Raw genomic sequence first — 72,089 nt, 5'->3', positions numbered from 1 at the left:
TTCTCACCACTGCAGAGAGGAAGAAGTGACTTGGATACCAGAGAAACTAACAAGAAGGCAGATTCTGGTATAAGAGACCATGTGTCATTTGACATCAGTCTTTCAGAGGAGACGCTGTGTCTTCGATAGAATAATTCATTGAGACTTGATCTCATGACAAAATGTATTGCCAACTTATTTATACTAAAGATATTTGCTGTAAAATTTTAAGCTGAAAAACTTCCTAAGTCGATATAGGTGACATAATCAAATTGTTCAAGTTTATTCTATTCTATTATTCTCTCTCTCTCTCTCTTTCTCTCTTTTTTTTCCTCTGAGACCAGGCTTCAAAAAATAGTGGAATATAAGGCTAATTATAATTACAGAATAACAATGCCAATTATATCTCTCAACTGGAAGACACTCTATTTCCTTTTCATTTGTTAAATTTTACAAAAGAACAAACTTGTATAGCTCAAACGATACTTGAATGAACAGTAATTGAATTTCATGCTCCATCAGCCAGTCAAATTTAAGGATATTCCCAATTATTGTCCCAGAGCACAAAGCATGGATTTCATTATATTCAACATAGAACAATGTCCTTTAGCGATGCTAACCTTCTGAGCTTTGAGAAACTGCATAAGGACAGTTGCCTTTTAGAACACAGCAAGACTTCTGATGTTTCATCTAACAGTAGCCTTTGGTAGGATTAAACTCCACCCCAACATTCATCCTTCTGACACTGAAAAAGTTAAGATAAATACCTGTGTATTTTCCACATTAGCTGTAACTTGAAGATAAAATAGTTTATGCTCTAACTCTCTCACCTTCCAGGCACCCTCTTGTGCTTACTTGCTCACTCTCTCTCTCTCTCCCCACTGTGTGTGTGTTAGAGGTCCCTTCAGCTTTGGTCTATTTCTTGGTTCTCATGATAAGAAAAATGATTACTGGGATGCCTGGGTGGCTCAGTCAGTTAAGTGTCTGCCTTCAGCTCAGGTCATGATTCCAGGGTCCTGGGATTGAGCCCCCCACATTGGGCTCCTTGTTCTGCAGGGAGCCTGCTTCTCTCTCCTCCTCTGCCTGCCCCTCCCGCCATTCATGCTCTCTCTTTCTCTCCCTCTCTCTGTCAAATAAATAGATAAAATCTTTGAAAAGAAGAGAAAAGAGAAAAATGACTATCTTCGCTCCTTCAAAGAGCCTGCTGGATATCCCACTGTAGAGCAGGGAGGGAACAGTCAAGGTCAGAGGGAAATGAAGGCTCCCCAACTGGGGGACGCTAACTGGAATTTATAGGCCGGCTCCGACAGGTAAAACAGTTTAAATGACAAAGGGGTACCAAAAATGCCCCTTCCCCATCCAAAGTTTCTGTGACTGAATACTCATAAGACATGGGGTAAGGTGTGTCTTCGAGCCCAGTGAATGCAAATAGCTCAATTCCCATTCCCACTTCTCCATCTCCAATGAGGTGCACTCATCACACTGGAGTCTCCAAGATCACACTGGAGACTCCAAGAAGTCACCAGGGCCTTCAAACCTCTTTACATTTAGATCCAGCCTCCTTTGCTTGAAATGCTCTTCTATCCTGCTTTACACGTTAACTTCAAAATCTAGTTGTTACCCTTACCTGTAAGAGCTTTTCCAGTTCTCTCAAGCAGAGCTGGTCATCCTTCCTCTCTGCTCCCTTATCCTTAATAGATGATCTCTTTTCTGTCTCCAGGCATCCTTCAGAGATACTGTGGATTGGTTCAGACCATACAATAAAGTAAACACCACAATAAAGCATGTCACGTGAACTTGTTGGTTTCCCAATGCATATGAAAATTATGTTTAGGGGCACTTGGGTGGCTCAGTGGATTAAGCATCTGCCTTCAGCTCGGGTCATGATCCCAGAGTCCTGGGATGGAGCCCCACATTGGGCTCCCTGCTCAGTAGAGAGCCTGCTTCTTCCTCTCCTCCTGCCTGCCGCTTTGCCTACTTGAGCGCTCTTTCTCTCCCTTTCTCTGTCAAATAAATAAATAAATAAAATCTTTTAAAAAATTATATTTACACTATACTGTAGTTTATATTTATGTTATACTGTAGTCTATTAAGTCTGCAAAGCATTATATAAAAAAATATACATAGCTTATTTTAGAAAGCTTTATTGCTAAAAAATACTGACCATCGTCTGTGCTTTCAGTGAGTCATAATGTTGTTGCTGGTGGTGGTGGATGGCTGCTAGTCAGGGTGGTGGTTGCTGAAGGCTGGGCTGGCTGTGGCAATGTCTTAAAATAAGGCAGCAGTGAGGTTTGCTACATTGATTGACTCTTCCTTTCAGGAATGATTTCTCTGTCTCGTGTAATGCTGTTTGATAGCATTTTACCCACAGTAGAGCTTCTTTCAAAATTGGAGCCAGTCCTCTCAAACCCTGCCATTGCCTTATCAACTAAGATGACCTCGTATTCTAAATCCTTTGTGGTCATTTCAACAATCTTCATAGCATCTTCACCAAGAGAACATTCCATTTCAAGAAACCACTTTTTATCCCCATCCATAAAGAGCAATTCCTCATCTGTCCAGCGTTTGTCATGAGATTCCAGCAATTCAGCCACATCTTCAGGCTTCATTTCCAATTCTAGTTCTCTTGCTGTTCCCACTACATCTGCGATACTTTCTTCATTTAAGTCTTGAGCCTCCAATTTGTTAAAAAAAAAAAAAAAAAAGTGGTGTCTGTGCAGTGCAGTAAAGTGAAGTGCAATAAAATGAGATATGCCTATATTCTACTTTGAATAGTGGATCCAGATTATTTGAAAACACAAGTAGGATGGTCTACAGTTCAAGGAGAATCACTCTTAAGGAGAAGAAAGGTATTGTATGATAAAAGAGAGATGTGTGGATTCAAAAATGGAAGAGTTTTTGAAGTTGGAAAGGCTTTTGAATTTTTTTGGAGAAATTTTGAATTTCTCTAAGGTCCAGTGAAATCTGTATTAATTTGGTAGGGTTGCCATAGCAAATTACCATAGATTGAGTGGCCTAAAGAGCAGGAATTTATTTTCTATCAGTTCTAGAAGATAGAAGTCTGAGGTCAAGATAATGAGTGAAATTGGTTTCTTCTAAGATCCCTCTCCTTGGCTTGTGATAGGACTTTATTTCTCTGTCCTTACTTTGCTGTTTTCCTATATGTTCTTGTTTCCTGATACTCTTCTTACAAAGACACCAATCATACTGAATTGGGACCCATCCTAAGGATCCCTTTGAACTTAATCACCTCTTTTAAGACCTTGTCTTATGGAAATAGGTCTTTAAAGAGGTGATTAAGTAAAAACAAACAAACAAACAAAAAAACCCCACCTATTTCCAAATTTAGTTCTAACAGGGGTTAGGACATCAACATGAGTGTTATGGGGACACAGTTCAACTCACAACACATTTTGTTGGAGCTCTGTTTCCGGTACAAGGGAAGACATGGGAGTCATAAGAGAGGGGGATTCATGAGAGAATGAAGTCCCTGCAGGACATAGACTAGAACAGGATACAGACAAGGATCAGCTGTAGAGGACAGACATTGCTTTAGATAACAGAGATTGGAAAGTGGATAGATACAGATGAATTTAAGCTTATGGAGAAATCGGAGTCTGATGGCTTTTCTCTATATAGGGAGAGGAAGTATGGTGATAGTTGAGGTAGAGTTTTAAGGAAGATTTGCTGAGAGGGAGAGGCCAGAAAACAGTAACTAGAGGTTGAGACTATTGGCAGGAAGTAAAACCAGGAGCCATGGGGCCGATGCTGGCTGGGGAGGGACTGAAGGTCAGAGATGTTAATGGGAAGATATTGACAAGGGTGTTGAGGGCCTAGAGATCTCAGGATTTCAGATTAATTTGAAAAATAAACTAAAGGACGATGTTATGTTTTTTCTAACTTTCATTATTAGCTAAATCTATCTGTGTTTTATCTTCTCCAAACATCATTAAACTTTTCTTATGTAAGAAAGTTGCCTGTTCTTTAGTAGAGGTTAATATGGTCACTCAGTACATCCTTTGATACCAGGTATAAATATAAATGAATATTAGGCATGTTTATCACTATCTTATGATGTTTTGAAAGATGCTGCCCTTGGGTAAAAGAATATAATAGTTATTTTGAAGGAGCAGAACTGAGGGTTGAAGTGTTCATGACTGATAAAATGAGAATTGTTGCCATAGATTACAGAGGGCACCTACAAATGGAGGGCAGAAAAATAATTTTGAAAGAAATGTCTGGAAAAGAAAAGAATGGCGTGTGTGTGTTGGGGGGGTCAATCTCACATGCAAGGGCCCCAGATTAAATCAGATGAGAACTGATGAGTGATCACAATTATGTTTGAGTTATAAAGGGTCTATTTTAAGTTCGCTGCCTGTAGTTTAAAATGTTCACCCGTTCCCTATATCATAAATTAGTACTGCACTGTTATTAAGGTCTGTTAAAATTAATATCCTTTAAAGCAAGAAAAGTAACAGGTGAATGTATTAAATATTTAAATGTCAAAAGATGCATTCTGTTAAAAAAAAAAGCCTTTATTTTCCAAAAGTAGCTAATGTGTCATGAGATACAAAAAAATCACCCTGATTATTCATCACTCCTACCACCTTCCTCTATTGCTCACCGCTGACTTACATGTGATATAAATTCACAAAACTCTGTAATGAAATATGAAACCTTCTTCAGTCTGTTGACTTCACAGCTCCACTCCTGCTTCAGCTGTTCTACGGCTAAAAAAGAGGAAATAAATTATTCTGATGATTTAAAAATGTAATAAATAAATCATACACATTCATGCTCATTCCAGAGTCTGTCTATCTCAAGGAGTGTCACTTTTTTTTTTTTTTTAAATAGATGGTGAACTACACTATTGGCTTTTACACAGTAAAAACCAAGCAGCCTATAGCTCTGATCATTCTCAAAGAGCGTCACTCTTATGTTTTCCATCTTCTTTCAAATCCCTTCCTCCTTCTTTTCTTTGACACCCTTCTTCAGCCTTCCTTAGATATGACCGTACCACAAATCTGCGGACATGGGCACAGGTGGAATTTGAGCCTCTGAGTTAAATAATTTAGGGGGGCCAATGTTTGTTTTAAAAAGTGGGTTTAGGTTTTAGGCCCAGATCAATCTGGACACAACCACATTTGCATTTCGGTGGCCGGTTTGGGCCCGGGGGGGCAATTTGCCTGGGGAAAGATGGAGAAAGCCAGCCAAAACTCATCTCAGTAAAAGTAGGATGACAAAGGGATCCTCCTAACAGCTTCTTTGGAGGGAACAGATTCTTAATGTCAGAGATTCAGTTCTGAGGCTCAGATAATTTTTTATTCATTTTGAAAGAGTCTAAATGGCACACATATTATGTGCTAGGCATATGCTAGGGGCCAGAAATGCAGAAGAAAATGAGCACCATTCATAACCCTGAAAAGATCATATTCTAGTTGGAGCCATTATTAGGTTTGTGCTTTACTGGTTGCATGACTCAAACAGTTGTGCTATTGTTGTGGGTCAAAGGTCTCTTGGGAGACGTGGGTAAAGTGCAAGTAACTGTAGGAGAGGTAGGGAGTTTTCACAAATATGATAAGATTATGATTTTGAAGTTTGTGCAGCTTGGTTTGATATAGAAAAGGGAAAAAGTATTCCAGGCAGAGGGAATAATACGAATAAAAACACACAAGGAAACGTTAAACTGCTTAAACACAATTTACATCTGCTCTAAATAGGTAAGATTTTTTTTTTCCTATGATTTTCTCCAGAAAGGAACAACTAATCCTTATGTGGCTGTTTAGAGACATTTTAAAAATCTATAAGACGATTTGATTTTAAAGAATTAAATCTAGCAGGAAGGGAAAATTGATGGGGACACTATAGCAGACTGGTGGAAATTAATTTAGAATAAAATCAAGCTGAAGAGTCCTTTTCTAGAATAAATTATGATTTTATCCTATAAATATATAAAATAATATCCATGTATGGAAATCTCTCCTAAATATAAGGAAAAAATGGTCATTAGTGCATTTACAGCCCAATCACTTAAATCACATTTATTACAATTATTTTGTATGTTTCATAATTAAGCTTGGCTGTCAATAAAAGCTACAATTAATCTAAAAGCAATATGGGTGGGGAAATCTAGATTCCATGATTGCGTGAGGTAGGCAATCAAAGAAAATCAGTGTAAATGTAAATTTCACTATTTCACTGATTAGAGTGTCTCTGGCTTATAGTAGCAACAAGGAATTCTACGTATCTTATGTTATCTATTTCAAGATTTTGAAAAATCAAAGAGCAAATCACTGTTTTTGCAAATCTAGAGCTTGTCAGGAGGAAAACAGCTGCTCCACTTTGCATAAACTCCAGGTTGATTTCTCATCTGAAATGCTCATTGCTGCTTTCTGTGAAAGTGAGAATTTCCTCAGGAAGTTTGTGTCACTAGGATAGTATCAGAAGAGGAGATCTTTCCAATGGCAGGATGTGGACAATGAAACAGAAGAATCATAAGCAGGATGAAAAAAGTAAAAACAAACAGAAACCCTGTATTTTTGGTGGCAAAGGGATAATCATAATAAAAATCATGGGAAGAGATTGGACGCAATTTTACAGTCTGTGCTCTCAGAGCCTAAGAACTCCAATATGGAATGAAACAGGAAGACAAGTTCACCTTAAATTTTTTTTAAAGGATAATGATGTAATTCTTCAATAATTAAAGAAGAATCCATTGATTTGCATTGTAATAACAGACTATTTCCTTTAACCTGGCTTTGTTTTGTTTTGTTTTAAGATTGATTTATTATTTAAGAGAGGCAAAGGGAGAGGGAGAGAGAGAATCACAAGCAGACTTCCCACTGAGCACAGAACCTGATGTAGGGCTCATCCCAGGACCCTGAGATTATGATCTGAGTCAAAATCAAGAGTCAGAGGCTTAACCTATTGAGCCTCCTTTGACCTACTTTTGAGAGCAGAGTATTTTCCCTCTTAATTTCTCTTCATCTCGTTCTCTAATACCTCTGATACATTGAAGATACATTTCCATTTAATTATCCCATTGCAGCCTCCAGCTCGGTTTCATTGGGTACCATTCACAGTAATTAGGAAAATGTTCCATCATAACTTTTAATATCATATCTGTAAATTTAATCCCATCTCTCATGAATCACCTCAGTTAGGATAGAGTTTCCAGAACTCAGGAGAATATAGAACAAGAATTATAGAATTGAATAGAGGACTGTTTGATCATTTTCCACCTCTCAGGAGTGTCCTCAGTTCATTCCCTCCTGACTCACATCCCTTAACAGTGGAGATAAGATTAGTCTCCCAAAAGCTTTAGTATTCTTGGTTTGGAGGGAAATGTGTAAGGATTACTGTTCCACTCCTAAACCAAACTGACTATGAGCCACTTTATGGTTAATAGTAATACGGAGAGTATTTTGAACTTGGTTACTCAAAGGTATTGAATTAAAGCCTCCTACAAATTATTAATGCAACATGTCAATAGAAATACAGTATGAATTGTGTACGCATCACCAAAATCTAGTTTTACAGCCTGTTCTTTTCCCCTAAAAGATCCCCTTCAGCTGTTGTGGGCAGTGCTGCAATGTACATTCACATACAAAGCTTGGGTGGACATAGCTTTCATTTCTTTAGGAAAATGCCAAGTGGTACAGTTGTTGGGTTTGATGGCAAGCTTGTGTTTCACTTTTTTGAGAAACTACAAATTGTTTTATGAAGTGACTGCACTGTGTTATATTCCCATCAGCAACATAGGAGGGGTCTCATTTCTCCACATTCTCCAACATTTGTTAGGTCTGTCTTTTCAGATATAGCCATTCAAATGTTTGTGAAATAATATCTCGTTGTGGTTTTAACTGGAATTTCTCAGATGACTCATGATACTGAACATCTTTTCATGTGTTTATTCACCATTCATATAGCTTTGGTGAAATGTCTATTCAAAATATTCTCCATTTAAAAAATCGGGTCGTTGTCTTATCATTGAGTTGTTAGTGTTCTATGTTTTAAAGTAAGTCCTTTATAAATGATATGATTTGCAAATATTTCCTCAGAGTAGGTGGCTTTCTTTCCATCTTAATGGTGCCTTTTGCAGACTATTGTACTTTTGATGTTATATATTCAAGAGCTCTTGGCCTAACCAAAGGTCACGCAGAAGGTCCCAGAAGGTCCTTTGTTTTCCAATCAGTCTCTTTGGCTGATGACTTTAGACCATCTGTTCTTGGCCTTTTCCTGTCAGATTAGTTTTTACATCTGTCCTTTATCTTTTTTGTTCTTTAATGTCACCTTGTCAGCAGTGAGAGGATTCATGAGTCGGAAGGATGTTCACAATATTATAAGAGGACAATAATATAAAGGATAATACTATTATCCTCTTCCCTCTTGTTCTTTCCCAAGTGGGCAATGCTAGTTTTTCACAGGCCACATGACTGATACTGAAGGCAGAACAAGATGTGAGGATCCATTTCTCTTCTCTTAAGTCATATTTAAAGATATTTGCAAAAATATGAAACAATGGTACCCTTAGTAGTTTTGGAAAATACATTTTTCATATCAGTGTTCATGTTAACATGGAAGAGGCTTGTTTTGTTTTCCGCAGTGACTTGTAACACTGCAGGGACTGAGGCCAGGGGATGGGAATTGCTGCCCTGCCTCATGTGAGGGCTTTATGTGCTTCTTTGTTTGAGTCCTGCTCAAGACTACATGTTCTTTGGTGTGAGGGGCCAGAGCTTTCTTCCCTTTCTGGAACAACAGCCATGATCTCTTCTGGCAGTGTCTTCCCCTTTGGCCTCGTTTTAGTCTTCTGGCCTGTTTACTAGACATATATAAACCCTCACGTGCTGTCTTCTGTACCTCTTTATCTCTGCTGTAGTTTTCACTTCTGGGTCTCTGTAATATATCTGGAGTGATTTCTTCATGTCTGTTTTGAAATTTGTTAACTTATCATTTGTTTTTTCATCATTTCATCATCTCTTTGTTGAGATGTAATTAAATTAAAAAAATTTTTTAAAGTGTATATTTAAGTCATATGTGGGATGGCTTGATATACATGTACCTTGTGAAAGAATGACCACAATCAAGCTAATCCATCCATCACCTCACAGTTACCTTTCGTGTGTGTGTGTGGTGAGAATAATCCATCATGAGTGGAGCTGTATCAAATATGTTGTTTAATTGTTCCACTTGATTTTTAGTGACTGTAGATTCATTTGTAGGAAATATTAGGTTTTTACAAAAATCTGGTAGTTTTGGTAGTGGTCTCTTTTGCCCATTAAAAAAACCAAAACTTCAATTGAGTGATTTAAAAAAGCCTTAAAAATTTAATTACTTAGGGATGCCTGGGTGGCTCAGTTGGTTAAGCAGCTGCCTTCGGCTCAGGTCATGATCCCAGCGTCCTGGGATCGAGTCCGACATCGGGCTCCTTGCTCGTCAGGGAGCCTGCTTCTCCCTCTGCCTCTGCCTGCCATTCTGTCTGCCTGTGCTTGCTCTCTCTCCCTCTCTCTCTCTGACAAATAAAAAAAAAAAAAATTTACTTAAATTCTCAAAATATAATCTTTTTATATGTTGTGTCTATAGCTTGTCTCTTATGGTGCGCAGTTTGAAACTAGGGATCATCTTCTCTAGGACTTAATTTGGAAATACTGCATAGCTGGAATGAGGACTTAACTTGAGGTTACTGTGTGGCTCTGAGGGAGGCTGTTTTCATCCTTAGGAGTTTTGCCTTTGCTTCTGCCAAGTCCTCTCCAGTCAAATCCTTATCCAGGGATTACTATTGTGTATATTTTTTGCATTGTTACTGCTGTCAAATGACTTTAAAACCCAAACTCAAACATAGCCAGGACAGTGGTTCCGAATTCTCAAAGGAGACTTTCTTTCCCCCCGCCCCCACCCCCCTCCAACAAGCAGCCCAGGATGCAAAGGACATTTTGTCTTCTGAACCTGATAGACAGAGAGTTTCTAGTTCATCTTTCACTGAGGGTGAAGGCTTCTAAGGCTCTCAGATGATGGTCTCGGTTTTAACTTGCAACCTTACAAAGACTCTATCCCTGCCAGGATGTGGACATCTGAGCTCTTGGTTCCTGAGATGAGCTCAGGCCACCTCCCCTAATAGACTTCCTTCTTAGTGGTAAGATGGTGTCAGCTCAGGTGCTTGTCACTATTCTTTCCAGACCTGCAAAGATTTCCCTCGTTCTTTGAAAGGGTTCATGAGACTCCAAAAGGCATATATCTATGTAAGGCTTTTACTTAAAGGCGGAAGATGCGGTATCATAAGAGAAAGAGAATTCAGCAAACATCTGAAGTCCTAGACATCTCAAAGGCAAGATGTCCAAGGGTCCCATTTACTCCTACAGGGACTGCGCTGTGTCTCCAGGTTGAAGCCAGGATCAATATTAGAAATCATGGCTTTGTGAAGGTTCAAAAAGAATCCTTTCAAGGAGACAAGTGATGAGACCAAGCTTGTCAAAGCAGGTAGGCCACATGCAAAAGCTAGGTAAAGAAGCTGACTCTGGAAGCTACCAGGGAACCTAAACTTGGACATCCTAAATAGTACACCTTAAATTCCACTGCCCTGATTTTGGCTCAGAGTAAAAACCAGACAAGCACACTTCTCTTAAGATAGGTGCAGAGCTTTTCCATTCCAACTGAAAATCAACTTGATCTCCACAAGGTCTCTCTTTCCTTTGGTTCCTGGAAGTTACTCTTACTTTCGTATGAGATCAGTTATACAATTAAAGGTATGACTGTTGTATTTTATACAGAATTTGTAGGTGATTTTTAATAGGGGACTTTCCAAGTTGTCTTAATGTTACTTAAATCAATAGTCCTCCATTATTTTTAACAATGGGAGTGACCACAATTCATTGGACTTACTATAATCCCAGTGGGCTACAACCTTTTTCTGAACCTGCACAATTTTTTTTAAAGATTTTATTTTTAAGTAATCTCTACACCCAATATGGGGCTCAAACTCACAATCCTGAGATCAAGAGTTGCATGCTCTACTGACAGAGCCAGCCGGTCACCCCTGAATCTGCACTTTTTATTGTGTGTCTGATCTTCTCTCGAAGGTTCCTAGATCCTGTTTCTTATCCTTGAGGCCACTGGCTGGATTGCATAACAAAAATGTTTGCCATCTTATTTCATCCATTTTATTCAACTTCCTGTTAACAGAACTTGTCTCAATTATGCCTGTTTCCTTTTTTTTTTTTCCTGTTGGGGGAGAGGGTCCTTGTGACCAGAATAGCTCCTTTGGTGCCCCAGCAGTCTCTTGCCTTCATAGGCCACCACTGCTGATATTTGATTCATTGAGCACACTTAATAACAGGGAATTTAAAAATTAAAGTTTCAGTGAAAGCAACGAGCATATTTTGATCTGTTCTTTTCCTGTATGAAACAAATGTTTTTCTTCAGTCGTTTATCCTGTTGGAATTAAAAATTCTACTAACAGAGAGATCCCTCCACATAAATATGGAAATAAAACTGATTTCTTGTTGAATAAGCATAATAGAGAACATGAATGTAGGTCGGCCATAAAGACTATAGAGCCAGGATAAAATTCTACACAATTTATATGGCAAAGCAGGTAGAAAGTTCACTTGTGACTTGAGATATCTATTTGTTTAGTTAGATGACCTCCTCCAAAAGAATAATAAAACTTCTTTTATCTTCCCAAGAAACTGATTTTTATACCTGGCACTATGCACCTAAAAATGAGAAGGGGGAATGAGTGGCAACATTTTTCCTAAACTTTCAGTCATACCTGAGACTCACAATCACCCAGTGAAGGAGGAAATCACCCCATTTCACAGACCTCAAAGACCTCAAAAGGTTGAAGTAACATGTTTCAGAACTTTTGGTCAGTGGTGTAGTGTTATAACTCCCCTTCCTCCCTTCCTCCCCGCTCCTGTCCATCTGTCTGTCCGTCCATCTGTCCTTCCTTCCTTCCTTTCCTCCTCTCTTCCTCCTTTTCCTTCCTGCCTTCCTTCCTTCCTGCCTGCCTGCCTCCCTCCCTGCCCCACCCTTTCTTCTTCTTTTCTCTTTAAACAGAAAGTTGGAGTTTATTTTTTTCACATCAGAGTAGCACGCTGGGATATAAGATTGGTAAAATACTGCATTTGGCCACTCTTCCACTCTTTAGTTTTCTTTTATATCTTTTGTTCTCATGTATATTCTATGTAGTTAAGTTCATTTTAATTTTCTATGCATGACTAAGCTTTAAAGTTACTGCAACATGCTCAAGGCTCTCTCTCATTGGGGCAGTGGCATTTTCCCTGAGGGGAAATTATAATTAACTTGATTACCTTTTATCCAGAAAAATAAAAGAAAATAATATAGAATTGTTTTCTAAGTCAGGTTTTTAAATAAAACTTTCCCACAATTGATTAATTTAAGTAAGATATTAAGTGTGCTTTGAGCTCACTTTATACATATTCAAAATTATTTTCTTTATAGTTTATCAGGAATTTTTTTCTGGTGCTCATTGATTCATTATCTCTTCTATGCATTGTGTATTCATATATACATATAATCTGGAATATGTCAAGCAGAGATTTTGAGTGATAAGACTACAGCAACAAATAAAGGAAGGCTCAGATTTCAAAGAACTTACACTTCTTTGGGGGAGAGAGATAATACACAATTAAAACATTTAATATTTTAGGTACAATACTCTGCAGAAGTAACAAAGAAGAGCAAGTTACAGCTATGCAACATAATAGAAATTTAGATAAATTCTCAAGTTTTGCACAACATTACTGCAGGCATAAGGACTTATCACTCTTAAGGGAAACTGCAATGGAATCTAGTACCCTCTCTAATAATAGCAATTATTAAGTGCTTATTACCATACACATTTGCAACTCTGAGAATTCTGAAACACAAACCTGATAACGGCATTTCAACGATGCACTCTCCAATGGCTTCTTGTATCTGAGAACACTCTTCTCAAGCTTTTCCACCAAAGTCCCTCAGTGAGTAAAAGATACAATGAAGGGCATGATAACCAAGGTTTGAATGATCTTTGAAGACTGTGAAAGTACTTAAATCTTCTATTTTGATATAAATATGCCAGCAGATTTATACTCTATGCATAATATGCTTATTTTAAAATAATATTTTATTTATAATTATATAGTATAAGGAGAAAACTTAACCATCATCTCATTGATTCATGGGTGCAATGCTGGCAAATTTTGCCTATTAGTTTTAGAAAATTGAATTGGAAGTTGACATACTATTTTCATTTCAGTTTAATTTTGATTTTTAGATTTTATATTGCAATATTTTATTAATCTTTATTACCCAAGTTGAGCAACATTCATGATAAAGGAAGATACGTGTGACAAAATGCTCCTTTTAAATACCAAGATTTTATTTTATCCTCTTTTAGCTTTGTAGCTGTTAGAATAAAGACCTTCAAGATAATTTAAAATTCTTTAGCATAGTAGTGTTATTTAAACTAGCTTAGTAATAAAAATAAAAGGAAGGAGGGGGTGTTGGAAGAATATTAAGAATATTGGAATAGTTCACAGAGGAAGCATTTTAGAAAATAGAGCCACTCTGTTGCTGGGCGAAGCAGGGAGACAATGGGGCCCTGGAGCCTGGACCCAGCCAGACCCAAAGGAGTCACCAAAGGTTCTTGGTCTTGCCATGAGAAGGAATAAAAGGACAGACATGCAGTATAGTGGATGAATAACAGAAGTGGAAATGTTTATTAAAGTGAAAATTACACTCTTGAAATATGACAGCAGGTGAGCTCAAGAGAGACAGCGAGCTGCATGCCCTGGAAGCTGGCTTTCTATCTTTTATTGACAGCAGTTAGTTGGGAGTGGGATATTGATTACATGGGGTGGGGATATAGTTTCTGGCTTTTTCTAACCAATTTGGTCAGGGGTTTCCTGTCATGAGGCCCACCATCCTGGGCCTGTCTGGTTTGATCTGGTTTCATGTGGAATGCTGCCAGTATAGGTTTTGGATTTTCCAGTAGCTGGCCATGACTTCCTCGTTGCTGACCTCAGAGTCTCTTGTTAGAGCCTAATTGCTTACTCTAACAACTCTAGAGTCCCTCAAGAAACTGAACCAGAAGTTGGTTAGATCCAGAATTTTCTTTTTCAGCCTCTGTTTTTTATGTTCTCTGATAACCAGCTTCATTCACTCTGGCTGATTCATGTGGCAGAGAACACAGTTACCAGCAGTCTAGGGTCAGACACAAATATGTTAGTGAGGTAAAGAGGTCTTTAGCATCTGGTTCAATTAAAAAATTCTTGGGAAAGGGCTCTGATTGTTCTAGCTTGGGTTATATGCTCAACCCCAGATGAATGACAATGGTCATAGGTTGTGAGATTGATCAGGTTTTAGGGTGTATGTTTGGCCCTTTAGGACCTATGTGTTTGACACGAAGTGGAACAAAATATCCAACCCACAAATATGCCTCTTTGGTATACTGACGTTTTGAGGTTGATTATTTTTAAGAAAGAGCAGATCTAGAAGAAGCTCTGAAAACCGGGTAGAAGTTACTCTTTTGTAAGAGACACTTACACGTATAAAGGTTATCTCCATTTATAAAGTTGTCTCCATCTCTGTACCAGAAAAGGCAGGTGATTAAATCTTTAGAAACTCTTATCAATAAAGAAGGCAGTGACTTAATCTGCATAACAACCATATCTTTGTTTATTGTGCTTCACCGGCCACCCCCCCCACAAATTGTCTCTACTCCCTGTTCCCCCTAACATTGTCTTCTGACTTTAGCTAGAGGTGGTATTTGAAGTGGTGGCTTGGGCCATTTAGGGAAATTACTCAGTCTCTCCTGGATATCTCCCATTGTATACAGGAGGTATGCATGTTATTAAACTTCTTTTCATTGTTCTCTTGTTACTCTGTCTTTCATTTTAGGGGTCTCAGCCACAAACCTAGAAGGGTAGAGGGAAAATCATTATTTTTCCTCCCTGACCGACACATCAGTGCAGGTCCTTTGACTAAATCTCTGAAGGAATGTAAGTAACACTCACTTGGCTATAGTTTATAGGATTAGAAAAAAAACAAGAGCATAGAGAAGAGATTCAGTTAGGAAGCTACTGAGATATTGTTGGCCACTTAGAAGATGAATGAGACAAAGATGTGATTAAAAGTTGACTCCTCAAAGTGAACCTTGATGTGGCCCATGCTGTAGGTGTCTCAACTCTAGGTCACATCTTTAACACTTCATCTCTCCATGTAACCTAATATTTAATAGTTAGGACTTTGACATAATTTAGAGGGAAAAAATAAAAGACTATATTTAGTATTTATCCCAAGATTTAAGAACATAGCTTTTATGTTTTTTTTTTCTTTTGCAATAGGAAATAAGGTATTCTTTCAGTCTTATTTAGTATTAATACAAAAGATGGTACTCTTGGCACTTGACTTTCCCTGGGTCAAGTTTATTTTTTGGTCCTCACAGCAGGAGATTTGAGCTGAGCTGATAGAACTTGCTGAGGTTATTTAATTCACTTTACTTAACACAAAACAGCCAGGTACTAAGTTCTTTGCTGTGCACCAGATCAAAATAGAGCTGAATAAGACACAAAGGTGAATAAGACACAACGCTAATTTACTTCAAAGAACTGATAATGTAGTCAATGATGTAAAATGCATAGAAATAATTGCAGCCCAAGATATTTGATAAGCACTTTAAAACAGAATAAAACTTAAAATACTCAATGTTAATACTGAGAAAATAAAATTATTTCATCTTAAGGTATTAAGAAGGACATCAAGGAGTCCTGTAGCAATAAATGGGACTCAAATAATAAAGGAAATTTGGGAAAGGCATATAAAACTGAGTTAGCAGTTTTAGGAGAGCTTAACCTTTAATTCATGCAGGTAAACTTTTACAAGGCATAAATATATTTTGGACATATACACCAGACTCTATCATCTGGTATATATAGATCACACAGGAGGGTACGTGAATGAGTGTGAATGGGTAGAGAGAACTCTACCTCACCCCCAAAAAACTAGAGAGAGGAGAGATAAATGTACTATGCTCTGCTCTTTCCTAGTTAATCATCACCATCTCTATCAGTTTTCAAGTTTTCTAATATATAAAAGTAGACTCAAACTAATATTTCATTTTCAAATGGTGTTCAATTATGTAAATCTCTATCTTTTATCTTTGTTTTTATTAGCATAGCAGTGTCCAGTGATTATAATGAGAGCATTTTTTCAACTATTCAGATGTCATTTATTTAAGAAGCAAATGTTTTGCATAAAACACCTACAAAAAATCAGATAGATAAATAATTCAAAGAATATTTATGAATTTATTCATTTGTTTTGTAAGCTGTCTTTCTTGGTAGGTGAATTAATGTACAAATTAAATATTCATGAGCCAGTTTGTGTTATTGGTTTATTTTGTGATATCCAGATGTTGTTTTTTTCCCTCTTTGTATTCAGTAATGATCATTTGAGATTCAAATGCAAACACTAGGTGTAGTTGTCATACCTATATATCATTAAAAATGAATAATGAGGCACCATAAGAAAAAGCATTTTACTTACTGCTTTCTTTTCAGTAAGACAATACCATTAGGAATCTTATTTTCTACGTCAGAATAATTTTGTATCTACAATATCTATGCTTATGAAGGCAGCATTTTATAACATGGTGGTTTTAAAACTTTTGGTTTCAGAAGCCCTTTATATGTTTAAGAATTATTGAAAACCTCAAAGAAAACCCAAAGAATTTGTTTTATCTGGGATATAACTAGTAACTTTGACTGTATTGGAAATATTATAAATTAAAATTGGTAAACTTAAAAAAAACTATCAATTTATTTTAAAATAGGTCATATATTATATTAACAATCATATATATTAACATTAATAACATTGTTTTATAAAATTAATCTTATGTTCCAAAACCAAAATAAAAATTGTACCACCATCCACTTGTCCATCCACCAGACTGGCTTCCATTGTTAATATTTCACTGTGACTTGTTTTGGCAACAACAACCAATATTCTCTATACTTCCAAATCCAGCAAGTTTTCCTCACCCTTTCATTCTTCTATTACTGGTTTTCTCTGTTGCATCTGAGGAAAACAGTTGTGTGTGTGTGTGTGTGTGTGTGTCTATACCTCACATGGTTATCATTCCCAACAGTCTTCATTCCTCTGTATAGAGCCAAGTTTTTAAAAAATCTTTTTATCATTTTTTTTTTTTTTAGCCTGAAGAACATCCTTAATTTATCTTGTAGTACCATCATCAAAGTCCCCTTTGTGATGGACAATGTGACATGAAATTCTAGTTAGTGACTGCTTGTTTTCTTTCAGTACTTTAAAAAAGTCTTATTTTGAGTTTATCTTTGTGTATGGTGTTAAGAGAATGGTCAAGTTTCATTCTTCTACCCATAACTGTCCAATTTTCCCAGCACCATTTATTGAAGAGACTGTCTTTTTTCCACTGTGTATTTTTTCCTGCTATGTCGAAGATTATTTGACCATCAAGTTGAGGGTCCCTATCTGGGCTCTCTACTCTGTTACACTGGTCTATGTGTCTGCTTTTGTGCCAGTACCATGCTGTCTTGGTGATCACAGCTTTGTAGTAAAGCTTGAAATCAGGCAACGTGATGCCTCCAGTTTTGTTTTTCTTTTTCAACATTTCCTTAGCAATTCAGGGTCTTTTCTGGTTCCATACAAATTTAGGATTGTTTGTTCCAGCTCCTTGAAAAATGCCAGTGGAATTTTGATTGGGATGGCATTGAAAGTATAGATGGCTCTAGGCAGTATAGACATTTTAGCAATGTTTGTTCTTCCAATCCATGATCATGGAATGCTCTTACATCTTTTTGTGTCTTCTTCATGAGTGTTCGGTAGTTCTTTGAGTACAGATAAAAGACCTCAATGTGAGTCAGGAATCTATCAAAATCCTAGAGGAGAACATAGGCAGTAACCTTTTCGACATTGGCCACAGCAACTTCTTTTAAGATATGTTGCCAAAGGCAAAGGAAACAAAAGTGAAAATGAACTTTTGGGACTTCATCAGGATAAAAATCTTCTGCACAGCAAAGGGAACAGTCAACAAAACAAAGAGGCAACCCACGAAATGGGAGAAGATCTTCGCAAATGACACTACAGACAAAGGTCTGATATCAAAACTCTATAAAGAACTCCTCAAACTCAACACACATAAAACAAATAATCACGTCAAAAAAATGGGCAGAAGACATGAACAGACACTTCTCCAAAGAAGACATACAAATGGCTAACAGACACATGAAAAAATGTTCATCATCATTAGCCATCAGGGAGATTCAAATCAAAACCACATTGAGATACTACCTTACACCAGTTAGAATGGCCAAAATTAACAAGACAGTAAACAACAAGTGTTGGAGAGGATGTAGAGAAAGGGGAACCCTCATGTACTTTTGGTGGGAATGCAAGTTGGTGCAGCCACTTTGGAAAACAGTGTGGAGATTCCTTAAGAAATTAAAAATAGGGTTACCCTATGACCCTGCAATTGCACTACTGGGTATTTACCCCAAAGATACAGATGTAGTGAAAAGAAGGGCCATCTGTACCCCAATGTTCATAGCAGCAGTGGCCACAGTCGCCAAACTGTGGAAAGAACCAAGATGCCCTTCAACAGACGAATGGATAAAGAAGATATGGTCCATATATACAATGGAGTATTATGCCTCCATCAGAAAGGATGAATACCCAACTTTTGAATGTATCAACATGGATGGGACTGGAAGAGATTATGCTCAGTGAAATAAGTCAAGCAGAGAGAGTCAATTATCATATGGTTTCACTTACTTATGGACCATAAGGAATAACACAGAAGACACTGGGAGATGGAGAAGAGAAGTGAGTTGGGAGAAATCGGAGGGGGAGACAAACCATGAGAGACTGTGGACTCTGAGAAACAAACTGAGGGTTTTGGAGGGTGGGGTGGGGTAAGCCTGGTGATGGGTATTATGGAGGGCATGTATTGCATGGAGCACTGGATATGGTGCACAAACAATGAATTTTGGAACACTGAAAAAAAATAAAATTAAATTTTAAAAAAAAAGTTATTTATTTATTTATTTACAGCTCAAGTGAAGGGAGGGGCAGAGGGAGAGTGAGAGAATCTCAAGCAGACTCCTCTCTGAGTGCAGAGCCCAACACAGGGACCTGAGATCATGACCTAAGCTGAAACCAAGAGTACTGACTGAGCCACCCAGGCACCCCTTGCTTTCTGACTTACATTATTTCTAATGAGAAGTCTGGTCATTGTTAACATTAGTTCCTTGTACATAAGGAATCTTTTCTTGGCTGTTGTAAATTTTTTTAAACAACTACTTTCAGCAATTTGATGTATGTATTCTGATATGATTTTTTTTTTTCTGTTTATTCACCTTCGGATTTGGAGAGTATTCTGGGATCTGTGTGTTTATTATGTTGATCAAATTTGGAAAATTTTTTAGCCATTATTTCTTCAGATATTTTTCTGCATCTATTCTCTTTCTGGAACTTCAGTTAAGGATATATTAGATTGATATGCTGCACATATCACTAGATTCTTGTCATATTTTTTCAGCATTTTTTATGTCTATACTTCAGTTTGGATAGTTTTTATTGTCCTTTCTTGAAATTCATTAGTCTTATCTTTTTTCTTCTATTAGGCTGAGCTAGTGAATTTTTCATTTCAGTTCTTTTTTTCCAGTCCCAGATACTCTATTTTAGTTTTACTGTTTCCATTTATCTTTTCATTATATGCATGTCTTTGTTAAATCCTTGAATATATTTGTAGCAGATGTTCTTTAAAGTCCTTACCTGCTAATTTCATCATCTCTATTGTTTCTGGTTCTGTTTCTATTAATTATTTTTTTCCTGATTGCAAGTCACATTTTTTTCCTCTACTTCTTTGTATATTTTATAATGTTTATTGGATGCTGGACATTGTGAATTTTTTGTTCCAGTCTGGAAAGGACTGATCGATTCCAGGTTATATAACCTAGTAAATACTGATACCCTTAGTTCTTAAAAATACCAGGAAGTTTGTTAGTTTAATTGCCATTTGTTCCATATATATTTCATTCAGTTACTGGATTTATTTGTCTCTGAATAACAACTATTCATAATGAAGATGATACTGTGTAGCTGTTTTATGGTTACATAACTGGGATAACTTGAGATATGCCTTGATTTTCCAAGATTTTCCAGATGTTATAGATCTGGCTCAGACCAGGTTATACTAAAAACCTGTGAATTTCAACTTGGAATTATTTGTCCCTATTAGTCCATATGCTAAAATCATTCTCTGGGCCACGTGGCTGGTTCAGTTGGCTAAGTGTCTGAATCTTGGTTTCAGCTCAGGTCACGATCTCAGCTTCATGGAGTTGAGCTCCATGTTGGGCTCCACACTCAGCAAGGAGTCTGCTTCTCTCCCTCTCTCTTTGTCCCTCTCCTGCTCCCATGTTCTCTCTCTAAAATAAATAAGCAAATTTAAAAAAAAATCATTCTTCATATTGCAGGCTTTGAGAAAAATGTGGGGACTTTTTTTTTTTTAATTCTGTCAACTTGCCACATATTACAATGATTCTGAAACTGCCTCATTCAGGAACATAGCTGTCACATTCTATTGCAACTTGGATGATGGTTTTGAAATAATGGGGTACAAAAATAATCTTTATGTACAAGGGATATCATATTACATTTATTCCAATGGAAAATGAATGAAATGTGAGCATTAAAATGTTTTTTAGGAAGAGTGTATCACAGAAAGAGTCACTGTCTTATGTTTATATCCCTTGAAGACCTACTGTGTGCCAGGATCCAGTAATATGGAAATGGGTAAAACAGTTGAAAATCCCAAAAGCACTTCACCTTTGGCAACAATATATAAATTACATGTGTCAACAAATAGAATGTGGAGATAAAATGGCAATTCAATTCCCTCAATGTAGAGAGCCATTTAGAAAGGCCTCAACGAACTCAGATAATTGAAAAAATTAATGTTGAAAGCAAAAAATTGGTATTGTTTTACGTATTAATATTTTATTTTCAAGTAAAATCATGCATTACCTGAAAGCAATTTCAAATTTTGATAACATCACAGGGTCTATTTACTAAGTCACTAGGTGGACAGGAATAGTTAGTATGTTATGTTGTTTTAGCAAAACAAAGAGATTAAGGTTGGAAGATCTAGTTTTTGGTCTGGGGTCAAAACTCTGCCCTGACAATTGCTACTTGAACTTTGTTGGACAAACTCTCTTAAGTTTTTGGTAGATTTCTCCACGGTAGGTATTTTGTTAAATTATATATCTGTATAATGCAAATGATGATATACAAAAATAAAACAAAACTCTTTTTTTCAACTTTAAAGATCAAGCTAATAAAACAAAAATATCCTGTAATTACCCACAGTAACTACAAAGAACAATATATGGTTTCAAGTATATTATATGATTGTGATCTTTTCTCCTTTCAATGGGTATGAACGATAAATTTGCAAGTGCTTATGGGAAAATGAAGGTGAAATGAAGGATGAAAGAATCACATGAATGTAAAACACCAGATAAAAGCTCAAGTGATTTGCTCTGTACTTTGTGTATTTAGAATATCATCCTTCATGGTATTGTCAAAAACAATTTCTCAGAGATGAAAAGAAATTTTCCCAGAAGATATCAGTGACTTACAAAACCAGATGAAGTCAAACCTTACAAAGTAAACACAAATCAATATGTCTCTGGGTGTTTATCGAGTTATTATGTCTTTCTGTCCCACAGGTTTAGCTGTTTACTCTATCTTCAAATTTATCTTTCTCTTTGAACCCATATAATCAGAAATTATGTGGAAAAAAAGGCTAATGAATATGACCTAGGTGAAAGGAATAATGTAACTCTCCTTTGGATATTACACTGTGACTAGACATCATAGAAATGTTTAAAACATTACATGATATTAAGCACTGTGAAAGTGTAGAAGGAATTAAATTATACTTTTTCTCATCTTCAAAGTTTATATAATCTGAAGTATCTGGAGTATCAACATAGGTAAGTTAAGAAATAAGAAAATATTAGGTAACAATTGTTATAATCTTACATGTTTAACATGTTGAAATTCCAAACATTTTTTATATCATGGTCCAAATGTAACTTTTTCAACTTTAGTAGCTAATAAATGCACAAATGTGGGCAAGGCACATAACCTTTTTGTGCTTCCCTCTCCTTATCTGAAAGTTAGTGCCACGTTGTCTGCACATGGTGTAAATTCTTAATGCCTCCCAATATCCATCTCATCTTTGTATTAGTAATGGTAAATCTCTTTTCGGCTCACTTCTTTCCTCCCTTATATACAAAGTGTTAGCAGGGAAGATGTCCATCCAGCAGGAGACTAATTTGTATCCTAACCTCCTAGCAGCTCTGTGTGGCCATGTCAGCTCTCTGGTCATGTGACTAAGTTCTGGCCAATAAGACGTGCCTAAGTTCTAGATCACACCTCAGGTGATGGTCTGATTTCTCCTGCCTCCCTTTCCCCCATTCCTTGGTTTAGAATTCAGATACAGTGCTAACGAGCTAGCTTTGTGGTTGAAAAGTGTATGAAAACAACAGATTTGACCTGCGCTGTCCAGTTCAGTGGTTTTCAGCCTCATGCAGCTGTTCAGCATTTAAAATGTGGTCAGTGTGACTGAAGAAATAAATTTTTTTATTGGCTTCAATGAATTTTAAAAATTGATAACTCTTGGGACGCCTGGGTGGCTCAGTTGGTTAAGCAGCTGCCTTCGGCTCAGGTCATGATCCCAGCGTCCTGGGATCGAGTCCCACATCAGGCTCCTTGCTTGGCGGGGAGCCTGCTTCTCCCTCTGCCTCTGCCTGCCATTCTGTCTGCCTGTGCTCGCTCTCTCTCCCTCTCTCTCTGACAAATAAATAAAATTTAAAAAAAAATGATAACTCTAGTTACCAAAGAACGTTTTTAAAATTATTTATTTATTTATTTATTTGAAAGAGGGAGAGAGAGCACAAGCTGGGGCAGGAGCAAAAAGGAGAGGGAGAAGCAGACTCCCCACTGAGTAGGCAGTCCAACCTGGGGCTCGATTCCAGGACCCTGAGATCACGCACGACCTGAGCCAAAGGCAGCCACTTAAATGACTGAGCCATCCAGGGACCCCTTGAAGAACTTTTTAAAGTATTTTGAAACACACATAAATTAATCTTTTTTTAATCTATTTTTTTAAAGATTTTATTTATTTATTTGACAGACAGAGATCAAACATAGGCAGAGAGGCAGGCAGAGAGAAGGGGAAGCAGGCTCCTTGCTAAGCAGAGAGCCCGTTGTGGGGCTCGATCCCAGGACCCTGAGATCATGACCTGAGCCAAAGGCAGAGGCTTAAACCCACTGAGCCACCCAGGCGCCCCTTAATCTATTTTTTTTAACTGTAGCTTTTATGAATCCTAAATGTGGACCAAGTATTTCTCAATTAACATGTAATTAAACATGCACTTAACATCTAATTGAGATATAATGCATGTTTGAATTATAATATTTTGGATATAGTAGGTTAAACTGAGTGAATTTTTAAAGTGAATTTTACCTGTTTCTTTTTATTTTTTTAAATGTGAGTAATAAAAAATTAAAAATTACACATGTGCTTTACATATATTTTTCTGGTCTAGGGGGTAGGTTTAGGGAGAGTCACAAGACAGAAGGAACCCTGGTCTTTGGATGATCTCATGGACAGACTAATACAGCAGCCCTGGGCCATTTACCAGTTTATACTTCTATGTAGGAGAGCAATAAATCTTGTAATTGTCTTACATCACTATTTATTTTAGTTTCTGTTAAAGCAGCCATATACTGTTTCAACTAATAAACTACTTCATAGAGTTTGGGAAGAACTAAATGAGTTAATGCTTATTAATGTTTAGAACAGATTGTGCCTCAGACTAAAGGCTCAATGCCTATAAATTGTTATCATCATTATTATATCTCTCAGTTTCAATGAAATTTTCTACCCCCTTATAATATCATTTTATATTATATAGTACCATCATCACTATCAATTTCATGCATTTTTTAAAGATTTTATGTACTTATTTGAGAGAGAGTAAGTGAGAGAGAGAAGGAGCAGAGGGAGAGGCAGAAAGAGGGAGAAGCAGACTCCCACTGAGCAGGGAGCCCAATATGGGCTCGAACCCAGGACTGCAGGATCATGGCCTGAGCGGAAGGCAGACCTTAACCAACTAAGCCACCCAGGCGCCCCTCAATTTCATGTGTTTAAATTACAATTCACCTTGGAAAATTTCTCAGAAGTTCCTGTTCTATTATCTATTAATCTCAAAGATGATAAACAGCTCTTGCTCAGAGTTTTACTAATATACTTATTATGTTCAGTCACCATCCCCTCACCACTATTCTACAACCATAAGGAAACTACAGTCATGTCACTGCACATCTCGGACTTTCTCTGGTTTTCTGTTGCTCTAAGGATAAGCACCAAACACATTCACATGTCCTTCCCACCTGCCCAGGATTAATTTTCCCTGTTGGTTTTCGGGGTGTCCCCTCCTCTGATTTTCTCTTATTTCTTCAACTGACATCTCAAACTCTTTTTTTTTTTTTTAAGATTTTATTTATTTATTTGACAGAGGGAGAGATCACAAGTAGGCAGAGAGGCAGGCAGAGAGAGAGGGAGAAGTAGGCTCCCCGCCGAGCAGAGAGCCCGGTGTGGGGCTTGATCCCAGGACCCTGAGATCATGACCTGAGCCGAAGGCAGAGGCTTTAACCCACTGAGCCACCCAGGTGCCCCCACGACATTTTAAATTCTTATGCATTTGTTTGATTCTTCCTTGAATATGTTCTCATCCCTCAACACATAGTTAGATGATGCTTAACCTTCATGTTTAAGGGCACATGTTGTCCTCTGTAGAAAGGTCTTCCATGTTCATCTCCTGCTAAATTTTCACAGAGCACCTTGATGGAACCTTCCTGTACCACTCTGTCCCATCTCTTCTAGAATCTATCGTTCTTATTATAAGTGAATTTATAATACATTTTTAATAATACATTCCCATTAGTAAGATATGACACTTTCCTGTTCTTTACTCACTTTTCTGCTAAGTTGTAACTTCCATAAGGGCAATATTTAATGTACATTTTGTACTTCCCCTCCACATCAAGACAGAACTTCTTTTGTTTTTCTTTAATGTAAGCTCTATACCCAACATGGGGCTTGAACTCATAACCCTGAGTTTAAGAATCTCGTGCTCTACTGGCTGAGGCAGCTGGGTGCCCTAAGACACAACTTCTAATAAATGCATTAAACTGCCAAATAAACTATATAAAAATTGACCAATATTTGGTGTGATAATACAGAGAAAAATGAAGATCACTTCAGCTCAGTGATGGAGATAAGAAAATATTTGTGGTGCTACTAAGATGTGAGTTGGACCTTCTAAGATAGAATTCTGGATAGGGTTAAGAGAGTGGGTTCTAGAACCAGAATACCTGGCATTAACAATGTAATTCTTAGCAAATAACATGAATTCTCAGTGCTTTAGTTTCTTCATCTGTAAAATGGAGAAAGTAAACAGCAGGGTTTCTTATAAGGTTTCAGAGAGAATTAAATGGGTTAATACAAATTTAGCTTAGAAGAATGGCATGTAAGTAATGCTTGATAAATATGTGTTAAATGTGACCTTTGGATTAGAAGAAAGGAAGAAGGAAGGCATTTAAAACAGAAGAAACTTCACAAACTATAATGAGGGGAAGTAAGAAAAAGAGTGAATGAACTTACTTTTGAGATGCAGAAAATTTCTGTAAATGAGTAGTAAGTGGTAGCAGAAGGAAAATGTCAGGAAAGGTCTCTACCATGTAGTGGTTGGGAAGTCAGCACACACTTCTGGTCAGAGCAAGTGGCATTCTCAAAATTACTTTTTGTTTGTTTTTGTCTGTCAGGATTGCCAGAGAAAAGAGTGACATGAGGAATTAATGTTAGAAGACCTTAAGAGGCATTATCTTTTGATACCACAAAGCCATGAGCGGGTATTAGTATCATGCCCACTTTGATGACTCAACTGAGGTAAGGAGATATGTGAAACAGAACAAGATAATAATAATACCAAAATCATAGAACTCCTTTGAAGATTCAACATATGAAAAATATTTAGCACTGTACAAAATACACCAGGGATCCAGTGAAAGAAATCTATAGGCGTTAATATTGATATTACTGTCAATTCAGAAGGGAGAGTATTGTCTGTCCTCTTTTTCCCCCTTTGTAGTCCTATATAATGTCATGTAATATAAGAAAGCTTTCACTTGCTTTGTAGAGGCAAATTGTGGGTTTTAATTTCATTTATCTGTGTTTACAAATGTATAAAATTAGGGTAAAAGGAAACAAACACAGAATTAATTTCCCCTTGGGCTGGGGAGGTTCTGTTTCAGCATGTCTACAGACAAGAGTCTATTGGTCAACAGCGAGGACAGGAAAGGGAAGAAATGAGTGGTAGCGAGAGAGTAATTTATGGCTCAAAACCCATTTCCTCAGAATTGGGATTGTTTGAGTCTTGATCATAGATTGCTAGTGGTTTTTATGTGTGAGAAAGGAAGGGGCAGGTGAGGAGCTTTGGGGATGAACTTGGGATGTGAGGGATGACTCACTTCACAGGAGTGGCCTATCGTGGGTGGCCTTATTGACAGAGATGGGGGCGAGTCGAGGAGTGCTGAGAAGGGTTCATCTTTGTAGAATGAAGATAATGGGATAATCTTCCTTAGTGGATGTCACCACACTATTAGCGCAAAGAAGCTCTGCAGATCATTGAAAGAAGTGGAAAGACGGCTATGGACTCCTTGGAGTTATTTTTTCAATTTTCCCACATTGATGCCACTTCTGCCATCGTCAGTTCCACTGGAAAGAAATGAAGGGGGGAAATGGTTTTCAAATCATCAAATATATATATTTTTGTTTGTTACAAGCTCTAAATGCACTCTGTAATGAGGAAAAAGTTGCAGTAACTATCTCAACTTGCTTTGGAAGCTGTAAATGGCTTTTGACAAACCGCAATGTTTTTTTCCATTATTATTAGAATAAATTAAGAGTTACTTCATCATTTTATAAATTGCACCCAAATGCCTAGGATAGAGAATAATGTATTCCAGGTGATTTTCTTATGTGAATCATCAGTGTTTTCCTGCTCTTTCATTAACATGCTTACACTTGTTTAATAAAGAAAAATAATGTTGACCAGTATGTTATTCGATAGTTTAAATCCCAAAGGATAAGTGGACATTTGATTAATTCTGAAGAAAATATATACTTGGAAATGAGGCTCAGAAGTGATGACCATTATGTATTTTTGGATTATTTAAAATGTAAAAGTTGTCAGGCACCTGGGTGGCTCAGTTAAGGTCAAGCATCTGCCTTCAGCTCATCATGATCTCAGGGTCCTGGATCAAGTCCCACATTGGACTCCCTGCTCGGCGGGGTGTCTGCTTCTCCCTCTTCCTCTGCCTCTCTCCTCTGCTTGTGCACTCTTTCTCTCTCTCTCTCTGAAATAAATAAATAAAATCTTTAAAAATTTTAATTCATTAATTAATTAAATGAAATAAAAGGTTTTTCAAACCAAAGGCAAAAAGTAATACCCGTGTTACAAGAGTGTGAATTGTATCGTTAACATACCCATCCATTTTTTTCATTTCTACCCTAGAATGTTAGGTACCTAATGCCTCACTCTGCAGATAAAAGTAATTGTCAAAGGGAAGTTGCTTTCTTTTTTTTTAAATTTTAATTAACATATAATGTATTATTAGCCCCAGGGGTATAAGTCTGTGAATCGCCAGGTTTACACACTTCACAGTACTCACCATAGCACATACCTTCCCCAATGTCCATAAGGGAAGTTGAATTCTTACGGAATTTTCACAATGTTTTCCAAAGTGGCTGCACCAACTTGCATCCCCACCAACAGTGTAAGAGGGTTCCCCTTTTTCCACATCCTCTCCAACACTTGGTATTTACTGTCTTGTTAATTTTGGCCATTCTAACTGGTGTAAGGTGGCATCCCAATGTGGTTTGTTTTTTTTTTAAGATTTTATTTATTTATTTGACAGACAGGGATCACAAGTAGGCAGAGAGGCAGGCAGAGGGAGAAGAGGGGGAAGCAGGCTCTCCACAGAGGGGGAAGCAGGCTCTCCGCTGAGCAGAGAGCCTGATGTGGGGCTCGATCCCCGGACCCTGGGATCATGACCTGAACCGAAGGCCGAGGCTTAACCCAGTGAGCCACCCAGGTGCACATCTCAATGTGGTTTTGATTTGACTCTCCCTGATGACTAATGATGATGAACATTTTTTCACATGTCTTTAGGAGAAGTGATTTGGGGGAAATCGGAGGTGGAGACGAAACATGAGAGATTGTGGACTCTGAAAAACAAACAGGGTTTTGGAGGGGAGGTGGGTGAGGAGCAGGGTTAGCTTGGTGGTAGGTGTTAAGGAGGGCACATATTTCATGGAGCACTGGGTATGGTGCATAAACAATGAATCTCGGAACACTGGAAGAAAAAATAAAATTTAAAAAAAAGGGAAGTTGAAACCCATTCCTTTTTTGACATGAAATCATAATTTTAAAAAGCTATGTTTAAACACAAATACACTGCAATCATCTTTTGTTGAATTCACTAAACAAATAAAAGCATTGTATCCCTGACCTTTTTACAAATAATGAAATTGCTTCAGATTTCTGTGCCATCAATAAAACGGACTTTAAGAGAGTCTATGTTATAAGTTAGAGCAGTCAACACACCTTTCATGGTCAGGTTCTTTCCTATCACATAAAAAGCACACTCTGGCTCCAGGGAGTCTTTGAAAGCAGGTACAATTTTCTCACAGAACATGGATGTCAAGAAGTGTGGATGTATCCTGACAAGTAAGTTGAAATTTTGTGCAAAGTGGGAATTCAATGGCAATTATTATTAACTGAAAGAGTAGGATTTTGAGTATTACTTGTCAAAAAGTGCAGACTGTAAAAAAAAGTCTTAATTTTATATGATTATTAATCACATTAATTATATATCACTTATTTTGACAAAAACTTATTAGCAATCTTTGTCTTACATATTTAAAATGGTCATTTTGTCATTAAATATAAATTTAACATAGTTTTAGGTTGTAGATTCAATGTGTAGTTTAACTAATAATGGAGGATAATTCTTAGGTAAATATATCAGATCTTTTGGTTTTTACATAATTTCTCTATAAACATTTGTAATATCATTCCATGTGTAGATTTTTAAAATTTTCGCTTTTTCTTGTAATTGTTGTTTCCACTAATCATTTAAAAGGAGGTATGCTTCTAAAACTTTAGTTACTTTAGAACTTATGTTATTAATTATTATTCACTTGGTATAGCAGGGAAACTTTAAAAAGCATTTTTCCTCTAGAAAAAAATTTTACAAAGAATTAACCTAATATATTTCTGTCTACAAGGTCAACATGTAATAGGGAAATTTGTTTTTAAGTACACTGTATGCTTTATAAATCATCCCACATTTCTGTAATTTCTGTCTTGTACAGTTTTTTCATATATCAGGTTTTTAGTCTCTATGAGAAAAAGCTCTAAAAGAACATTTTTATCTGTCATACATAAACACTTTAAAATGCTTAAGCGTTGATCAAAACAATTTAAAAGTGATTTTGCTATAGTCTAAAAATGCGATCTGAAATACATAGGGAATGGCTTATTTTATTTTAAGAAAAATCTGTTAGAACTGGAAGCATTTAATACCACTAAGCTTATTATAAAGCCAAAACTACAAAATTTGGCTAGAAACTATTTTTGGATTACTTGATATTTTCTTTCTGCCTAGCTGTAGGCAAACACCTTGATGTTATGAATTCCAACCTCCCCCACAATGCCTAGAACATTAAAAGATACTTAAGAATGACTTACTTGCTGAATTGAATGTTTGGTTTAATATTTTTATTGAAGAGGACCACAGGACTTACTGTTTTTAAATACTGATTTTTAAAAGATGGTCTTTGGATTCAAACATCTGTCGATAATTCCTAACTGTATTGTATAAGCTATTTTTGTTAATAGCATCTATATCATAACCCTGTGTTATGAGGATTAAATAGTATAATACATGTGAGATTTTAGAATTATTTAGAATTATTTAGATTTAGGATTATTACTATTACTTCTTTAAATTTGTTTATCTGCATACTGGGAAAAATGGGATTATGTTGTAGGGTTATTGTGAGGATTAAAATGTGTGCAAAGCACTTAGAGCTCTTAATATATGGTAGACATTATCACATATAGTTAAATGTTAACAGCAGGATCTTATCATGAAGTAGTCATTGTTATTTATAATTAAACATGGTAGGTCTTAATTACTAAATTTCTAATTTTGTACACAAGACTGATATGAAATTAACAACCACAAATTGTATCATCTGTTCTCTATATGGTTATAAAAGAGCCTTACATAATTTTGGTAGTATTATTGCTTCTCTCCAGTTTATACCTACCCACCAGAGATCACATGTGGATATAAATAAAAATTCGGTGATTATAAATTTCTTGAAAGCGTCTATTTACAGATAAAAGCACTAAATACATATTATGAGCATGCTTTAATAATCACAAAACACTTCCTTTTCTAACTTAGATAAGGAACAGATGAGAAAAAAATCTGGTCCTACTTTTCAATCAACTGAGAAAAATGTGACAGAAGACGCTCAGACTGAGAATGTAATGACTAATTTATCAAATGCTTATGCTTCAGGTATGGGTGTCCATAACAAATTCTATTTGTTTTATTCTTTTTTGTTATCTACATATTTATTGAAGCAATTGTAATTTCCTTAAGTTTTGATGCTATGACTTTTTTTTTTTTTTTTTTTTTTGAGAGAGAGAGAAAGAGCAGGTGCAGGGAGGGACAGATGGAGAGAGAGAGAGAGAGAGAGGAATCTCAAACAGGCTCCACGCCCAGCACAGAGCCTGACACCAGGCTCGATCTCACAACCCTGAGATCATGACAAGAACCGAAATCAAGAATTGGCTGCTTAACCTACTGAGCCACCCAGGTGTCCCTCAATGCTTTAATTTACTTCTAAACGTACAATGACTGGCTCATTTTTTGACAACACAATATAATAAGGTCCACCCAGGGGATCTAGAAGGTTCAGTTACTCCAATGGCATTAATCTAAAATGGCTGTGTGTGTGTGTGTGTGTGTGTGTGTGTGTGTGTGAAAATTATTATCCAGTGGGACTTTGAATGAAGATTATAAATAAGATTTGAACAAATGTTACTTGTTATTTGACATAGACTTTTAGTATCTTTAATTGCCAATTATCAAAACTCTATCCCCATGGTGATTTTCTTTGGTGCTCTAGTCACTGACCTGGCTGTTTCTCTCTTTTTTTCTCTCTAGATTTGTTGCCATCCAAGGACGGTGAAGATTTAACAAAATGTTTTTTGCTACAAGTGGTAAACATTCTTCTGCATTACATCAAAAAAAGTTTTGATGTTAAGAGTAAAATACTGGACTTCCATCATCCTCATCAACTTCTTGAAGGTTTGGATGGGTTTAACTTGGAACTGTCTGACCACCCTGAATCTTTGGAGCAGTTACTTGTTGACTGTACAGATACTTTGAAATACGGTGTTAAAACAGGTGATTTTCAGATTGACACGCTTGAGCTGGAGACGGGTTGAATAGTCTTAAGTTATGTGTATGTTGAAGATGGTCCAGTTTTGCTCGTTTTTATTTAAAACATTTGTCTAGTTTACTTTCAAATTGGTGTTATCCCATATGAATTGTTTATTAATTAAGAAAGAAAAGTAGAAATAGTTTTGGTTTGGGGAGTTTCATCCCAAGGGCAACTAAATGTACCATCTTAACTTCTTTTCACTTATCTGTTTCATTTGGTCAAATTCATTATTGATGCTCAATTGGTTATCCTTTTACATCAATAAATATATAGAGAGAAAATTATGTATGTATAATTATGTATGTATACATCCTATATTTTAGAAATTGTTTTCCGATTAACTTTATTGTAACTTTATTCTTAACCACTTAAAGCAATGGTACTTCCAGGAGCTAACACTGTTTGAATAGGCTGTATGGCCCTCTTTTTCTAAAAGTCTTAACTGTATACTAAATAATGTATTGGAAATAACATAATCTTTGGATGGAGGCACACACAAAAAGGGTCCAAATACAACCTATATCCCTGGGTTTATTATTTATTTCTTACGATGTGATCTGTGAAATATTTCATGGATACTTTAATAACTGGAAATCATTTGTATATGATGATTTGCTTTGTATTTGATAGACATCAAATAGACACTTAAAATAATGTATTTTTGACATCCCAGAAACTTTACCCATCACAAATATTTTATCTTCAGAGCAAACTGATCAACAATGCCACCAAGGGAAAATGACTTATATTTAAGAGTGCTCATTTCTACATTAATTTTAATAACAAAACCCCAAAAAAGTGTACTCATTTTGACATTTATTTTATATAAACTGGATATCCTTTGAGAGGATACTATACAATGTTACCATTTGAAGTCCTAGGAAAGTCATGGGGAATTTCTCACAGAATTTTAATTATTATAAGAAAAATACCACAAAGTAATATGCTCAATATGATTTCAATTATGTTTATATTTTAAACTCGTTGAAAGTGTATATATGTATATACACACACATAAAACTACCTATTTATAAAAATACATTTTTAAGTTATACCTTCCAAATGTATTTATTATAAATATTTGGATAGCTATGTAGATAATTTCTCTACATCTATACATAAAAATTACTATTCTGTGTGTATCATTTTCTATTCTGTGCACTTCTATAACGTGTAGTGTATTTACAACTAAAAAAAAAAAATGATTGAATAAGGCAAAAAGCCTCATAGGATTCCGAAATAAAATGCACGTTTTAAGACTAAGTTCAACCATATAAAGAAAATGTGAAGTTGAAATAAGTTTTCGTTAGAAATAAAATAGCAAAAGAAGTTCTGAAAAACAGCAGGGCAATTGGAAAGCACTCTGACAGATGTAAATCAAGTTCTATTTCCTTCTCTTCTTTGGCATTGCAAATGCGGAAGAATCTCTAGGGGCCCATTCTCTGCCTTTGCATTTCCGTGTATCAGGCACCGAGGGAAAAGTCAAAGATCTGAGAAAGCAAAGAGTAAATAAGAGAAAGAAACAGTTGGTAAATAAGCCAGACATTCCATTCCTTCCACCGTAATGAACATTTACTGAGCACCTACAGGTTACAAAGGATGCAGGTGCTATGGAGGAGGGGCGCTGCAGGTGAGGGAAACCCACCAGAGGGAAAAGAGGTTTGCGGAGAGCCACGATGGACTTCATCCTCAGGATAGGTCGTCCAAGAAGAAGTGCAAAGACGCTAAGGAGGAAATTAATTTAAACGGAGTTGACTATAGAATATTCAATGTGGCAACAATGCTTGGTGATTCTTTATTAATATATATCCTCAAAATATCATTCTAATATCTGTCTAAAAAACGTGGAAGCAGCTTTTGAGAAAAAAAAAATTATTTAATTTGATTTAGGTGGTTCCTTCCCCACTCACTGAGTGGTTTCACACATCCCAGCCTGGGTCTTTCTATTTTAGATCCAGGATGGCTTCCTCCTTCTCAGGCTTAGGAGATCTTCCTCAGTCCAGTGACTTCTTGAAGCTGCTTCTTCTACCCATGATGCTTCTCCTCCGCTCTCTGTCTGGAAGCTAACTTTAGCTCTTACCAGAAAGTTCATTTCCTCCATGAAGCCCTCTCTAAAGATTGTCTCTCCTGCTCCCCTGACCTCCTTAAGCCCCTGAGGAATGGTCTTACGGTCTTACAACGACCCAATCTTTTCCTTTGTGGTGCTTTTCACAATTGCAGTGAAACACATGGGTGTTTTCTTCCACTGGTCAGTAGGATCTGCACAGTAGTGCCTCTGTCCACCTGTTTGCTACCGTGTTCCCGTGCTGAGCACTGTCGCTGCCTCTGATGGCTCTCGGTAGTGTTTATTGAATGAAATAACTCGTTTATGTGTGTTTGATCCCTGAATACCTGTTCACTGAGAAACTGCTAGAAATTGAACTGCTTTTTAGCCCCGTGTTTTTATTGTGGCTCATTTGTAGTTTTCTCTGTTGTCTAGGACATCCTCGCTATTTTAACCAGCTCTCCAGTGGCCTAGATGTGGTTGGACTTGCCGGGGAATTGTTGACCGCCACTGCCAATACCAACATGTGAGTATCCTTCTGGGCTCAGATACATGCATAAATAAGAGCAAAGATGTAGATTGTATATTTTTGCTGGATATGATGCTTGCCATGTCAAAACCAAATAGTCCATACCCTGAGAGAAATGCAAAGAAGCTGCTCCATTTTCCCTGGGTAAACTGTTCAAGGTTTATCCAGTCCTCTGGATAGGCTCTAGAAACTTCCAGGATCTTAATGCCTTGGTAAGGAGTAAAGGTTACTTGACGAGTCTGGGTTACTGGTGTGCCAACTCTGAGTCTGGTTCTAGGGTTGGAATCATTTAAACACTCCCCCCAAAGAACCCACAGCGTACAATAGTCTAAAACACACACACAAGTATATAGGAAGTGACCTGAATATAAATTAGAACCTGAGTCTGATCAAAGGTGAAGAAAGTAAACGTCTAAAGGAAATAAAAATCCAACTCCAGTGTGATTCTTTAAAAATTTGACCTTTGCCACAGCAAACCTGTTGGTCCTATAAAAATTAGATCTACTGCCGCAGTGTTTTGAAGCAAAGTTAATTTTAGGGCAATATTTTTCAAGGTTAAAAGGACAGGAAAATGATTGGGTATGAAATTGAAAGGAACAGACTGTGTCAAATGTTAATATAATTTAACTAGCAATCAAAAGAGAGAGCTGGTAGGAATTTAAACTTTAAAACCAAGAACTAAATGTTTATGAGGAGAGACTGCTTTGTGATGTAGAAAAAGTAAGGTTTATTTTAACTGTTTGTTATCGTTGGGGTTTTAATGATGCATGGCTCATGGTAGTAATCAGCATTTTGTAGGTATGAAATGCAAACATAAATGGCTTACACAAGCTACTGCTATTTTTAATTTTCATTGCTTGATTATGGCCTTTGAAACATGCACAGAGTAATATGTTACCTAAAAGAACTTTATCTTCAGAGAGAATATGTTTCTTTGCTCTATAAATGATGACATAAAACTCAATTTATAGATCTTACTCCATTGTTAGGAGACTTAATCATTCTCTACTGAGGAAAATACAGAAGAAGAGCTCCTTTTTAACGAATGGAGATCTCTTAGCATAGTCTGAGACAGTGGGAACAAGGAGAACCAAATTCCAGTCCTACCACCCTCTCCAGTGCTGGGAAGTTTAGCGAGTCTCTGAAAATAATGTCTACTCCATGGCACGGCAATAGGAACCGAAGGGTGGTGTGTGTAGATGTTGAAACTGGCTTGGCGTGTGCTGGCAGAAAACGAGCTGGTTGAAATGCCAGTGTATAAATCTTGCTTCTTACATGGTGTCTCATGGAACAAGAGTCTTAATTCTCGGAGGCAATGAGTTTCCCTACTGGGTCTCTGTGCGGGGCCCCTGGGCAAGAGTTTTTGCCCGAATACTTTATCAGGCCACGCTATCCTGAAGAACAGGGTTGAGGAAAGACAAAGGGAGTTGGGATGGGGCAGAAGAGCTCCTTGAGGGCGATGATAGACCTGCTTATACCATCAATATAAGCAGAAGCGAATGTTCCATCGTCTGGGATACAGTGCCCTCCTGTCAACAGCTGCTTCAAAGAGCAGCCCATCTGTAGGGAACAAGGGGAAGAAACTGACTTTCAGCCGGGTCTCTTATGGCCAAAGGACTTCACTGTGGGATGTTAACTCCCCCGTGGTTGGACATTCCTGGGACTCCCAAGATTCCATGACTTGTCATGCCTGAATACAAAAGGCGATCCCTGGGCTGGAGGTCAGTGCCTGTCTTGTAGGTGGGAGGCAAATCTCTGTTGGGTTGTGAGTGTGTCTGTGTGGAAGTGGTCACAGCAGTGGCTGGGCCTGAATAATGTCGGGAAGCTTTAGAGACAGAATGAGCTGAGAGCATCTCAAGTCGCACATAGATGGTGTCCAATACTGGTATCTCTATAGAAGAACAGTTACAGTGGTCTCTAAAAGGGTTTTGAGGACAAACAGAAGAATTCCTTGAAAATAACTGAACCAACTCTTTGATTTCTGAATGCATGGTAAGTACTTCATTGCTGACTGTATATGGTGTGTAAAGACAAAAGCTTATAGCCTTCTTTTTTATCTTAGCTCCTTCTTTTTGTGGAAGGGACTCTAATCTCATGGTGTGACTCCGAGGAGAGTCCCCATTGCCATGTTTTCTGAATTCTTGTTCATGAACCGCATACTGTTCTTGCCTTGTACTATCTGCTTGCTTCGAGCTATTACTGAAAATATAATAGCATTTCGCCCTTTTTTGGTGTGCTCATCCAAGGTACAATCTTTAGGTAGGAAATCGTTATCAATCGATTTTGAGAAAAGGCTTTTCTACCTATTTCATGTTCTGCACAGTATTGTCTGTAGCTCTAGATCTCTTTCTAACTTGCCATATGTATATAAAACTGGACATTTTCTGGATGTAACAGTATTGTGTATGTAGGGGTTACTATCAAAATTCCCAGTCACTGCACAAAACAATGGAGTCCACAATACTGTCTTTGTAGAACTTTGTAGAACTAATATACTCTTAATCTGGAAGGGGGGTTGAGAGCATATAAGTTTTAACTATTTCTTTTACAGTCTTCTATAGAATAACAAAAAATGTATATAACCTTATCTAGCACATGATTTTTATCTATCCTTTTCCCTTTTATATGATTCACAGTAGAAATCTATGTATGTAATATAGGTTTACCTATGAAATAGCTCCAGTATTTACTGTCATGGAAATGATTCTTCTTACGAAAATGTATGAAATTATTGGCTGGCAAGAAACAGAAGCAGACGGAGTATTTGCACCTGGTAAGAAATAGCAAGAAATCATTTCTCTAAACTAAATAAAATACCTACTAGGAGACACTCACAATATATTTCAACAAATACTATTATTTTTGAGATATAAATGTTCATGCATCATTGTGTTAGTTAAAAATTATGAACAAAATTTCCATAAATCTAAAAGCTATGAATTGTGGTATTTGACATTTCTCTCTACACTTCCAAGGAAAGACATTTTTAAAATAATGTTGGTGCAGGATGCCTAGGTGGCTTCGTCTGTTAAGGGTCTGCCTTCTCCTCAGGTCATGATCCCATGGTTCTGGGATCGAGCAAGGGCTCCTTGCTCAGTAGGGAGTCTGCTTCTCCTTTTGTCTGCCACTCCCCCCGCTTGTGCATGCTCTCTCTCTCGCTAATAAATAAATAAAGTCTTTAAATAAAAAATAAGATATAATAATGTTGGTGATTTGGCACCATTTTAGTTTCAGAAAGCTCTCAAATTATGATTTCAATAAACATTTCTGATATTTGAAATTAGGTTAACATTACTATTTCTCTTGCATAGGTGGAAGTATAGCCAACCTCTACGGTGTATTAGTAGCCCGTTATAAGCAATATCCAGAGATAAAAAGACAAGGCATGACCGCACTCCCATGCATCGTGTTATTGGTTTCTGAACAAGTAAGTATCAAGTCTAGGTTTTTCCAACTTTTAAGAGTCTTCTGGGATAAACTGCAAAGTAATTGGAAGAAGGAGAATATTAGCTTCACTCTAACAATATATAGATTCAGTAATCTCTGTGTCTGGGTCTGCATATTGATATTAGAAAAAAAAACACTTTCCATTCAATATAGGCTCTAGAGATTAGCAATACAGATAATTCAGGATTAAAATTTAATTTCAAAATATGAGAAACTGACAAAAATGTGATTATAAATATAAAGCATTGTGCTCTTTACAAAAAAAAAAAACAAGCTATAAAAATTTTAAAGACTTAATGATTCTCTTTATCATTGAATGTAGAGAAAATGTGATTAATGTTTTATTTTTCCAGTGAGGATCAAAGGAATCAGTTAAAGAGAAAGGCTTATTTTTATAGACTAGGTCCTCAGCCAAATGTTTCTGATATTGATAGTGTATCCACTGATGTCTCCTTTTGTTTGTGTTCCAATCTTGTGCACAGCATCAACGCTTCTTTTTAAAAAAATCAATTCATCCCTTTAATAAATCTGGTCACATTTTTCTTTTCCAGCTCAGCAATATTTGTGACATTAAAATATAATAGTTGTCCCAGTTTGAGAATTCCACGTAAAAGTGCCTGGAAACACAGGGTTTTCTTTGAAATGTCTCTGTGTTTGCAATATGCATCTATGACCAGACTCAAACTGGCATACATAGAGGCATATTATCAAGTTGGAGACCACTGCTGCGTGATTAATGTCATTTACTGTAAAACATAAGATGTTGGCTTACAAATGTCATTTTCATCATTTGACATGTTTTTGTTTTTTGGTTTTTTGGTTTTTTGGTTTTTGTTTTTGCATAGAAGGAGTAAATATGCTGAATTCCCATAATGTAGATTTAAAAAGTCGTTTCCTATTTAATTGGTGCATTCTCCATGGAAATGAAGCATTGTTAGGGTTTTAAATTTCTGCATTTTTTTTCTTTCATATATCTGGTCTTTTCCTGGCAACTAAAAATAACCGGGTCCAAGTTTAGATCTTGAGCTGCTAATACCTCCATCTTACTGATATTATTTACACCAGGCAGAATGATACAAAGAAATAGTTATTTAGAAGGCAAGAAGTCAAAGTTGGTGTCAAAGAATTGCAGGTATCAGAAGAGTCAATGGATTTCTTCAAGCCTAATGCATATTTTATATATTATACACACACACACACACACACACACGCACATATACTATATATATATATGGTATATATATCTGTAATGCAAGAGTTTCAACTGTCTGGAAAATATGAGGATTTTATCTCTAGAGAATATTATTACTAGATTTATAAGTGACATGACATTCTATGTGTATGGAGAACTAGAATACTTAAACTCCCACTGCATGTGAAGAGTTGTGTGATGGTGCCTTCTAAAAGGGGCGTCACAACCTCCTTCATCTGAACAAATGTCATGATGAGGGTCTGGAAATATGCCTTGAGACCCATACATGTGTATATAGAAGTATACATGCACAAACCCATTCAAGGCTACGTGCTTATGCTCCCAAATGCACTAGTGTGAATCATCATGGAATGCAGAGAAATGAATGCCTTTTCTATTTTCATTTTTGCCCAAGGGTCATTATTCAGTTAAAAAAACTGCAGCAATCCTAGGTATTGGAACTGACAATGTAATTGAAGTAAAATGCAGTGAAAGGTATGTTTCTAACAGTCTCAAAAATCGTTATTGTTATTATGCTTCGTAGATTAAAATCCTATTTCCTATTCCAATTTTTAGCAAGAATACTCTCCCAGTTTCAATAAATTTTAACTGCCATTGGTATGAAAGAGCATCAAAGTCATCCTATCCTATTCTTAACATTTCTTTACTAAATATAGTCTTATATAAGTGGAACTATCTTCCCATTTTAAGTGTATTGAATTATATGCAATATAAATACACATAAAAATGTAATAATATTTGTAGATAAAAATTCAACTGCTTCAGCAATCTACAAAGTAAAAATGTCTTTCTGTTTTCCTTGAATACCATGTTTCAGAAATAAATAATATGACAACTATAACATATATTCTGAGGATCATTTTTATGCATATCAGACATACTCATACATCAATTCTGTGTGTATTCTATAACTTGCTTTCATAGATTATTTTTGGTTTTAGAATATGTTTTATAAATCTTACCCCATGAATTCATGCAGACCTTATTCTTTTTTAATTACTTCAGAGTTTTGCACTTTATAAATGTTACAGAATTCAGAAATCTTATTTTAAAAGACACTTAAGTGTTTCCCCCTAGATGTTAGTGTTTAAGAACAATGATTAAATGAACATCATTGTATAAAATTATTTGAGAGTCTGTGTTTGAATGTCTCACATGAATTCCTGGAAACTGAACTATTGATTCAAAGGATGTCTGGATTTAAAATTTCATAAAGATTTTTTTTTACCCTTCAAACATTTTTAAGTTAATTGATGCTCTTATCTACAGTGCCAACCCTGAATATTAACAATACTTTTATTGTTGAAAATTCTGACCAGAAATTGTGTATAACTGTGATTTGTCTATTCATGTGCTTTGCTCATTTTTCATTGGTTGTTTATTATTTGTTATTGGCTCGTAAGGAGTCTTTATGTATTTAGAAAATCTGAAACATAAAATAAATGAATATAAAATATCTTGCAGATGTGTTTTATAAGTTTATTATTCAGTACTTGGTCATAAGTTGTTTGATTTTCTTTATGTATTCTGGGTACATTTCCTGAGAATCACCCCTGCCCAAGATACTTTACATCTTTTTTATTATTATGAATGGGATATTCTATTATTTATTCACAACAATTTGTTTATATAAATAGGAATATGATTTACTCCTGTAAGCACCCAGTTGCTCAACATTCTTATTATTTTCATAAGCTTTTTAATACATAATTTTAGGTATTCCTGGTATACTGCCATATGTACTCCCATTAGGGTTTTTTCCCTCTTTCCTTTTTTCTTCTCTTTTCTTTGTTCTTCTCTTCTCCTTCCTTCCTTCCTTCTCCCTTCCTTCCTTCCTTCCTTTCTTTTTCCTTTCTTTCTTTTTCTTTCTATCATACATTTAAATAACAGATAATTTCTTCAGAGAAAAATGCTATAATACTGATGGTAGTGAGCATCCTGACGTTAGCGGGAATGCTTCTAGTGAATCACCAGTAGGCATGCTGGGTTTCAGTGTGATACCCAGATCGAGTAGATGAGTCTTGACTTGTTTCCCTCAGGTATTTGCTGTAAAGAAACATGAAGGCCATCTGAAATTTGCCACCCTTTTTCCTCCCTCCCCAACTGGATACCTGATTTTTATACCTTGATGTCAAGAGGCTTTTACTTTTTTTTTAAGTTTTTATTTAAATTCCAGTTACTTAACATACAGTGTAATATTAGGTACTGGTGTGCAATATAGTGATTCAACACTACCGTGCAACACCAGCGCTCTTCACAACTAGAGCCCTCCTTCATCCCCATCACCTGTTTCACCCATCCCCCACACACCTCCCATCTGGTGACCATCAGTTTGTTCTCTAGAGCTGAAAGTCTATTTCATGGTTTGCCTCTTTCCCCATTTGCTCATTTGTTTTTTTGCCTAAATTCTGCATATGAGTGAAATCATATAGTATTTGTCTTTCTCTGACTGACTTACTTTGCTTAGCGTAATACCCTCTACTCCATCCACGTCGTTGCAAATGGCAGAATTTCATTCTTTTTTATGGCTGTGTAATAGTCCATTGTGTGTATATATACCGTATCTTCCCCTCCCCCTCAGATCTTGGGTTAGGTTAGGGTTACAGCCAGGGTAAGGGTGAGGTTATGTGCCAGAGAAGAGGTTTTTACTTTAAACTGCTCAGTAGGGAACCTGCTTCTCTTTCTCCCTCTGTCCCTCCCCCTGCTTGTATGTTTGCGCACGCTCTCTCTCTCTCTGATAAATAAATAAATAAATAAATAAATAAATAAATAAGTCTTTAGACATAAAATATAATAAGTTGAAATTTAATCACTTGAAAGATTATCATTCTACATCTTTCTTAGAAAGCTTAATAATGCAAATTTTAAGATGACTGAATAGCACACTAAACATTCTTTAATTCAACATGATATTTACTGTTAGTTTTTGGGAACTGAACATTTACCCAATATCTGTTTATGGACATATAAATGCCTTAGGGAGACACTAAAAACTAATTGTTTTTAGTCTTGTGTATCATTTATTCTTCTCATTGGTAGAATTGGTATGCATATTCAAATACTCATAATAAATCAGTGTGTATTTGTATTTTTAAGGGGAAAGATGATTCCAGCTGAGTTAGAGAAAAATATATTACATGCTAAAACAAAGGTATGTTCTATAGCTCCATACTTAACATGTAAATTCATTTTTATTTTCTTTACCTATTTTCATTGGTGGAAAACAACTGGTAAGGTAATTACCAGAGAAATAAGATAATCCCTAAATGTAGGAAATTCCTTATAAAATTAAAGTGAAGTAATTAAGTTAAGATTGCGGTATTTCTCTCCATAATTTTCTGTCAGATATCCAATGAAAAGTTATCAGGACAAGGACTACACAAAGGAATTTGGTCATCTCCATTTTCATAGTATTATTTTGCAAAAATAAATTTGGAGAGAAATATAATAACTAAAACTTAGAGGCAGTGATATGAGTTCCTTTTATGGTTACACTACTTCCTCCAATCCTGGAGATACCTCAGAATATTTGAAATTGTTAGGTACTTAGGGTTCATGTTCAAGTCTTCTAGCTTCCTGATGCCAGGAGTGCAGTGGTGAAGTGACAGGACTATTCCTGTGCCTCCTGAGGCCGCACCCACAACTCAGCTTGTGTTGTCACCAGGGCCAGACTCCTTTCTGTGTCACAGCCACAGCTGGCACCACAGTGTTTGGGGCCTTCGACCCTCTCCACGACATCGCTGATATTTGTGAGATGCACGGACTCTGGATGCACATGGATGTGAGTCTCCTCCTTTAGTCTGACTCAAAACTACTGCTTTAAAAAATGTGTCCTATGAGCAGTCCTTAGAATCACTTCATTGGCATTGCAGCCCTGATGAAGATTTCTCTGGAAACTCATTTTTCTAATGAATAAAATAGACTTAATATATTAGCCTGGAAAGAGCTACAAATGTATCAATGTTTTTAAAGAGCCCAAACCTCTCTTCAACCAACAATTCAGAAGATCAATTTGAAGAAATAGTTAAATCCGATTTTATTTATTTATTTATTTTTATTTGAGAGAGAGAGTGCTCATGTGCGAGTAGGGGAAGGAGCAGAGAGAGAGGAAGAGAATCTCAAGCTGACTCCACACTGAGAGTAAACCTGATGTGGGGCTCAATCTCCGGACCCTGAGATCATGACCTGAGTCAAAATCAAGAGTCGGGTGCTTAACCAACTGAGCCACCCTGGTGCCCCTTAAACCTGACTTTAAATCAAAAGAAGATTTAGTCCATTACTCTAATAAATATTTTAAAATTAATACCTATTAAAGAAATAACAATTTTTGATGCTATTAATTTAGTACAATGACTTTGGGCAAAACTTTCTTCAGCTTTGGTAAGAGTTAGACAAATTTAAAGTTATACAATCTGGTAGAGATGTTAATTTTTCTGTGGTATTGCCAAATTTGATGCCAACCTTTTTATCTGTCTCTGGAAATTATACAGAAGGTGTTTGAATTAATTAGAAACCTTTATAAAGCTTTACCATGACACAAATAGGCAATGAAAATTCATAGGAGGAAATTTTAAAATGCATTGTTCTTATAAGGAGTATAACGATAGCCAAGTTTATAATTATGTAGCGCAGCAATTAAAGCTTCATCAACTTTTGAAATCAATTTAACATGGGAAAAAAGTCACGAATGCTATTTAAAAAGAAAGAATTAATAGAACAACGAATATCTTTTATACCTGTAGGCAGCCTGGGGAGGTGGACTGTTGCTGTCCAGAAACCATGCCCATAAACTCAGTGGCATTGAAAGGTAAGACCTGCGCCATTACTTGTGAAAGCAAAATAACCTGTTTAGGCTTCTATTCTCTTTCATTAGAACTTGAGCGCTGATTGAAGCTGTTTTATCACCTAGGGCCAACTCTGTGAGCTGGAATCCACATAAACTCATGGGTGTCCCCCTTCAGTGCTTTGCTGTCCTGATCTGGGAAAAAGTAAATGATTTCTTTCTTTCTTTTTTTAATATTATATTGATTTATTTGACAGAGAGAGATCACAAGTAGGCAGAGAGGCAGGCAGAGAGAGGGGGAAGCAGGCTCCCCGCTGAGCAGAGAGCCCGATGCAGGGCTCGATCCCATGATCCCATGACCCCGGGATCAAGACCTGAGCCAAAGGCAGAGGCCCTAACCCACTGAACCACCCAGGCACCCCACTTTTTTTTTTTTTTTTTAAGATTTTATTTATTTAAGAGGGAGAGACAGTGAAAGAGGGAATACGAGCAGGGGGAGTGGGAGAGGAAGAAGCAGGCTTCCCACAGAGCAGGGAGCCTGATGTGGGGCTCAATCCCAGGACCCTGGGATCATGACCTGAGCCAAAGGCAAACGCTTAACAACTAAGCCACCAAGCGCCCAATGATTTCTATTTTTAATTAGGCGGTGATGGATGTCTTGTCTAGCTTCATTGTGAATGTTTAAAACCAAAATAATTATGGCCTCCGTGAATTAGCACAGTGCAGCACAATTTGCCCTCCTAAACTGATCCTTCCCCCTTGATCTTTAAGTAGCAGTCACTGGGCCATTTAGGTGCCACAAGACCCAATGAGCGTAAGGACAGGTGTTAACTCCATGTGTGGATAAGATCTGGGATCACACAATGGGTGGCGATAGGGTCTACAGAAAACCTGATCCCTCATGCCCCACTTACTAAAAACACTACAAACAAACAAAAATGTCTCTTAGAGATCACGTTTGGCCCACTGGAGCCATTTGTTATTTGAGAGTGTAGGGCCAAAAATGTTGCTCATTTTAAATGCAGATAAGTATGAGTAACTGCAGTATATTTAGCATAGCACAAATTTATGGGTTGTATGAAATTATTATCTCCTTATAGGTTTTTGTGTTTTATCTCCATCAGTAGTAAACCCAATGTTACACAAAGAGATAAGCCCACGATCTCCTCCAAGGGGGGACGCAGTGATAAAATGCAGCTTAGGGATTCTTATCTCCATGTCATTGTCAGAAATGCAAATTCGTCTTGTGTGGTATCACTTATAGCTTTGTTTTCTCTCCCGCTCGCCAGCAATCCAAAGACTTTGGATGTAAAAATAAAGTGTCTGTGTTCTTAAAACAAACTGCATTAACTTTAAGGCAGTCCTCAGTCTTTTAAAAAAAAATTATTTTAATTTATTTTTAAATAGTATTTAAATTCCAGTTAGTTAACATACAGTGTACAATATAGAGATTCAATATGTTTATGCAACACCCGGTGCCCATCCCAAGTGCCCTCCTTCATCCCCATCACCTATGTTGGCCATCTGTCCCACTACTCCCCTCTGAGAACCATCAGTTTGTCCTCTGTAGTTAAGAGTGTGTTTCTTGATTTACTTCTCTCTCTCAGCCATAAAAAAGAATGAAATTTTGCCTTTTGCAACAACGTGAATGGAGCTAGATGGCATCTTGCTTAAGCAAAGTAAGGCAGTGAGAGAAAGATAAATACCATATGATCTCACTTCTGTGTGGAATTTAAGAAACTCACTCTTGAGTACTCAGTGCCCACTTTGTCTCTTCTTTTTTTTTTTTTTTAAGATTTTATTTATTTGTCAGAGAGAGAGCACAAGCTGGGGGAGGAGCAGGCAGAGCAGGTAGAGGGAGAAGCGGGCTCCCTGCTGAGTAAGGAGCCCCATGCAGGACTTGATCCCAGGACCCTGAGGTCATGACCTGAGCCGATGGCAGCAGCTTAACCAAATGAGTCACCCAGGAGTCCCAATCACTTTGCCTCTTCTGAGAGAGTCTTTGTTCTTTCTCAGAAGTGCAGGCTGGAACTTTGAGTTCTGCTTCAGACTGTGAAGTTGGCCACACGGCAGCCATATTCTTTCCATATCCCATCAACAAAAGGGCGGCTGCCTTGTGTTTGAAGCCTGCAGGTTAATAAGCTACTCTTTCCTGTCTGTTCCTGTGTGTCCCATACCCAGAAATGACAGTTTGACTACATTTTTTTCCTTTAGAAGCTTCGGAGTTTGCTCCCTCTTCCTGTTGCTGCCAGGTCTGTCCTCAACATTCAGATTTCTGATACCTTTATGTTTAGGACTCAAAAACAAATGTTTTGCCATCTTCCCTGATTTCTTCACCCATAATGAGTATATTGAAATAGTACATTTTATTCTCTTACCACATATCATGTGTTCCTCAAAGAAGTTCAGTTTCTCTTTTCTTGTTTTATACTCCTTTTTATCTTTTCCTAAAGATACATAGATTGTCAGTGGAGGGAGAACAGAACCCCCAAACTACTAAAACTTTCACTATTTTTAAGGTAATCTCTGGAAAATAAGCCTATTGTGGTGTATCCTTAAATTAAGAGGAGCATTTGATTCTTATCTATTAAACCATCTGAGTGCCCCTAAGGTTTCACATTAGACCATTTTGATTCATGCCTTAATGAGCCATTTAAACCAAGTATATTCAATATTAACATATTTTCTGATGCTGAAAAGGCACTATAAGTATATATATTTTGCTGTAACTCTACATAAAATACAATTAAAACTAATTTTAAATTTCTTTTATTTAATTGTGTAAGGGAAATGAAGTGCCATGTGTTTTTGAAATGAAGTGCTAATCATGTCAATCTCTTTCATCCAGAAGGACTTTTTCATAATGCAAAACTGAAACCCATTCAGTGGCTCCTCATTGCTTTTAGGATGGGGATTGAAATCCCTGATGCGGCCTACAAGGCCTGGGAGGTACAGCCCATGCCCTTTTCCGCTCTCCCATTCATCTTGTGTTTCCTTTGCTTTTTGCCCTTGATATCCCTTGACCTGCCCTCACTTCCACGAAGGAGCCATGCAGCTCGTCCCCTGTGACCTTGGCAGGAGTTTCTCCTCCTACCTATCAGGGTGTGGCTCCACTTTGTCTCCCACACCTTCCCCCAGCATCTTCTTAGTTTAGCTCCTACTGAACTCGAAAATGACTTTTCACTGGAAGCTTTCCTAGACCTTCTGACGAAGTAGAATCCTTGATCCTTAGAGAAGAATATTCCAATACTATGAAAGTCCTTCCTAACACTTATCCTGGGTACAATTTCACATCCACATATGCCACATTTGGTTTCGTGTCCAACCCACCCACCCTCCAGCAGCCCAGCTTGTAAATCAGTGGGGCAGGGCATTTCCACCCTTGCTCGCCACAACTCCATGGCCCTGCACAACGTGAGACAGTTGGGGGTAACTATGACTAACTGTAGCTTACTCATCACATCAGGAGAGTAGATAAAAGCTATAATGATTATATGTTTTAAAGTATTTTAAATAGTCTCTAGCTCTTGCTAACATAACATTAAAAAGGGAGTTTGAAATAGACTAAAGAGAAAATATTTTCATGTGTAAGGAGGATTCCCAACATGTAGACACTAAGGGAGTCTTTTCAAGGTATCATTTCTATTCCTTTTCCCCTAATTCAGTTCTTGCCACCATATTGTGCTCCTTTGCCTAGATCCACAAGCCTATCCTAAACAAAGGAGTGTGAGATTTTTCCTTTGAAGTTAGCCTTCCACAGACTCCAAGAAAAATCCCAGATGGATCACTGTTAGGTTATGTGACCTTGAAAATTGCTCAATATGTTGACGTATCCGTTTCCTCAGTCTGCAAAAATGATACACAATAGTACCTCAGCTGTGAGTTTTCTGTGAGGCTCAAATGATGTACTATTTGTGAAGAGGCCAGTTATAATAAACACATAATAAATATATTGTTATTTGCTTCTTGTACAAAAGTTGCACTTCATGTCTACTTAAACAGTACCCCATCTGCGCATGTGCATTGGCCTGGTTCGTGCTCTCTCTGGACACACCCTTTGAGAAAAGCCTCTCTTTAACTGGGGGACGGGAAGCATACCTTTTCTCTAGTGATTACTTCTTTTTTTTTTTTTTTTTTGTTTTGAAGATTTTATTTATTCCTTTGACAGACAGAGATCACAAGTAGGCAGAGAGGCAGGCAGAGAGAGAGGGGGAAGCAGGCTCCCCACTGAGCAGAGAGCCTGATGCGGGGCTTGACCCCAGGACCCTGAGATCATGACCTGAGCCGAAAGCAGAGGCTTAACCCACTGAGCCACCCAGGCGCCCCTCTAGTGATTACTTCTTAACCATCCAAAGCAAATGTTTCTCCATTCTTTCAACATCTTTTATGAGAGAAGCACAAAAGGATTACTTTATTCTCCACTGACTGTGACTCTCAGAGCACTTTGCTGACAGGAACCCAAACGGCTGATTCATGGGATAGTTTAGTGCAAGTGAACAAGGCCCTCAGTTCTCATTAACTTCAATACACAGTAGCATGTAGTTTCAAAAAGAGCAGCAAAACCTCAAGGACTCTGAGAAAAGTTAGAGAGAAATAGAGAAATCGTGTTACTCCAATTACACAATCTGTTGTTCCAGATAAACCCAAAGAACACCTATATGCACTAAAATCCTAGAAAAGTAGCATTTTTTATATAAAATAAACAAAATTCTCTTTAAAAGTGCATATACTGAGTAACATACAGAATTGTCGAATCACTACATTGCACACCTGAAACGAATATAACACCGTGTGTTAACTTTACTGGAATTAAAATACAAAAGTTCCTAAAATTTTAAAAAATAAATGAAGGTAACCCCCCAAAAAGTGCAGGTAGAGTAGAAATGCTAAATTAATTGAAATAAATAGTGGTGGTTTCTTATTGAAATGTATCTAACCTGCATATAGATATATTACTCTTTCTTTAGGGTCTTCTGGAAGCATGGAACCGGAGGCAAGCTGGCCATCTTTTCCAGCCAGATAAACTCTACAATGTGGACTTTGACACTGGGGATAAAACTATTCAGTGTGGCTGACATGTTGATGTCTTTAAGCTGTGGTTAATGTGGAAAGCAAAGGTAGGAATTTGTCATCCCTTTTATTAGGTCCTCTTCATTTGGGTAGAGTATAGACTATTCCATTCTTTTTAGAGTTCTGTTTGGGCGTCTTTTCCAAAGCTTTAGCCTCCTTATTTTCCTAAACATCTCTCAAGGGAACCTCTGTATTTCTAATTACAGATGACAAGTTGGCTTCTCAGGTCTAAATTCTAACTGAGGTGGAAAAAAATTTGGCATATTGCACTGTCACTATATACACTCTACCTAACTGTAGGAATAAAAATCTGTTAAGAATATAAACTTGTCTGTAACTTTTTTAAAAAATGATTTTTCCCTCCTACTCATTGGAATTGTTAATAGTCAGGTAGACTTGCAGTCAACATAGATTCTCAGACGTGAACCCTTACTTATTACATGGGTGTGCAGTCTGCCTTGGAGTCAGGGTCAGCAGATGGTCTCTCTGAAGATTATGACCATAGCAGGACATGTTCTGTACCCTTCGCCTGCCCCTTATTTGTAAGTTTTCACTGAAATAATTGGCATGCTTTGAGAAGCTCTTTCTATCACTCCATTCCCAGTCCTCCATAGAAAGATGGACACTGGGTTCTGTGCAGAAAGTTCTGACATGAGCTAACGCCATCTATAATGTATTACCAATGCTGCTGTTTAAGTTGAAGTCTTTTTTGTAGTTGTTGTTGTTGTTGTTGTTAGAAATCTATTAGCACAAAACCAGAGACACCTCTTTTCACAGAAGTCACCCAGCAGTAACCTAATGTAGAGCCCGCACTCTCATACAAGATCATTAGTTACTCGGGAAGACAATCGGGCATTAGTTCGTCTTGGAGGTTCACTGATAATTTTCAATATTTGAAGATAGGCATTCTCTAAGTTCTTTTTCTGAAGATTTTTAGATATCCACTTCAGAAATTTTGTTAGACTTCCTTTATTCTAAGTTCTAATTTTTGCAAACATGAAGCCCAAAATTTTGTGTAGTTCTCTCAGACACTGGAAAATCCAAATACCCCTCAGTCTGACTCTGTATAGATTTTATTTATGTAAATATTCTCCTGGGCCTCCTGAATTCTATAAGATGTTGCTGGTTCTGCCAAAGCTTAGCTGTCAGTCACAGCATATACCTTGACTTACCTTAAACAAGTATATACCCCTAGATACTGGCCAACAGGTTTATCCTTGAACTAGCAACTGCTCAATATGTACAAACATTTAAAAAGGAAATTATGTATATAAGGGATTATGAAAAGGATCATATAGTTCATCTATACCTTTATACAATAAAGGAGTGGCATTTAACCTTGTTAATGCAATCCACAGTAAGAAATACATTTTATCTTGTGGCCCAATAATTACATACACACACATAATTAAAACAGAAGTTTCAAGAAAATACCTTATAATATGAAATTCTCTAATATTTTTTATCCTACTCTTTCTCTTTGAAAGAAAAGCTGGTATGACCCACTTAACTAGTTCTATTACCTGCTAATGGCCTGTGACCTGCGGTTCAAAAGGTACAGATGAGCACATTTGGCCTGGATTAAGCCAGACCATCAGAGAATTGTGTACTTGGGCCACCTTGTCTGGCCTTCTACAAAGCAGATATGACCAATGAATATTTAGTTTCTATATTTATGTACTTCATCCTTCCTATAAACACAGGTTTCTGAATCAGAGGAAGATCAACTATTTACTTAGAGAATATCTCAGTGTCAGTTTCCCACACCCCTGGTTCCCCTCAGGACAACACGGCAAGGCCGTGGCACATCTAAGTGTGCAATGGAGATTTCTACCATAGGACAGAGACCTGCAATTAGGAAACTGGAATCTTGTACATGAGCTGGCACACCCACGCTGAGAGAGGAAGGGAAGGAGAGAGAGCTCATGTGAACGTCCTGAATGCTAAGGAATCTTCTTTTGGTGGAGAAAAGGAAGTCTCTATCCCATTCTACCCCAGCATGAAAAGTATTTGACTCCTGGGGAGATAAAGATTTTATTACCCTTTCAGTGGGCGCAGATGATTACATAAAAACTCAGTATACACTGGAATGGAAATGCTTTTCCCATGAAAAAAACACTTCTCACCCTGGAAATCAACTTCAGAGAATATCCATGGCAGGTTGGAAAGAGAGTTGACTTGCAAGTTTGAAAAATTCTGTTTTGTCCTCCTTTGCTCTAATTACGCAATGAATACTTCATTGATGGTAGAAAGAGGAGTCATTGTTAATGAAATTCATGTTTCCTATAATATACTCTAATAGGTTATAAAAATAAGGAGAAAAACATATAATAATATAAGATGCTACAAACATTGACTATATATGCAAAAGCAAATATAACACAAAAGCTTCCTTTTACATCAATTTTTCTACATGAGTTGGACTGGTTTTGGATTCATAAATGAATCTGTTTTGGCCATGAGAATGCTACAGGGATATTAATTGTCCAAAAGCCCCATCTGCTTCTCTTAAATTCATAATTATGTTTGCCCAGGAGCTGTTTCCTGGAGTTTTCTCCCAGCCAGTGACTGAGCTTGTCAGGGATGCTAAGGCATTCCCCTTCCTGAGAGGCATAAGGCTCTGCTGACAGCTGACTTGCTGTGAGGCCCCCCCCCCCCCCCGGTGGCCTTTCTGAATTTTCCTCAGACTTCATGGTAGTCTAGTGAGCTCCTCCCACTTGGCCTCCCTTTCCCCTTCACTTAGGGCCTCACTTCTTCAGAGCCTAACCAGCTCCTACTACTGTCTTCTCCCAGCTACTGCCACTAATAAAACCCTGGTAACTTTAATCTCATCATGATGTCTGCATTTTGGAGAACATGGGCTAACAGGGACCAATAAAGCTTAAATTACAAGTGCCATTGCCTTTAATATTCAGCTTTTATAGATTTTTTCCACAGAGCTTAAAGATGCATTCATAATATGGACACATACCTTGATATTTTCAATGGCAGCTCAGTATGCATGAATGCCACTGAAAGCTCTATATGCACAATTCCTGGAGAGAAGTAAACCATACAGTGATCCAGTGATCCTTGGCCTCATTTATTCAGAATCAAAAGTAGGAACATTCTTCATCAATAAATTTCTGTTAACTTTTCTCCTTCCCTTCTTAACTGTTTATAGCTTCCCCAGAAAACCAGATTGCCCTCAAGAATTTCTGGCATTTCAGATGAAAACGTGGTTATCACAAGAAATGAGTCCATTGATAGTGAATCATTCCTATTCTTAAGCATTTCAGATCTAACAATGCCTTTTCCAAATGTTCCTGCAAAATTTTGAGAGTTGATTCTAACTACATATTCATATAATTACATTTTTTACATGTATTACATATGTATATATAAAACATACCTAATATAAATGTTACACAAACTATACATGTATATTTCCTGTGGAGAAAGACACTGAAGGCATTGAAAAGGATAAGGAGTGAAGGGAGCAAAGTCTGTTGGAAACAAGGTCTGGTTTGAGCATGAACTGTGGTTTCTTTCTTTCTTTCCTCTTTTTTTTTTTTTAGATTTTATTTATTTGACAGAGCGAACACAAGTAGGCAGAGAGGCAGGCAGAGGGAGAGGGAGAAACAGGCTCACCACCGAGCAGAGAGCCCGATGTGGGGCTTGATCCCAAGACCCTGGGACCATGACCTGAGACGAAGGCAGCTAGCTGCCCAACCGACTGAGCCACCCAGGCACCCCTGAAGTGTGGTTTCTTAGGGCTCTTAGCATCCCTGATGGCTCAGTTGTGTTCACCTGTACTTGCACTGAGAGTCACGGAGCTCCATATAGCACTGGGCTGGTGGAATTCTCTGCTCATTGAACATGGCAAATGCTGTGTGTGACTAGGATGGCAGGAAATGGAAGTTGCATGTATCTCCTCAGCTCACATGCATGGTCCATGGTCTCATTAAGGACATTTTCCTTATTCTACCTACAAACACAAGCCCAAGGCAAAATTTTAAAGAATTTCAGAACAGCAATGGCAGAGAATTAAATTAAGCAGAAAACCCTTCTGAGTATAGGGCCTGTGTGACTGTGCAGGTTGTATACCCATGAAGCCAGCTCTGACGACAAAGGCTTACGTATTCTCCCACTTCATATGATTGTAAAGCCTAGAATAACCTGAATGCATATACTCAGCTTGGGCCATAGGTGTGTGGACAGATGCAAAGAAATCAGTTGGGAAGCAATTTCAATAATGGGGGAGAGACCGACTGGGTCGGCAGCGGACAGGTTAAGGTATATAAAATTCTAATTACATTATGAAGGTAAACCTGATGAAATTTACCAAAATATTAGATGTGGACTAGGAGAAAAAGCAGATCAAGGATACAAGAGCTTTAAAGTTTTGGGCTTTAGCAACTAGAGGATCAACTTAATACATTATTGACATTGGAAAAACTGTGGGAGAAACAAGTTTGTGTAGACAGATCAGGAGTTGAGTCTTGGGCATGTCATTTTGAGGTGTTCATTAGTCATTTCAGTGGAGATTTGAATAAGCAGTTGAATATTAAAGTCTGAGATTCAGAGAGAAGGTCTCAGAGGAAAACACAAGTGGGAAAGTCACCCCTTTTGTAGTGCTTAGTGCCATAAGACAAGCAGAAATCACAAGGAAGAAGGTGGATGGAGACATACTGGACCATTCTGTGTCTCAGTTGCTCACCTCATAAGGTTCTTCTAAGAGTAAATTTAACCAAGTGTGTCAAGCGCTGAACTACATGCCTGTGAGGTAGCAGAAGCTCAACAGTCATTAATTTTGAAATACATTCTGCTGGCAAGTATGCAAAGGGCTTTCTTTGTAGTATTTCCTCCACTGTTGTAACAGTATATGTAATTTTAAAAAATTTCCTCTACATACTAGACAGATGAAAATTACATGTCAAAATATTTAGCAAACGTGTAGATCTAGACACTGGGGCATGGAAGGCTAAGTAACTGGCTTGAAGTTCCCAGACAGTAGGGATCAAGGTGGGATGAGGAGCTGGAGATAAAAATGAAGTGATAATGGAGAACACCTACCGGGAGTAGGATAATAATCACATTATGAATCGAGTACATTTATTTATTTATTTATTTATTGAAACGTACGTTTAAATAACTGTAATCAATTTCAGGAACTTTTTCAATGTAATTTAAAGGGACTTACTTTTGAATGGAAACTTTGATTTTGTTTTTCTTATAGGGAACCCGTGGCTTTGAGGCACAGATCAACAGATATATGGAACTTGCAAAATACTTCTATAAGGTTTTGAAGAAAAAAGATAACTTTAAGCTTGTGTTTGATGCAGAGGTAAGGATGTCTTTTTTTTTTTTTTTAACAATTTACTGGATTTATACTTTGTTTTCTAAGTATTCTTACCTGAGGTAATTTTAAAAGTATACTTAGCAATTATCATAAATATTTTATCTTATCTTATCTAAATGCAAACCATTTAGGTTTTAAAACCTGTTTCATTTAAGTTTTATGTCTTGTAAGTCAAGGGTCCAAAAGACTTTTATTTGATAATTATATTCAATATTTTCATTTTTAAGACAATTTAAACTGTTTGGTTATAATTGCTTTTTCTGATATCTCTGGCACAGAATAAGAGTAATTTAATTGGTTCTGGCTTTTTTTCTCATATGTTATAATATGCAGCTGGGTTTCTGGACAGTAGGTCATAGGAGAAAGTGGACTTTTTTTTTTGTTTTTTTTTTTTTTTTACATTTTATTTATTTATTTGAGAGAGAGAGAGAGACAGTGAGAGAGAGCATGAGCGAGGAGAAGGTCAGAGAGAGAAGCAGACTCCCCGTGGAGCTGGGTGCCCGATGCGGGACTCGATCCCGGAACTCCAGGATCATGACCTGAGCCGAAGGCAGTCGCTTAACCAACTGAGCCACCCAGGCGCCTGAGAAAGTGGACTTTGAATTATGATAATCTTTGGTAGATCATTATTAAGCCACTAAGTAGATATTAATGAAAAAATGGAGTTTTTTTTTTTTTGCCAGAATTATGTCCATTTTCCTCTCCAAGGCCCACTCAACCATCCAATGGCATAAAACCATTTTAATAAGAACAACTGTTAGGGAAAAAATGTGCTTTGTCTGTCTTTGAAATTGTCTTCCTCTGACTATATTATTATCTAAATTTTTGTGACTCTCTTGCAGTCTTAAGTGGAAGCTAGAAGTAAAGAAGTCTGTTTTTTAAAATTTAATTTAATTTTAAAATTTTTCTAGAGAGAGAGAGAGAGGAAGGGAAGGGTCAGAGAGAGAAAGAGAGAGAAAAAATCTTAAGCAGGCTCCAGTGGGACCCCACTTGGGGCTGGATCTCATGACCCTGAGATCAAGACCTGAGTTGAAGTCAAGGATCAGATGCTTAACCATTTGAGCCACTCAGGTGCCCAAACGCTGTTTTTTGTTTTGTTTTGTTTTGTTTTGTTTTGTTTTGTTTTGTTTTGTTTTAATACTATACATCCTCTACTAGTTTGTTTTCCTCTCTGGAATGAGCTTAAATTTAAGTGAAGTTCTCTTACATTTTTTAATCTATGTGAAAGACACCCAGTCACTGAAACCAGAAAATTTGAATTCATCTTGAAAAGCTAACAGAGAGAGCTTAATTATTTCTGTCAAAGATTTTGAAAATGTAATCCCTCCTATCTGTACCCACAGCCACTGCTTTAGTGAATGAAGTGTTCTCCATTCCCTCCTGACTTAACAATCAGAGCCTAAGATTCTAGTATCTAATATTCTTCCTTCTTTATTTGTTCTCTTCTCTAATCCATTATCCGTATTTCAATCCAAAAGACCTTTCTCAAATGTGAAACTGGAACTAGCATTATTGTGTAAAATATTTTGAGGAATGGTCATGGAGTGGGTGGTTGACAATCTCTGAGGGAACTGACAGACCAGAGCACACCGAGGATGACCTGGCTGGAGAGGAAAATCATCAAGAATTGTGGTAGGAGAGGTTTTCAAGAAAGACATTGAGAGCCTGTGACAGACTGAGCACTCTATGAGGACAGTGACCATTTTTGTTGTCTCTGTGTCTAGAGTCCAACATGTATTAGGTCCTTAAAAACTATTTTTAAATATATTAATAATGAAATTCATTAAAATACCGCTGAAATACTTAAGGAATTAGGTATGGTTTTAAGGATATTTATATAATTTTTATGTTTGATTTAGCCTGAGCTCACCAATGTCTGCTTCTGGTATTTTCCACCAAGACTTAAACATATCCCAAAAGATTTTGAAAGAGATCAAGAACTCCAAAAGGTAAAAGTGTGTGTGTGTGTGTGTGTGTGTGTGTGTGTGTGTGTGTGTTGTTTCTAATTTTAATATTGCCTTTTAAATAACGTGTCTTTATGTTAGTTTGATTGGCTAGTACGTGGTGTTCATGTGTTCCCAAGCCATTAATTTAATACTTGTTTAGAGATGCGCTCGATCTCAAATGTCAGTCATTTTGCAAATTAATCTAGTCATAACTTATATAATTGAAAAATATTTACTGAGTGCTTGATATGCAATATGCTGTGTTTCCTACTCTTTGCTTAATCTATTCATCAATTAATATATATCAAATGTTCCCGTAGGAGTTAGAGGTATGAAATGAATTAGACAAAATCCCAGTCCTCGGTTGGCCAAGAAAGCTTAGTAGGAGAGAAGACAAGAATATAAATAATCATAATTCTGAACAGCAATAGAAGAGGTATTTGGAGAGTGTTACAAAATTTGAAATACTCATCAAAAGACCATCTGAGCAAGAATGTGAGGTTTTATTAGAGAACAATGAACAACAATACTAAAAAAAATCCAAATGAATATCATGGCAAGGGGGATATTTTGTTTTTACCTTAATGATATATGTTAAAATAAAGAGGATAACCACCAGTGTATGTAATTATCACATATATTTATTGTAAGTTCTTAACCAACCTTAAGCATGCACCACAGATAGATATTTTACTTTCAGTTATGCCAACGTCATGACCACTTACGTTGGGTAATGTGAGCGGCCCCCATACACCAAACACAAACTATCTGATTTGGGTGTTTAAGACCTTCTGCTTTTTCTGTCATCAAAATTGCACTGGGCTTGGAAGTCCTAAGTGAAAATAAAGATTGTTTTGTTTGGCTGTTTGCTTCTCCTGATACCACTTGTTTAATTATTTTATGATTTGAGGAAAGTTTTAAGTGAAACCCTTCACAGTTTTCTAAATCTGTACGCGTGATCTTCCATGAGGGCAGTGACCACCGGCTGAGAGCCCGTGTATACAGACTGGCAAGCTGGCCCCCGAGGTGCTCACCACTCACTTGCCAGAGAACCGTCTCTCTTCGGGGCATGTTCCTGGATGGAAGACAAGGGGAAGACCGTGACACAATTCCATACTACATTGCAAGCAATACTAATATCTATTATTTTATGGTCATCTTGGTTAACTATAATATTCAGTAGGGAAGGACACTACATTTGTCCTGACTACATTATTTGGTCCTGACTACATAAATGTCCAACTATAAGGGTGATAAGTATATATATTTGCTTCTACACAGCCATTACGTCAGACTTATGGGGAAGTTAAGTCATGAATAGCATCTGCGGCATTTTAAAAGTGAACTGTGTGCAGAAGCTGAAGTTTTGAGAAGAGGAGCAGGTTGGAGAGTTCAGAATGCCCTCCTCTGGCTTTCCCAAGCACTAGTGCCACTTTGCCCTCTAATAATAACCCGAGATCACTAATGTGATCCAGTCTCATGCATGTGCTGTCGTTGGAAGAGCCGTACAGGACAGTTACGCAGACAGAATTTGTTTCTGTGAAATTTACAAAGTAACTATGTTTTTGCTGCAAAATAGTGACCTTGTAGAAAAACTCAACATGTAATACAATAACTCAAATAATGAAAGTGACAATACCAAAATACACTATTTTTTCCCACTTCCTGTTTCTTCTCACATCTTTCTCAGATCCTTCTATTTGAATTGCCATATAAATACAAGCAAAATGTCACACAACCTTCTTTGATGCATTCTAGCACATTTATATTATTTTAAGTGTTTGGTCATTGTGAATCATGAAGTAACGAGAGCTACAGTATGAATATAGAACATGCTGGGTGTATTTGTTTCCCTATACTAAGCCTCTTCTTAAAAATTATCCCTGATTGGGGTGCCTGGGTGGCTCAGTGGTTAAAGCCTCTGCCTTCAGCTCAGGTCATGATCCCAGGGTCCTGGGATGAAGCCCCACATCGGGCTCTCTGCTCAGCAGGGAGCCTGCTTCCCTTCCTCTCTCTCTCTGCCTGCCTCTCTGCCCACTTGTGATCTCTGTCTGTCAAATAAATAAATAAAATCTTTTAAAAAAAATTATCCCTGATAGTTTTAAATTGCCTGCTATTTACTCTGAACTAATTACAGTTATGTAAGCCATCTAGAATGTGGGAGAGCATGTACTTGTAAAATTACCTTCTAATAATATTTACATTTACACACAGATTGCTCCAAAGATTAAAGCACAGATGGTAGAGGCCGGCACAGCTATGATAAACTACCAGCCATGTGGGGACAAAGTAAATTTTTTTCGAATGGTTTTTCTAACCCTGCCACGATACGAGCAGATTTTGACTATCTTATTGATGAAATTGAAAGACTTGGAAAGGATTTATGAGACTTCAATATGAGCTTGGATACAAGTGTGAACAGCAACTTTAAAAAAAATCTGCTGCTAAAGATAACAAGAGAGGAATCCTATAAGTGGTATATCCTCTTTTAGAACTCAAGATTCTCTTTTATCCTTTGCTATCTAAGATGATGAAAGGGAAGCCGGTTCACTGAAGATACGTAAGTTCAAGTTCATTCATGTATTTGTTATTTTCATGAATGTGATTGGAAGTATTGAAAATCTGTTAAATGTCAGTTACTTTTCTTGGTGTGTTCAGAGTACACTAGTGGGTGAGAAAGACAAAATCCCTCCATTAGAAGATTTTTGTAAAGGAAATTCCATTGTGGGCATTCAGTAACTTGGCATGTATTTACATGTTGGAATTTACTGAATAAAGACTTCTTGAATTGAAATCATTTTCAATATCACTTGATAGTATTCTGTCTCCATAAAAAATGAAACCATACACAGCACGTTTCTCTTTTTCAAACAGATCAGATGAATAAGGTATTCTGTATTTTGGAGTCGAGAGTCAGGAATGACAGCAGCTGACATCTCTCTCTTTCGATCCTTGCCTTTGTATTTAGAAGGGACTGTGAGTCTACTATGTTTCTATGCAATAATTTAATTCATTTTCTGTCTGCAACACCATTTTTAATGTCTCTAACGATCAATGGCAGTAACATCTTTTACAGTTCTCCAAATCGTATCAGCCATGTTTTCTACAATGGAATCAGGCGGCTCCATATTGATGATATCATTAGCGTTTTCCAACTCCACTTTGGAGATAATAATAGCTAACATTAATTGAGCACTTACTGTATATCAGATGGTATGCTAAGCATTTCAGCTTGCACAGTCTCATTCAGTTCTCTTTAATGCTGTGATTTAAGTGATTTATTATCTCCATTTCATGAATGAGAAGATGAAGATTTAAAGAGTTTAAATAATGTGTTTAACATCATGCTTCTGGTAAGTAATGAAACCAAAATTTGAAGCGAGGTAGGTTTCTTCTCAAGTGTGCATGACGAAGAATCTGTCAAGTACCTTGTGGCAATTAACATTCATTACCCAGCAGTTGAGCCGTTTGTCAAATCACCTGACTCAAGCAGATCTCTGCTCATCTCTGAGATAGGAATAATAATGATGCCCAAGCTACAGGTTTTTGTTAGAATAAAGTAGTTATGTTAAATATATTTTTTAAACTGTGTCAGTTTTTTTCTTTTACAACGCATATGTATATCAAGACATCATGATGTACACTTTAAATATCTTACAGTTTCGTCAATTATATCACAATTGAGCTGGAAAAATAAAAAAGATATTTTCTGGATATAGAAAAAAATCAAATGATTCTGTAACTTCAAAGGAAGCTGAAAACTTAAAACTTAATATCACGTACTGGGAAAAGTGGATGGAAATATAGGGTTAAATCTAGAGAAAATATAAAGAGGGGAAAAAATTTAACATAGTGTATATGTAACTTCTTCTTTGTAGCCTGTCGACAAATTTACTTTCCCCAATAGACAAAGGAGCTGGAAGAGACCTACAGTGTTGGCTGTGTATAGGCTCGGCACATAATTAATGTTAGTATTGCACATTTCATTTTTTAGTATGTCAAATAGAACCAGAGACTTAAAAATATATACTAAGTAAAAATAAATTACCATAAAAATAAAGTTCCACAACATTAATTTTATCTTTATTAATCATTCAGGTTTATAATCAAATACTGTCACGTTTCTTTACTACAGAGGACGTTGTACCCGTCTGTTTTCCAAGCTGTGTTGCATTCATTCAAGTTAAATGTGTAAAAACTTCTATATTTTAGAAAGAAAAACACATGAATTGGGATAGAGATTTTTTTTTCCAATTGTTTTTCTACCAAATAAGACATTTCAGATCCAAAGTTTTCCTCAGAGGAAACATTAAATTGATTATGCTACAGACTTTGATAGGCTGTGTCTTTGTGAGATATAGGGAATGGCAGTTTAATTATCTAAGTGCAATGTATCCCTTGATAAGAATTACTGCTCTAGACAGGAGGGTTTGTTCCAAATGTGATCGGGTTTGTCAGGCTTAGGAACATAAATCTGTTTCTTCCCTATGCATTATGCGTGATTGCCTATCATTACATAGAGGTTATCAAAGAGAGATTAAACATTTCCTTTTCAAAAGTGTACCTCAAGTTTCTTTGTCCCTATATTCATAACTGTAGGTACTGGTATTATTTCTTAATAAACATTTGGAAATAAGAACATAGTAAATCATAATATTACTTCAATGTAATGTGCATATCGTGTGGGTTATAAAAAACAACTTGATTTAAGTAAATATTTTTGTAGCATTTCTAAAAATCTACAATCTGAGTTTTTCAGTAGTTCCCTACTGAACTACTAGTAGTTAATAACAACGAACCTAATAAGAATCATTGTTATTTTGAGGTACGCAACATTTTCAATTATCTGAATACCTCTTTTATACAGTGTTGAAAATTTGTTACGTTTAAATTAAAGGATAATATTCATTAACATATGTCACCCCTTACCTTGACCTTGGATTATTGTTTATTTATGGGTCAATCAAAATTATCTTAGCCACAGAACACTTAACCACTTTTCCCATGGCAATGTTCTCTCAAACAAGTGTCTGGCATTAGCCTTGAATTACATGAAATTACCTTCCATAACTTACAGAAATGCTATAGAAAGGCCCCTTTCTTGCTGCTAAGAGATTTAGTTTAACATGAAATTCTTAGAAGAGTATTACCAAGTTTATTTTTTTGAGCTTTTACCAAACATATACAATATGTTTTTAAACAATGAATGTCATTCATTTAACCAACAGAGATGACTACCAGAGAGACTGTATCTTTGGAATTTAGGGTACAGTGTTGTAGACTGAATAAAGTAGTTAATGTGTTTCTTAAAATTACATTCAATTCAAAGTGCCGCTATAGGATCATGTACAACAAATAGGCATTTATTCTGATGGCAGTTTCAAGGATGCATTAGAGGAGGTACAAGCCTTGAGCTCAGAACCCTAGTTTTAGAGGCTATTGCAATAAGCCAAGGAAGGACAAGAGTCTAGCAGTGCCAACCAATAGGGACTTGAGAGCCACTTAGGAAGTAAAATTACCAAAATGCGTCGGGAAGAGAAAAGTTCAAAGAGCCTGCAGTTTAGTTTCTAGATTGAGAGCTTAGATCTTAGTAGCACAGAAATCCAAAAAGGAGAGCCTTATCAGCACAACATCATTGGTCTGTTAAGCTTGCATACAATAAATAAACTGGAATTTATCAATTTAGAGGGTTTAGCTCTCTAGAAAATATCACATAAACTTTGTAACTCTGAGTATAAAATGAATATGTTTCACGATTGAGTAAGCTCCCTTCTGTGTAATTAATGTAGAATCATACATTACTTCGAGTCTTTATATGTTAATGCAGGTCACAGAGCATCCTGAACCAGCACGAAAGAATCTGGGAAACCACTGGATAATTCCATACCTCTTCCAACTTTGTGCTTCATAATTACCTTTGTCCTAGAGAGTCTTAGTAAGGTTTCATATGGACAAGATCTCTGGTTCGTTTGAGTCTGATTTGACAGTTGGATCCCTTGTATTATCTCAGTGATTATCTGACCCAGGAGAATGAGAAGGAATATTTGAAGATCCTGGTCTAGTTAACTCTTAAGCATCTCCAGTGTAGCTATGAAGGTTTGGGCCTGGGACAGTAAAAAGCCACTGAGGTCCTAGAATCTCTCTCCTGCTGAATCATGTTACTCTGTATCTTTGCATTCTTCAGTTTTCTGTCGGGCTTTTGTTTCAGCTCAGTCAGTCTTTTAACTCCCTTGGATTGTAGGGTCAGGTTTGGGGTTTTTTTCCCCCTCCCCCTTTCAAATGTCTGACTTTGACATTAATCCTTTGTCTAGGTCAACCACTCAGAATGGGCTGTTTTTCTTCATGAGCTGTTTATCAGACCCTTAACTCCCACCCACATCAAGGCTCAGGAATACCAACCCCGACCAGTGTCTGTGCCTCACTTGGCACCTTCCTCGTTCACTTTCATTGTAAAGGTACCTCTCCTGCAAGGTTCAGCCGAAGGTATCTCCTCCTGAGTCTTTTTCCTAGTCCAGACCCTCCAGTATGGAATGTGAGTACAAATTCAACAAGTATTTTACAAGAATATTGGAATTTATTCTTCCAGTCTCACGTGAGATGTCTTATCTCTAGGTCCCCATTATGGTTTTCCTTTTTCACAAATACAGTAGTTGGTGGACATTAAATCTTTCTGATCTTCACTCCCACATGGAATGTCCTCTTACCTAGGGAAAAATTTTGCAAAAAGCTTTCTTGAGACAGCAATGATAGCAGGTGTGCCAATGTTAATCAAACTCTATATAGAAATAATAGGTACCCCATTAAGCCATATCTATATACTCTCAAATTAATGAGCCATTTATAAGAAACACGGATATGGCTTCAATTCCACACTGCACTGCATATCTCAGTCTTATCATCTCCCAACTTCCACCCAGCATTCTGAAATTTCCTGTTAAATATAACTTTTAATTTCCTTGAAAAAGTAATTTTGGTACATCTAGTTGCAAATCTTACCATCTTTTTAATTATAAAATAATTAAATTAGCTTTTGTCAATAAATTCTAACAGAACTGTAGACTATGGTTCTTTGGAAGGCATGATTATTTTGCTATTCTTACTTCAGTAAAAACAAATAATCTAACCATGTTCTGTAACTGCCTAAATTCAAATCACTTGTAAATTGTGTTATGAAAGTCCAATGGCACTACATCAAAATAAATAAGTTTTTGTACAACAAAGAGAACCATCAATGAAACAAAAAGACAACCTACTAAATGGGAGAATATATTTGCAAATGATATATCTGATAAGGAGGTACTATTCACAACATACTAAGAACTTACATAACTCAACACCAAAAAACCAAACAGTCCAATGAAAAAAATGGACAGAGGACCTGAATGGACATTTTCCCAAAGAAGACATACAGATGGCTAGCAGAAAAAAAAGATGCTCAACATCATTCATTGTCAGAGAAATGCACATCAAAACCATAACAAAATATCACCTTCATAGCTTAAATACAAAAGATAAGCAATAAGTGTTGGCAAGGATGTGGAGGATAAGGACCCTTGTACACTGTGGGTGGGAATGTAAATTGGTACAGCCATTATGGAAAGCAGTATGGAGGTTACCTTAAAAAGGTAAAAATAGGGGCGCCTGGGTGGCTCAGTGGGTTAAGCCGCTGCCTTCGGCTCAGGTCATGATCTCAGCGTCCTGGGATCGAGTCCCGCATCGGGCTCTCTGCTCAGCAGGGAGCCTGCTTCCCTCTCTCTCTCTCTCTCTCTCTCTGCCTGCCTCTCTGTCTACTTGTGATCTCTCTCTGTCAAATAAATAAATAAAATCTTTAAAAAAAAAAAAAGTAAAAATAGAAATATCATATGATCCAGTAATTCCATTATTGGGTATTTACCCAAAGAAACTCAAAGAAAACACGAATTTCAAAAAGATATATGCACCCCTATATTTACTGCAGCATATTTACAAGAGCCAAGATATGAAAGCAATGTAAGGGTCCACCAATGGGTGAATGGATAAGGAAGTGGTGGTCTGTAATCACAGTGGAATAGTATGTAGCCATAAAAAAGATGAAATTGTGCCATTTGAGACAACATGGATGGACCCGGAGGGTACTATGCTAAGTGAAATAAGTCAAATTCAGAAAGGCAAATACCATGTGATTTCATTAATATGTGGAATCTAAACAGAACAAAACACTAAATAGATAAAACAAAAAGCAGAACCAGACCTGTAAACACAGAGGATAAACTGGTAGTTGTCAGAGAGAATGGGGCTAAGGGTTGGGCAAAATTCATGAAGAGGAGTCAGAGATACAGGCTTCCAGCTAGGGAATGAGTAAGTCATGGGAATTAAAAGCACAGCATAAGGAATACAGTCAGTGATATTATAATAGCGAGATAGGACATATGGGGACAGATGGTAGCTACACTTGTGAACAGAGCATAACATGAATGTACGGAATCACTAAGCTGTACAGCTGACATTAATGTAGCACTGTGATTCAACTCTATAAAAATAAAACGCAACAAATGTGAACATTTGTTGAAAATGTGATGATAGGTGATAAAATAATACCTAATCTTTGATAGCCATTTTCCAGTTTAAAATCACATTGGCATTACATATTTTATTTTAGCTTAGTGTGTTTTCTGAGGAAGGCATGGTCACAAACTCTGTGAAAATAAAGAGTATAACAAAGAGGTTAAGAGCATGGATGCTGGAACCAGGCTTCCTGGGATCAAATCCTAGCTCCGTCCCTTACGAGCAAGGCAAATCAGGCTAGTTCCCTGCTCTGTCTGTATTCACTTTCCCCATCTCTCTACTAAGTATAGTAGTACTTCCTCACAGGTTGTATAAGAATTACATGAGTTACTTTCCATATGTTATATACTTTAAACAGCCTGGTATGTAATTAGCCTTCAATACATGTTAATACGAGAAACACACGCTTTATAAGTGTTCTTGTTTATTTGTTTTTTCTTTCAGGTAAGTTTCAAACTCACTATTCTCTTTCAAAACTCAAATTCTTTCTAGTTTGCTGTGCTGCCATTCCATGTGCAAAAACTTGGGTGAAAGGCATGATATGGAACAGTCTGTACTTGGGCCTGGAAGCCTCAGTAGGAATTTGGCAAATCACAGTGTCAGGAAAGGTATGATCTGAAAGAGGGAAGATGGAAAGACATAAAGATTAGGAATCTGTTAGTTAAGTGAGAGGTATCTCAAATAATTCAACAACATCCCCAAAATGGAAACACTTTTCAACTGTACTCTGATTCTATTATTTTATTTCCTAGGTGCCAAGAATACCACCTTTCTGATAAAATGACCAGGCTTTATCAGAAAATGTAACCTTCCTCTGGAAGGAATAAGTATGAGGGCTGAAATTCTGGTAAAATTTCTTTCCCCAAGTTATTCTTGATCCATGGTGAGTTTGCCGATTACTTTCGGATGATCTGTGAGCTTAGTGCCCACCTTCTGAGACAACAGCAAGAATAAAGGCTATTTTTGAGAATCCTACTCCCAATGTTACCAATATAAAGAGATATATGAGATATTTATGAGAGACTCAGGGATTTTTTTTTCTTTACTTACCAATTTAAAAAATTTTATTTCTTTTTAAAAATTTCTGTTTAAATTCTAGTTAGTTAACATACAGTGCAATATTGCTTTCAGGAGTAGAACTCAGTGGTTCATCACTTCCATACAACACCCAGTGCTCATCACAGCAGATGCCCTCCTTAATCCCAATCACCCATCTAGCCCATACCCCATTTATCCCCCTCCATTAACCCTCAGTTGTTCTCTATCACTGAGAGTCTCTTATGGTTTGCTTCCCTTTCCCTCTTTTCTTTTTCCCCTTCCCATATGTTTATCTGTTTTGTTTCTTAAATATAACTCATCTTCTTTATCCATTTATCAGTCAATTGATATTTGGGCTCTTTCCATAGTTTGGCTATTGTGGACATTGCTGCTATAAACATCAGCATGCACATACACTTTCAAATATGAATTTTTGTATTCTTTGGGTAAATACCTAGGGTGTAATTGCTGGATCATAAGGTAGTTTTATTTTTAACTTTCTGAGAAAAATGCCATACTCTTTTCCAGAGTGGCTGCACCAGTTTGCATTCCCACCAACAGTGTGCAAGTGTTCCCCTTTCTCTGAATCCTCGCCAACACCTGTTGTTTGTTGTGTTGTTAATTTTAGCCATTCTGACACGTGTGAGGTGGTATCTCATCATAGTTTTGATTTTTATTTCCCCAATGATGAGTGATGTTGAGCATCTTTTCACGTGAGCCCCAGGGATTTTTGAGACAGCAAGAAACACACTAGGATCAAAACAATCAATGTTACATTTGTGGAGGTTGGTCTTGTATTCCCAGGCAGACCATATAATCTTGGCTACAGAGACCTCAAATGTATTTGGAGCTTGTACTTGGAACTGACCCATGATTTCAGATTTTCTCTTGGCAACCCTGCTGTCCTGTCTGGGAGCATTTTATCTCTGCAGTCCCTTGGGAATATTTCATGCCACGGCTAATTTTTCACAGATAGTAAACACAGTATTTTCAAGTCTCAGCACCCTTATTCCCATTCATCAAATCATTTAAAAGTAAATAGAAATAGGAATGAAGCCATACCCAAATTATCCTTGGCTTAGTCAAGAGCTAGAGGTATGACACAATTCATAGTTTATGTTAATTCCCTTTTCCCAGACCACATATCTCATGAAATAATTGGCATAATTAAAAGTGCAACAACCACATTCACCACATTAACTTTAGAATGTGCACTCTATTTCAGTGATTTATGGTTAATTTTGAAAATCAACATTACTCAGCCCTCTCAAATCCTATGGATTGATTTTTGTAGAATTAGAGCAAAAGCTTTCAGTAGCTGTGTGATAAATTAAAATTTCCTTGGAACAGATGACTTATTATGATAATTCAACAGTTCCAGATTTTTGCTACACTAACTGTATTGAAAAGTTAAATGCCCCCAGGAAGTAGGATGACAAAAATGTGAAAATGTCAACTATATAGAATTATTTTATAGCTTCGTCAAATTTGGTCTCTACTTCTTCCTTGATTTCCAAAGTGAAGAACATTTCTATGGTTTTGTTTTTCTCTTAGGTGAGAAGTATAATTTTGTATCATTTTTCTTTTCATTTTATGCTTACCGCTCACCTCCTAACTCCAAGACCATGAAAGATGGAGACTTCCTGGTTGAGTATTGTGAGACAGGGCTCAGGCTGGGACAAATTTTCCTTCTGCTTTAATTTATTCTGGGGGTGGTCTTAGTTAGAGGTAGAAATACTGTATTATGCTACTCTGGGGGATGATTGATATGCTGTACTCTACTGCTCATTCCATTCCATCCGGCTTCCTCTGTCTTGCATTGGCAAGTAAGGTTAATGCCCTCACCATGACATGACTTCAGCTATTGGTAGCTCCATAATTCTGTACTCTTGTATCCATTCAGCACACACAGATCCCTTGGGACTTGGAAAAATCCACTGCTTTTCCCACACCACATTAGGGATGTTGGACTCTCTAGGAGAATTGAAACATAACAAGATATGTCACAACTTTTTTTTTTGGCCCTTTCCCTAAACCTGTTTGGGATTTTTCTGCTTTCTACATTGCCATCCTACTTGTGCAAGACAAGAATGTAGACGGACTATAACTCTCAGAGTTTGTTCTGGGAATGCAAAATAGAGCAGTCATGTTGGAAAACATAGACTTTTTTCTTTTTTTTGAAAACATAGACTTTTTTTTGTATAAAGTGAAACACAGACTCAGCAAAAGACCCAGCAAATTTCACTCCTAAGTATTTATCTTACTAGCTAAAAACTTACATTCTTGATGATGTTCCAAAAGTTCATTTTTGTTTCTGTTTCCTTTGCCTTTAGAGATGTGTCTTGAAAGAAGTTGCTGTGGCCGATGTCGAAGAGGTTACTGTCCATGTTCTCCTCTAGGATTTTGATAGATTCCTGCCTCATGTTGAGGACTTTCATCCATTTCAAGTTTATCTTTGTGTATGGTGTGAGAGAATGGTTGAGTTTCATTCTTCTATACGTAGCTGTTCTATTTTCCCAGCACCATTTATAAAAGCTTCTGTACAGCAAAGGAAACAGTCAACAAAACAGAGGAAACCCATGGAACGGGAGAAGATATTCGCAAATGACACTACAGACAAAGGTCTGATATCCAAGATCTATAAAGAACTCAAACTCAACACCCAAAAAACAGGTAATCTGTCAAAAAATGGGCAGAAGACATGACATGAACAGACACTTCTACAAAGAAGACATACAAGTGGCTAACAGACACATGAAAAAATGTTCATCATCACTAGCCATCAGGGAGATTCAAATCAAAACCACATTGAGGTACCACCTTACACCAGTCAGAATGTCCAAAATCAACAGGATGGGAAACAACAAGTGTTGGAGAGGATGTGGAGAAAGAACTCTCTTATACTGTTGGTGGGCATGCAAGTTGGTGCAACCACTTTGGAAAACTGTGTGGAGATTCCTTAAGAAATTAAAAATAGAGCTACCCTGTGACCCTGCAATTGTACTACTGGGTATTTATCCCAAAGATACAGACATAGTGAGAAGAAGGGCCACCTGTACCCCAATGTTCATAGCGGCAATATCCACAGTCATCAAACTGTGGAAAGAGCCGAGATGCCCTTCAACAGACAAATGGATAAAGAAGATGTGGTCCATATATACAATGGAACATTACGCAGCCATCAGAAAGGATGAATACCCAACTTTTGTATCAACATGGGCAGGATTGGAGGAGATTATGCTGAGTGAAATAAGTCAAGCAGAAAGGTCAATTATATGGTTTCACTTACTTGTGGAGCATAAAGAATAACATGGAGGACATTAGGAAAAGGAAAGGAAGAGTGGATTCAGGGAAATCGGAGGGGGAGATGAAGCATGAGAGACTGTGGACTCTGAGAAACAAACTGAGGGTTTGGGAGGGGAGTAGGGTGGGGATAAGGGTGAGCCTGGTGGTGGGTATTAAGGAGGGCATGTATTGCAGGGAGCACTGAGTGTACTGCATAAACAATGAATCTTGGAACACTGAAAAAAAATAAAATTAAGATTTAAAAAAAAAAAACAAACACATTCTTATAAATCCTGCAAATGTTTATTTATAACAGCTTTATTTATTTCACCAAAAAAGCTAGAAACCACCCAAATTCCCTTCAACCAGTAGATGGACAAACTGTGAAACATACCCCATTTGTACTCTCTCAGCAAGAAAGAGGAACAAACTCTTGAATCTGTTAACAACAGAGATGACTCTCAAATCCACTTTGCCAAGTGAAAGAAGATATATATGAATTGTTAAAAAAAAAAAAAGGCAGAATTATGGAGATGAGAGATCAGATGAGTGGTTCCCAGAAGCTGAAGCCTGGGGGAGGGGTTGTCTCTAAAGGGGCAGCATGAGGGAATTTGGCGACGAAACTCTTCTGTGTCATGATGATGGCGGTGGACACATTACTCCGTGCCTTTGTCACAACCCAAAGAAGTGTGTACCACAAAAAGTAGACTTTGAAAAAGCCTATATTTCACAACTCGAGCCATATGACAAACTCCTACTTTGGCAGAAGATCTGAACATCTACTTTGACAGATGATCTGAAGTATGAAAATAACCGTGAGTCACAAGAATTTGGGAGAGATCAGAGCTGAACAGGATCCCGAATACTGGGCTTCTGAGTGATTCTGCTTGCCCAAAGGAAAACAGAGAAGTTTGTTCAAGTTTCTCTCCTTAATTTCAAATGACTGATCCCTGAACCCTCAGTGGGCCTTTTACATTTGTTGCCATGACAATGAGCTATAGTAAAAGAGCCACTAACTATGGCTCTTCAGAAATTACATGCTTGATAAGATGATGTAATCATAAAAAATGATAGCTCAACATACCGCTCCGTAGGCTCAGTCTGGTTCTCTTCTGGTGCAAGTTGTCTTCCTAACCATCCCATCAATTTTTATGATCACAAAGCCTGGTGAATTTGCCCTTGACCCAATTATCCCCACAGGCTGTGGTGTCATCAGACCACATCGATTCCCACAGTCTCCTCAGCTGAAGAAGGTACTCTTGTGCCCAGTGCACAATGTTTACTAGCTTGATAATTTTCCTGAAGCTCGCTCACTGGCAGCAGAAGAGAAAGTCATTGCTCAACTGACCTGTGGAGACAATCTACAGAGTTATGTATGACTTCTAACTCCGGATATCTCCCCACTGCAGGTGTTGGTGACTCACAGGAATTTCCCCCAATAATATCTCATTTAATAATAGATACGTCTTCTATTCAGTTAGATGATTAGCTCTACAAGGACAGGGACTATCTCTTGAATCCTATTTTGTAACCAGTGCTAATGACATAAATGGAAGAACACAATTAATATATGGTAACCGACTACTAACACTGAATATGTTACATTGAAATGATATGCTTGGCAAACCAGCTCTCTCACTGGACAGCAATGTCTTCTAGGTCAGGGATGATGTCCATTCTACTCCTGGGAAATAATGGGAATACACTGATGCCTAGTGTATCAATGGGTATCATGCACTCAGACGGACACAGGAAGTGCTTCAGGATTTTGATAATACTAGAGGATGGTGGAATTTGGAATTATTTTCTATATTTTTTTCTACAACATGTATCATTTCTCATTCCCTGTTCACAGTAGAGAAATGATAGAGGTGTGTAGAATAATTTAATGCATAAGGCATATATGACATCAACTATGGATATATAAAGCTACATAAAATCAGGAGTTAATTCTTTCATTACCTGGAGGTGGCACTAAATAAGTCATGTAATATCTTGAATTCCAAGGCTTCCAGTGTGTGTATTACAGGGAAGCAGAATCAGAATTTGTAAATATAATGATTTTATCTGATTATTTGCCACACATTATCATGCCATGATTGTTATGGCATTCTCCCAATCCTTAAGCAGGTTTCTACAGTGCACAGTAATCAGAGAAGGATTACTAGGCTGGAATTCAGTGTTTCAGGTGTTTGAACCTTGTATTGTTTTTATAGTTCTTTTACTCCACATCATGAACCCTGCATGTTGGTCCAATCCATGCGATTCTCCAGGGGAGCTTTTTAAAATAATAAAAATGCATGGATTTACCCCAGATAAATAAATCAGAATTTCTGAAGTTGTGATCAGAATATTGGTGGTGGTTGCTGTTGTTGTTTTAAAGCATTCCTAGTGATTCTAAAATGCAGTTAAAGTTGAATCACTGGTTTATAAGCCAATAAAGTTCAATAGAAAAGTGTGACCTCAGTGGGTTCTATCCCCAGAATAGCCACCAAGAAATTGACTAGTTGTTTAAGAGAATGAATTTACACATTTTTCATACCCAGTATCTTGCTCTACTACATTTGATGAAAGATCAAATATTTACTTTGAGCCTAAATAAAGTATCAAATTAACCAAAAGAGCTCATTCATCTAAGCATTTAATATGTTAATACTATGATCTATGGCATTTGGATATAGGTTCTAAGTAGAAAAACACCTGATTGGTCAAGGAGGTCTTATGATACTGAGAGAAGCAGTTATTCATTCTGGAATGCAAGTAGCTGAATCTATTTCTATCTTGTCTCTCCCTAAGTCAAAAAGAAGCATGTCTTTTGTAAAACTATAGAATTAAAGCAAGACTTATTTTAAGGATACTTAAAGGTCTCATGTTAATGACTTCTAGGTCCATAAGAGGGATTACAAAGAGCCTATTTTGTTGCTTTCATAACCTCCTCATGTGTATCAGCTAAACGAAGAAGACTTAAAGCCAGTTACTTACAAGGAATAAAAAGAGATTGATTTATTTAAGTGCAGGAACAGAATGAGAAAGTGGCAACACTCCTGGTCCTCTCTGTGACTCTGCTCACCGGGCCGGGTAAGGTTTCCTCAGGGTTGTTTTCTCTCTCCCTTCAGAGGAGAGCAAGCCACAGAGGAGGAGCTAAGCTAATAACTCCTGCTAGTCTACAGCTCAGCT

General features: G+C 37.1%; 1 protein-coding gene across 1 annotated transcript; it reads left to right on the top strand.

The window, feature by feature from the left end:
* The first annotated feature begins 28,843 nt into the window (after positions 1 to 28,843).
* Positions 28,844 to 58,432, top strand: LOC111154283 (glutamate decarboxylase 1-like). The gene is given in 16 exon segments (XM_022513787.1): positions 28,844 to 28,877; positions 30,625 to 30,741; positions 31,393 to 31,635; positions 34,152 to 34,242; positions 36,906 to 37,018; positions 37,557 to 37,672; positions 39,300 to 39,379; positions 42,002 to 42,056; positions 42,570 to 42,686; positions 43,648 to 43,712; positions 43,815 to 43,893; positions 48,656 to 48,805; positions 53,977 to 54,084; positions 55,959 to 56,048; positions 58,260 to 58,350; positions 58,353 to 58,432. Coding segments are annotated over 16 exon segments (1,629 nt in total).
* Positions 58,433 to 72,089: the final 13,657 nt, after the last annotated feature.

The sequence above is a fragment of the Enhydra lutris genome, unplaced genomic scaffold (genome assembly GCF_002288905.1).
Source record: "Enhydra lutris kenyoni isolate GAN:26980312 unplaced genomic scaffold, ASM228890v2 scaffoldscaffold36, whole genome shotgun sequence".
In the NCBI taxonomy this organism is placed as follows: Eukaryota; Metazoa; Chordata; class Mammalia; order Carnivora; family Mustelidae; genus Enhydra; species Enhydra lutris.
Note: the sequence above shows the minus strand (reverse complement) of the source record. Positions and strands in the feature narration are given on the sequence as shown.